Here is a 72,089-nt window from a genome sequence, read left to right on the forward strand (position 1 = left end):
CAGACTGCTGGGCCTCAGAGGGAGGGTGGGGATAAAAGGGAGAGATCCACCAAAGGACTTACGTGCACACATAGGAGTCTAACCAGTGGTCGAGGACAATAGGGGGGTGGGGGCATGAGTTGGGGGGATGGGAGATTGGAATGGGGGGATTGAAGACAAATATGTGATACCTTAATCAATAAAGAAATTTTTTAAAACAGAAAAAAGGGAAAAAAAAGATGTGTGCTGTGCGTGAGCATGTGCGTGACCTACCACCCACAGGACAGCCCTGAACAAGGAAGATTCATCAGCTCAACGCACACCAGGGTTTCAGCCTCAGCACCGCCCTCACTGGGGGACAGCTCAGTCTATGCGGTGGGGCCTTCTGTGCATTGTCGGGTGTTTGGCAACATCCGGGGCCTCTATCTACTATACCCACCAGATACTCGTAGCGTGTAGCATGTGTGCGTGTGTGCACACACATGTGAACATGCACACACAGACACAGACACACCCACGTCTCTCTCCAGCTCCTTTATCCTCCCCAAGCCCAGCCCCGCCATCCCACCAGCACCTGGGGCAGCCGAGGCCAGGAGCTGCTGGGCCGCCTTAATCAGCCGCTCGCCAGCAGACCAAGTCCAATCTCCATCTCATCCTGACGATTCGGAAAGTCTGCGACCACAGCCGAGTCTCCCGGCTGCAGCAGAGTGGGGCGCTTGCTGCCTCGTCACCATGGCAACCTCCCGTTCTGCTCGCTGACTGACAGGGTCGCCCTGGCCTCCAGGTGTTGGTCCGGGTGACCACGGTCAGCGCAAATGCCGCCCCTGAGACTTCTGTGAACACCCCCTCCCAGGACCTCCCCTTGTGGGGGCCTCACAGGTTACGGGGCTCTCTCGCCATCTCCCCGGCACCTTCTTCCTCTTCCTAACAGTCCTAGAAGGTGCAAGGTGGAGGTGCCATCCCCCCCAGAGCACAGGAAGGGACACGGAGGGCCTCAGAGGCGTGTCATGTCACATCTCCCTAGTGACCCAACCTCTGGACCACATGTGTCAAACACAAGGCCCTCGGGCCAAATCCAGCCCGCCAGGCCTTGCAATGTGGCCCGCACCGCGCTGTCATCACTGCACTCCGCTGTCAGTTTATGACATTGTCAGTTTATGGCTGTTCAGTAAACCATTCGGCCCGAGATTTAGGCTGGATTTTAGATTTTGGCCCCTTATCTGATTGAGTTCGACACCCCTACTCTGGACAGAGGAGCGGGCCGGAGCCCGAGGTCCCTAGCAGGGTGTGCCAGGGATGGGGTGCTGCAGCCCCAGCCCCCGTGTGGCTGCACTGGAAGACGGGCCTCTAAAGACATAGTTAGGGTCACATGAGGCCCAGTGCTCTGACAGGACTGGCGTTCTTATAAAAGACTCCAGAAAGTGCCCCTCCCACAGCCCCTCCCCCAGGCGGGAGGAAGCCCGGGAGAGCAGCTGTGTGCAGGCCGGGAAGGCAGTCCCCACCTGAACCCACCCTGCAGCCTCCCAGGTCTTGGCCGTCCAGCCTCCCGAGTGCAGACAATAAGTGTCCATTGTTGGAGCCATCCAGCCCGCGGTGCTGTGCGATGGCAGCCCGGACACACCGAGACTCCTCCACACGCTGATTCACAAGTTCCTTTTCCCTGCCGGTGCATCGAGGACATCTTTGGGGTCCTTCTCTGTCAGGGCTCCCTCATCATTTATTAAAATATGTATTTTACTGATTTTTTTACGGAGAGGAAGGGAGAGGGAGAGAGAGTTAGAAACATCGATGCGAGAGAATCATCGACCAGCTGCCTCCTGCACACCTCCTACTGGGGATGTGCCCGCAAACAAGGCACATGCCCTTGACCGGAATCAAACCTGGGACCCTTCAGTCCACAGGCCGACGCTCTACCCACTGAGCCAAACCGGTCAGGGCTCCCTCGTCATTTTTAATGCCCCTTCCAGCTCCTGCAGCTTCCGGCGTGTCAGAGCCAGGCCCCCTGCGGCTGGGAGCAGGGACCCGGGCTGCGATGAGACCAGGGACGGCCAGGATGCAGCCGGGCGCAGAGCCACGTCCACGGCAGCTCCGTGGGCAGAGCGGCGAAGGCGCCGTCCTCCTGGCCAGGGCACGCCCGGGGCACAGGGCACGCCCCGGGCACAGGGCTCCTGCCAGGGGCCCGGGCTGGGAGCTGCCCGCCCCCGTGGGGATCCAGCTCCGAACGCCGCCCCGGGAACTGGTAGGCAGAGGCTAATTCATCCTCGGCGTGATGAGGGATAATGGCTCTGAGTCAGCGAGGGCTGACTTTTACGGCTCGATTTTTCAAATTAGGGCTGGGAAAGCGTGACGCCGCCACCCAGGCTGGCTGCCGGCAGCTCCCGCACCCCACCCCCTCCCGGGCACAGGATTATCGGAAATAGAAAAGCCCCACGTCTAATTAAAAGGCATGAGACACCCCCCCCCCCTCCCTTCGCTAGCGCTGCTGACAACAATCTGCCTGGAAAAAAAAAAAAAAAAACCTGCCTGGCGCTGAGCAGGACCACTGAGCGCCCTGCCCTGCCCACGTGCTCTCAAAGCCTGGGTGTCTGTGCCTGGCCCCGCTGGGGAGTGGGGGGACCCTCCAGGTGGGGTCTCCCAGAGGGAGGGCAGGGCCGGCCTGGACAACCATGAGGCAGCCCCTTGATGCCCCTCCAGCAGGTCCCTCAGTCCTCTGGACGTAGCTGAGACAGTAGTCCCCACCCTCCCCCCCCAGCCCCGATTCCAGGATCTCCCCTTCCTCCCCTCCCCCAAGACCCTGGGGTGACATGAACCACTCTGTGCGCCTGGCACGGTCCTGAGCCTTTTCCTCAGACCATCTCACTTAACGCTCAGTCTGTCTGCGCGCGGCAGGTCTGAATTACCCCCACCCTGTCCCCCTCCTCAGACAGGGGCAGAGAGCCGAGGGAAACTCCGGTGGGAAGCGCTGGCAGGGGGCTTTGGACCCAGCCCGCCTGCTCCCCGGGGCGGTGGGGGAAGAAGAGGAGGGCCTAGGTCTAGGTTAGGGGGGCAGCGCTCTCTGGGGTGGGACTGAGCAGCACCTCCGTTAGACCCTGCTCTGCTGTTGCCCACATCTACACGGTGACCGGTCTGTGGTCACAGGAGGAAGAGCAGGCTACCTGCCAGTTCTGACAAGGCAGGGCCTGGAGCACTTGTCTGGTCTACGGCCTGGCTGTGCAACCTCGGACAAGTTGCTTAACTTCTCTGAGCCTCATGTTTCTCAACTGCCAAAGGCAGCATTTAGATAAAATTAGACCCAGTTTCCAAAGACTTTTAGCAGCAGATGCTTGGAATGTGAAACAAGTGAAGGCCCAGCCTGATAAATTTGGGGGTCCTGGGGTGGTCAGAATGCTCCCCCACCCAAAGCCCTAGCTGTGAGGTTCCTCTCCCAGAATGGCCAAGACCTCTTCACGGACACCAAGCGCGGCCCATTCACCGACAATCATTTTGTAAAACAGAAAATTATTCAAACGAACTGAAAATATACATGAAAAAAAAATAGCATAAGAGCTAAAATTCTCTAGTGGTACTGTCTTTCTGTGGATGAAATGCCTTGAGCAAAAGTGAGCTTTCCCTTAATGGATACTAAGCTTTACTTTGACCAAATCACACCACAAGTTGGCCATGGAGACCAACTGGCCATCTGGCAAATTGATCGGTGAGCATTCCTCGGCGGCAAACCCTAAAGCTCCATTCCAAACCCACTGAGTCGGGGTCTGAGCTCCCCACCAGCTCTCCAAGGCATTCCCAGCACCTTTAAGAGGGAGGGGAGCAGTGGCGGTCGGTCTTGGCCACATTGGAATCATGGAGTCCCCATCTCTGAGATGCTCACGGCAGCATCAGTCACAGCAGCCAAGACATGGAAACAACCTAAGTGTCCATCAATGGAAGAATGGATAAAGTATGGTGTGTGTGTGTGTGTGTGTGTGTGTGTGTGTGAGAGAGAGAGAGAGAGAGAGAGAGAGAGAGAGAGAGAGAGAGAGAACGAGAGCACAGTGGAATGTTACTCCGCTATTTAAAAAATGGCAGGAAATCCCATCCTTTGTGGCAAGACGCATGAACCTGGAGGGCGTTCTCTAAAGTGACAATAAGTCAGAGAAAGATACATTCTGTAATATCTCACACGTGGAGCCTACAAAAGCCAAACTCTTAACAATAGAGTAGATGGGTGGATGCCAGGAGCTGGCGGGGGAAGGAAGAAATACAGGTGAAAGGGGACAGACTCCCAGTTAGAAGCTGAGGGAGGGCTGGGACTCAGTGTGCCCGGTGCTGGCTGCGGTTCACAATACTGCACTGTGCGCTGGAAAGTTGCTAAGAGACTAGGTCTTCAATGTCCTCACCGCCACCAAATGGTAACTCCGTGCTAGCCAATCGTGTTGTGGTAGTTCTTTGCAGTGTATGCACACCTCCAATCAACACCTCATACTCCTTCAATCACACCACGTTCAATGTCGATTACACTCCGTAAAGCTGGAGGGGGGCGAAGGAGAAAGAATCGTCCAAGGAGCCGTTAAAAACCATCCGCGCCCGAGCGCCACCCTGGCTTCTGATTTCCGTGGCTCGGCCCCGTCTTCCGGCTCCGCCGCGATGCTCAGCAGCAGCCAGGCCCCGAGCGCCCGCACAGCTGCTCTGCGGCTCCCCTCTCCCCCTCTCTTCCCCTGTCGTTCTCCTGGGGACCTGGGGCTCAGGCGGTGGCAGATGCTCACCCCGATGGCTGTCATCCGGGGCTGACAACCAGTGACAGCAAGCCTTCGCCCCGGGAGACGCCTCCCTTTCCAGCCACGCGGGCAGCTGCCTCCGTGTCCCCCACCCCCACGGGGCTCGCTCCTGGACGGGTCCCTGTCTGAGAAGCAGCCCCACCGATGGCAGGTTCATGCAGCCCCACCGGGAGGCGGGCAGCCCTCACTGACCACGTGCTTCTGGGCCTGCTCAGGGGGGAGCAGGTCTGGAGAGGAGGGCCCTGTCCAGGCACAGACCACAGGGCGCCCCGGGCCGCCGAAGGCTGCTGGCTGGGGAGGGAGTGGTGTGGGGCCGGGGCAGAGCAGGAGCTGCTCGAAGCCGATTCCGAAGGCCCTGCGAGCTGGGCTCTAAGCCAGCGGTCGGCAAACTCATTGGTCCACAGAGCCAACTATCAACAGGACAACGACGGAAATCTCTTTGGAGAGCCACATTTTTAAAACTTAACTTCTTCTAACACCACTTCTTCAACATAGACTCACCCAGGCCGTGGTATTTTGTGGAAAAGCCACACTCCAAAGGGGCTAAAGAGCTGCATGTGGCTCGTGAGCCGCAGTTTGCCGACCACTGCTCTAAGCCCTCGCCCGCCCGAGAATCACCAGGAGGGCTCGTGACAACAAAGATTGCTGGCCTCAAGCTCCCCTCCCTCCCCTCGGGAGTTTCTGATCCTGTTGTTCTATCCTGGGGCCTGAGAATGACAGCCCTCTTCGTGGCACCCCGTCCTCCACCCCCGTGAACTCACAGACTGCGAAGGATAGGGCAAGAAAGGAGGCCCTATCGTGCCCATGCCCTCCCCTGGGCAATGCATGGAGCCAGTCCTGGTTGCCACAGTAACCATTAGAAATCCATGTATTTGAGGAAAACAAGAAGCCCGTCTACGCCCGTTCATCTAGATCAGTGAGCCCCGACTGCAGCGGGCTCTGGAGGCCCCCTGTCCCCATCCCCACCGGCGGGGCGATCAGGTCACCCTCAGTGGCCAGCAGACAACGGCCCCCAACAACCCTGCTCCTGGCCAGGCCTCAGGACCAAAGGTCGAAAATACAGCCCAGCAGAGCTAACACAGCACCAGCCGCACCTTGTCTGTCCAGCCACATGGAGGAGGACAGATGACCTGCCTCACCCCTCCCTCCAAGTGGACCCCATGGTGCCCCCATACCGGGGGCCAGCTGTGCAGACCCCAGGGAGACCAAACCTCGTGTGGAAAATGAGAGGAGCTGTCCTCACAGGCCTGAGTGCGGTGCCTGCCGGGCACAGCGTTGGCTTGGAGCGAGGGCTGGCTACGTGGGCTGTCCCTCCACGGCCTTGTGTAGCGGCGGGGGTCCTTCCAGGGGTCATGCGCCGGGTAATGAGGGGGCCACCCTCGCCCCTGCCCACCCCCAATCATTTCAGCCGATGTGTGTGGGGGCCAGGGTCCCCGAACGGTGCCGGTGGCCTGCCCACCCCTCCCTGGGCTCCCACTCGAAGCCCAGGCGGCCAGCACCGAGGACCAGGCCGTGAGGTTGGCCCTGGGAGCTCCTGCCGCGGCCACACACACACCTGCTGCCCCCGGAGACCATGAACGCCCCCTCACTGCCGGCTCCGGGGCCGGAGCCGTTTACAAATGCTCAGCCCGGAGCTGCCGGGCTTTGCGGGTCACTGAACAGTATGGCCAGCGCTGCCCACGCGCCCACGGCCCTGCAGAGGCCCGGCCGTGCCCGACGGGGCTGGGTGAGCTGACACCTGGCTCCCGGTGCTAGTGGGTGAGCAAGGACGGGGCTCGGGGGACTGCATCCCTGCTCCCTCCGTCCTGGGAACCTTGGCTTTGGGCAGAGAAGAAACCAGCTGGCCTCCACCTCTTTAATGTGTGAACTTACCGGTTCATTACCTTGTTTCAGAAACGCTCTCCGGGGGGTAACAAAGACGCCTCTGGTGAGGAAGGGGTCATAGGAGGCAAGAGCCCAGGAGGTCTCTCGGGGTCTCAGAGCTGCTGGGCTGCGAGCAGCACGTGCCCTTCAGGCGTTCCGGTGAAGGAGAGGCCCCGACGGGCGCAGGGCGGACGGCAGAGGGAAGCACCTGCGGCTCCAGTCTCTGCAGCAGGAACCCCGGCCCAGGCCCCGTGTGTCTGCTCCTGGGAGGGCAACACCTGCCCGTCCTTCCCAGATTTCAGATTGCTCCAAATTCCATCTCCAGGGACAGAGCCTGGCTGGCGTGGGTCCTGTGCCCATCGATGGGTGGGGCAGGTGGGACAACTGCACCAGCAGCGCCCCAAGTCTGCGTCCAACAGGGAGGAGCAGTTCCCCGAAATAACGTCTATGAAGAAGGGCACGGAGGCTGGGCAGACAACGTGGGCCCGTGTTTTGTTTGTTCCGGACGAGGAGACTGACGGTCAGAGTGGCTCGGTGGCTTGCCTGACCAATTAATGGAGGAGCCTGAATTCCCAGTCCGGTGCAGATCCTGGGACAAGCTCTCCCTGCAACTGGGGCCAGCCTCCCCTGAGTATGTCTGTCCTTGGCCTACAGCGGTGGTCGGCAAACCGAGGCTCGAGAGCCACATGCGGCTCTTTGGCCACTTGAGGGTGGCTCTTTCACAAAATACCTCGGCCTGGGCGAGTCTATGTTGAAGAAGTGTCATTAGAAGTTGAAGCTTAAAAAATGTGGCTCTCAAATTTCCGTTGTTGGTATTTGGCTCTGCTGACTAATGAGTTTGCCGGCCACTGGCCTCAGCACCCTCCCTCCAAATCACATACAATGAGCCCCTCAGCTGTGCTTCCTGGAGGTGCTGGCAGGACACTGGTTCTAGTTTGGGCGTCTCTGGCCCTGACCCCGCCACGGAGCACCCCTCTCCGTGTGCCCCGGAAGTCTGGTTTTCCCGTGCACTGGCAGAGCAGAGAGCTGGGAGAAACCGGGGCCCCTGTGGTTAAGGAGCTGCTGTATTTTTCACCCCTGGAACTGCTGTGAGGCAATAAATTCCCCTTGATGCTTAACCCCGTGGTCTCAAGCAAACAGGACCCACAGAGGCGCAGGAAGAAAACATGAGTGATGTATGTTAAGAGGAAAGAAGCGTGGCCCATCCCACACACGCACACACACACGCACGCACGCACGCACGGGGTCAGGTAGCACGTAGACCCGAGGGGTCTCGAGAGCCACACTGCGGAGGGGACACTGGTCCATCTTCCAGGAGACCATCGTGGGTGTGTCCCCCACAAGGCACTCCTCACAGGAGGTGATGCGACGGGAACACTTAAACCCCGAAAGTGGTTTGCTGGTTACCTCTTTCTTAGTACTGTTAAAGATGTACTTTTTATTGACAAAAAGACAAATGTTTGCAATTTGCCCATCTTTCTGGTAGTGGTGACAAGTGCTTATCAATAATATGTAATCTGGCCAAAACCGGTTTGGCTCAGTGGATAGAGCATTGGTCTGCAGACTGAAAGGTCCCAGGTTCGATTCCGGTCAAGGGCATGTGCCTTGGTTGCGGGCACATCCCCGGTGGGGGGTGTGCAGGAGGCAGCTGGTCGATGTTTCTCTCTCTCTATCCCTCTCCTTCCTCTCTGTGAAAAATCAATAAAATATATTTTAAAAAAATAAAATAAAAATATGTAATCTGGAAAGTATTAAAGGGGGGGGGGGAGAACAGATTTTATCTGATGTTTCAAGGTAAGGATGATCAACTAACAGTTAAGTAGCTGTTTCTAAAAGAAATTCACATTATGTGCCTTGTGAGAAGGTGAGCCATGCTTCAAGCTTTGTGAAAATGTCCTGCCAGAAACTCGCCTCCTCAAAGTCCCCCAAGTGCACACTCACACTTGGGAAGTGGGAGCCCCCAACGTGACCATGCCGCCCTCCGGGCACTGAGCAAGAACAAGGCCCGGCCGGGAGAGATGGAAATGTATTATAAAGATCTCAACCAACATTGCTGAGACTAGTGAATGGAATTGAAAAGGAGCCGTTTCTCGGTAAAGCAGCCATTTGGAACCACAGACCGAAATGAAGCAGCTTTTCCAGCTACAATCGCCATGACAATAAACTGACCTTGGAACCAGACATTATTTTTATCATAATGATAAAACCAGGAGTTGCAAAAATAATGAGGGATATACTAGTCTATATTTGATTTCAGAGAAGGGGAGGGAGAAATAGTAATGAGAATCATTGATCAGCTTCCTCTCCTGCACACTCCCTCCCCCCTACTGGGGACTGAGCCTGCAACCTAGGCATGTGCCCTTGAATGGAATTGAACCTGAGAACCTTCAGTCCATAGGCCGATGTTCTATCCACTGAGCCAAACCGGCTAGAGCAATACTGAGGCATTTTTAATCATATGGCTCTCACTAAAAGAATTTTTAGAAAGAGCAAAAGGTGGTGTTTTTTTAACCATACACACACAAAAAAATATTTTAAAACGTTTAACCTCGTCTTTTTTCTATTTTCTTACATGTATTAGCATAGAACATAGACATGATTTTAAAAGGTCTATGTACACATATACATACACATACATGCTGGGGGCGGCACTCAGCGGCATGTGGTCAGGTGACTGATTTATGTGTATTTCTGTTTGTCATTGTGTGTGTATATACATGGAGCAAACTTCTCCAGACCCAAGGAAATATTAACTATGCTGTCTTCTAGCTTTTTATAACTTAATTGGCTTTGGTGAATGGTACAATAGGAAATCAATTTAATTTTCTCTAGTTATACTAATGCCTTTTACTGAATAATCCATCATGGCTGCAATTATTTCAAAAAGCCATCTTTATTTGCACTCTTATAAGTATTTGGGTCTATTTTTAAAACAATTTTCCATTAGTCTGTCTATTTTTGCACCAGTGTAAAAAATTAGTTTTTCTTTTAAAAACATTATTCTTTTGTTTTTGGCACAGCCAAGTTCCTTTTATTCCCCTTTCAATGAAGATTTTCCTACTTTCACGTTAATACTTCCATATGATTTTTAAAGTCATATATATTTTAAACAAATAACAATTATCTATCTTTTTGAAAAGCCATTCTGTGCATGCCCTTCATAATAGTCATCCAATAAGTTCATCATGCAATCTTCTACAAGACCACTTAATGCCACCATTATAGGGGCACACTATAATCTAATCAATCCCTATTGTTGGGCATTTAGGTTTTTAACTTTTTTCTTTTTTTAAGGTAAAACTGACCTATTACATTAGTTTCAAATGTACATGGTGGGTTGTTTTTTTTTTTTTTAATATATTTTATTGGTTTTTTACAGAGAGGAAGAGAGAGGGATAGAGAGTTAGAAACATAGATGAGAGAGAATCATCCATCAGCTGCCTCTTGCACACCCCCTACTAAGGATGTGCCCGCAACCAAGGTAATGCCCTTTCGGGTCCGATGCTCTATCCATTGAGCCAAACCAGTTTCAACCATGGTGGGTTTTTAATTGATGTTAAAACTCTATGTTCTTAATGATCATTAATTTTATCTTCTGCATGATCTATTATGAGGAAGTGTGTTAAAAATGCCTGTTATGCTGGTAGATTATTCTATTTCTCCCTGTAGTTAAGGTCATTTTTTTTCTTTATATGTATTTTGAGGCATACTAGTATTATTAGTCACTTAGGTGCATACTTAATAAGCTTGGAATCGTCATATCCTTCTGGAAAATTAAGCCCATTGCCATATATAGAGGCCCTATCTCTAGCAATCTGGGGGTGGGAGGGAGTGGGTTTAATATTAATATGGAGAAACTTAAGTTCAGAAAAATAACCTACCAAAGAACATATACTAGTTGAGACTAAACTTTTATTCTCACATTATATATGTAATGCTGTTTCTACTATATCATGGTTTTTGAAATTCAAATGTTTTAGAATTTTGGGTTATTGCTAAATAGGCCAATTGAGAAAATAAACAAATATATACTAAAAACTGCTAATAATGCTAATAGACAGCTCCCTATTTGGGGGGGGAAAACAAAACCTGAAGGAAAAATGTCAGGTGACTTAAATGCAGAGGAAAATAAAATATAAAGCCACCAAATCCAGCTCTGGGTGGTCATCAGAAGGTAAATACCATTACAGCACAGCTCCCGTTATTCAAAAAGAGGCTAAGAATCAGCATTCTCAGAAGACTTGCAAAGGGACAGCGAGAGAAATAAAATGGCAGGATTTCAAGAAACCTTAGGGGAAATAACTGATTTCACAGCAAGAAAACACAAAGGCTTATTTTGTAAAAAGCATGGTATAATCAATGCAAAAAAAATCAATCAGAAGTTTTGATTAAAAGTCCACAATGTATCCAGTGTCTAAAAAAGAAAAGCTACATATATATATGCACATCTGTATATATACTATATATGTATATAGTTACATACACATACATTGTTTTTCATCACTGGTAGAGAGGTCAAGATGGACACCCACTGCAGGCTAATGATCATGGCAGAACAGACATGTGCTAAGTGTGGTTATCACTTAGGAGGCATGATGAATGTGCTGTGAGCAAAATCATGAAGTTCTCTACTGTAACAAAGTTCCAGTGAGCCAGGTCCCAGTAGAACAGGGCTGAGGACACCTGTATAGGATTTCATTAACCACAATGCTTTAGAGTGACAGTCTACACCCTCACACAGGAGGACTGATTCAAAGCAACCAAGAGCTAAAGGTCAGAACCCAAGTCAGTGGCTTTGAAACCCGGTCAATGGGAGTTTCACCCACCAGTTCACTTTGCTTGGATCTCTAAGAGCTGATGGGCAGGACGTCTTGTTCTAAGCTCTACCATGCTTTCCAACAAACAAGCGCCACCAGGGACTAGACGTCAATGCTTCACCCTTGCTCTGGCCATGCTGGTGGGCGGCAAAGCCTCCTGTCCGCCCTGACCTTCCACTCATCATTAGCATTCCGTTTCCAGCCGTATCTCCCCACCACTTCACATGTGAATGATCTCCCCTGGACTGCATGGCTGTAACAGTGACAAACAGGACTAATGACAGCAATTACACTGCCATCTGTTCAGCAAAACGTGCCCTTCCAGGAGAATAGCCACAGTCTTAGTGCATTTAGTACACAGCTACGAAATTAAAATGACATGTGGGAATCAATACAAAATATTTATTTTTTTCAAACCACAGAATCCACCCCAGAGCCACACTATAAATTTTTTCAGAATTGTAAGATGTTAACATTTTCCTAAATAATCCAGTCCAACCAGAAATGAAGATAATTCCCAACCAGCAGGGGTACAGGGGCTTAATGTGCCTCTGGTAAGCATTTCCTGCAATTCCCCCACAGCCACATCGACAGAAGCAGAAACAGTGTATGCACTTGTGCCGCTCGGCTGTGGAAAGAGGTTCAAAACAGGAGCTTGGCCAGTGGAGGAGGGAACATGGACATGGCAATGACTAAGTTCATAAACAGCAGGGACAGATGAAAAATTATTCTCCTTGGAAAATAATAGGGGTTCTTTCACATACAGGGTGGGGGCAAGAGGAGGTTTACAGTTGTGAGTATGCGAAAGAATTTATTTGTAATTAATTATTGTAGTATTTATTAATTATTGTAGTATTTTCCATACAAACAACGGTAAACCTACTTTGAGGCAAATTTCAACAAAGTAATAAAAATAATAAGAAACCCATTTCTCCATAAACTACTGTGACCTCTATTTTAACTTCTGATAAACATAAACTTCATCTTATGCAATCACACTGAAAACAGTAACACAACCAAAAAGGACCGATCTCTTACAGGTGTCAGTCGCAGAATTCACATTCTGACCTTCAATTTCAATGTCCCCTTAAGAGGCCTAGACTTGGAGTAAACATAATACTCTGAAGCTCAATGAGACACCATAAAAAAAATCAAGTGAAAACATCCAAACAGTGACTGGATAGCTAACGTGGGTTATCTTGTGTTGGTTTTTTAGTTGTAAAGTTTTTTAGTATTCAGATTAGTGTATATTCCTAAAACAATGTTGTTATTTTAACAATAGCTGCTTATTGAACAACTAGAGGCCCGATGCACAAAGATTCATGCAAGAATGGGCCTTCCTTCTCCTGGCTGCCGGCACTGCCTTCTCTATGGCAGGAGCCGCCTTCCACCTTCCCACGCTGCCCCGAGGCCCAGAGCTGCTGTGGTGGTGCAGAATGCCTGTGTCATCACCATGGCAACAACACAAGCCTCCCGCCCCCGGCCGCTCGGCACCTGCAAATTAACAAGCCATCTTTGTTGGTTTAATTTGCATATTCACTCCTGATTGGCTAGTGGGTGTTGCAAAGGTACAGTCAATTAGCATGTTACTCTTTTATTAGGTAGATTGACTTTTGGTTTAAGGGCAGTAATTCTAGCATGATAATCATGAAAATAATTGTGATAAAACAGAGTAAATACAGAAGAAATTACAGCCAGCCTCCGTAAGACGACGACCAACCTGGAAGGTTACCCTGGGAGAGTAAACGGATTTATGAAAGACTAGGATACAAGTGCCCCTGCTCACTTCACACCTGCAGAAACCATCGTGTCCGCTGGATCACCGTCCCTCTGCTAGCGTGTGTGCATGGACCGCTACTCCGAGTTCTCTTTGTGCTGAAGGGCGCTCGAATCCCTACGCAGTCAGTACGGAATACTGCAAGGTGATGTACGTGCCAACTCTTCCTGAGGAATTCTTTATGTGTGCAAATCTGCAACCCGGCGGGAGGCATGGAACAGGGGACCGGCAGCTTGAGGGGGCTGCACTGCTGGGGCTGCAGTGCAGTGGTCACAGCCTCGGGCATCCTTTCTCCTGCAATCTCTCTCACTCACAAATAGGTTTCCATCCTGTGCCCCAAAGAAATGGAGGGAGCTGCCTCAAACTTGTAAAAGGGACAGGAAACATGTAAAATGTAGTAACACACAACGCCTGCATCCAGGTTGGTACTTCTCACGGATTCTACATAAGAACTATGTGTGTCAGGGTTTGCTTTCTGCCCCATAAAAAACAAAGTAGTTGCTAGACTAGGGTACGGCCGTGACAACAGAGGGCATCAGAGGACCCTGTTACTGAAGATTCGAGCCAACTGTAAAGTACCGTCTCTCAAAACCATTATCTTCTATTTATACTTTTTCATGCCAGGACTCCAATGGAATTGGACTGGCTTGCTTTTGGAAGGGTTTAGTTGTAGGCTGCACACACACACTAGTCAATTTAGCCAAATCAACTTGTTGACAATCGACCTGCATGTACACTTTTCTGACTTGGGCCCCACAAAAGTCAACTGGGTGGAGAAACTATATACTATCCCGGCAAGAATATAGGTAAACATGAGGAAATACTTTCTGGCAAACAATGCTTCGTCAAAACAAACATGGAGGACCAATCTTATTTCTTCTCGTGTTGCAAACGAAGAATTTAGCTAAAAACCCCAATTAAACAAAGTCAACTTTGGCTTGAAATAAAGAAATGAGTTCTTCATACGGCAATGTACCTCGGGGGTGAAAATGAGAAACGACAGGTCACATGGGCCAGGAGAACGTGGAGATGCCTCCTATAGGGCCTTCCCTCCGGCTTTGCAGGACCAACCCTGACCCAGAGCTGGCTCAGAAACTGCCCAAAACTTTAGAAAAACTAACTTTCACAGACTCTACTCTGCCCATTTTTTTGTTTACACATATATTATAATAAAAAGACAATATAAAATATTTCTCAATTTACTTAATACAAAAACATCCAAACGTTTTAATGCCAATTCACATCATAATACAATGCTTTTATAGGGAAAGTTCTGTTGTTGTTGGCCAAACAACAGTCTCTCCCAGAAAAGCATTTGGGTATATTATTAAATTACTGAAGAACCTATCAACATTTTTCTTAAAAATCCAATTTTATTTCCGAAGAAGTTATTATTAAAACCACTCAGGAGAGACTTTAGTTGCAGGTGTTATTGATAAGCCTGCAACAAGCAGTCCGTTGAGAAGGTAAAAGTTGGCCTTCGTGGTAAAATGGAATTTTTCCTTGGTACTAGAATGTTCCTGGTGCAGCAAATCAAACTACTCAGGGCACAGGCAGTACCCGTGTATATTCTTACAGCAATTCAGTGTTCAGAAATACAATCCAAAATACTCACAGAATTAGTCTAACTCACGGCCTCCACAAAATCCATCAACTCTGGTTGACAAGTGCTTAGAAAAATAAAATCTGACCACCTTTCCTTTTACTTCTCTGAGTAATGACTTCACACTGAGGACTTCCATTAGATGACTTACACGTTCCTAAGATCACACTTCTCTCTCTCCCACTCCCTAAAAAAAGGACAAACTGAATTGGCAGAGGCAACTCTAAAAAAAATCCTGCAAGTCAGAAGTGTGACGGAATCCCTAACGTCTTCTTTTTCTGCTTCAAGTTCTCTGAAGAGGTGACCGTTAGTCTGACACAGCCTCAGACTCAAGCATAACGCTCCATTTAGAGTCAAACAGAATTGAGAAGAAAGTTTTTTTCCCATTTGCCAAATCTTTCTATTTTTCTTTGCCTTTCAAGAACAGCTAGAATATGCTTCAAAGTCTAAATAACTAAATAGCACTGTGGGTGTAGAAAAACAAAACACAGCTTGGCCACAGCCGGAAGGGGCCTCAAACACAGCAGCGCTACTTCTTTTCAGACTTAGACACAATGTTCACAAGATGCAGACTACAGACTTTAAAAAAAAAAAAAAAAAAAAAAAAAGTATTTAGCCTACCCATTTAAAATGAAATGGATCAGGAATCCCACACCACTGATTACACTGGGATTTAATAGCCATATCCGCTTCCTAGAGCATCGCGGGAGCCAGCTTTTACTGTTGGATGATTCTCCACATTGAAAGGGAGCTTTATTGCCGAAGTGCTGGCCACGCCTGGACTAGCGCGATGCCAATACGACAGCAGCTGGTGAAGTCATGTTAAGAGACAGAGGGAATGGAAATGTTGGGTAAGAGTTGGTCCCTGACGTTAACATGAGTTTGCCATGGTGACGCGGGGGCAATCTGACCAATAGGCGGCGTTTCGTTTTCCCACTCACTCAGCATCCTGCTATGAAGCCACTCCTGACATCTTGGAGTGTTAACCCACGAAACCATTAGCTTTTTCCGGAAGCATCTGTGAGTTTGACAACATGGTCACGGAGTTGCAAAGTGCACAAAGCTCAAGGCACAGAGTAGAAAGAAGTTGTGAACTAATGGGTGAGAAGGAATAGCAAAAGCAGAATTAGCATTTTCCTTTCACAAGACTTTCTAAATCTAAACAAAGACCACCTCTTTTAAAGGAGTTTGTTTTGGTTAGGGGTGAAAAATACTGTATTGTAATGATCTGCTTGATTTTAAAGCTAAACGTATCTTGATGTGTGACATGACTATGCCGAGCGCCAAGTCCACAAATGAATAAAACAGTGTTATAAAAATTCTTCTGCTCTTATATTTTTGGAGGAAGCTGCTGATTTGGGCTGCCAGATTTCACGTAGCAACGGTCACTTTTCAAGATGCCTGTTCCTCATGGATTAATAGATTTCATTAAAAGATTGTCCCATTTCAAAATCATCCCCGAGTCTAGCAGCAACTGACAGTTTTTTTGTTAAAATTTTGTTTTGTTTTTTAAAATTACAAGTCAAAGAAGTCCGACGTCCTCTCCCGAGAGCAGCCTTGGGAGAGCGCCTGAGAGCAGGACCCGCTGTGCTCGGAAGAGTCTCTGCAGCTCCAGTGTGTCCTTGTGGCAGGAAGGAAAGTACCTTCAACACAGTCACTATCTGTACCCTCTGGAACTCGCACAGGCTGAGGGGCTGTCTGAAAGAGATCGGCAGAACAGGGAAAAGGATGAATAGCAGAGAGCACCTCACAATGGCAGCACCCGCCTATTCACACAGTCCTCCCCGTCTCCCAATGGCCCAAAAGGAGGTTTTTTAAAAAGTGGTTCTGAGTGGAGTGAAAGGGGAGCTAGATCATCAGGAGCTGAAGCTGGGTCATTGTCCCACTCTAGGCGACTACACAACCGGGCGGCTTCTTGACAAATGCCTAAGAACCACCAGCAGCAGCTGGACCTCATCTGGGCGCAGCTTGCAGAATAGTCTGCCCTTGGTCACACACGGTGCCCAATGAGCCCCCTGTGGGTATCATAATTCTCATTGCCAGGGCCTATCTACATCACAAACATCAAAGTTGGTGAGGAACACAGTACTTACTATAAGTCAGCTCATCCCCAGCTCTCTTCCGGGACTGGTCACCTCTGGGGATTAAAAAAGAAAGAGTCAGCTGAACTGACTGACATCTTCACATACCGACAGGAGAAATGGATTGACATAATTGATAATGGAAGTACAGCAGACATTTCAATTCTAACACATATCAAACTTATACAGTAACTGAGTCATTTATAAACTGAATATTCTTAGCTAAATGGTGCTATCTTTTAAATATAGAAGGCTATTAAGTGAAGGAGATATTATCTTCAAAGATGGTTTATACTGGGTTCTAGAAAGTTCAGACTAAAATGTCGTTGAAGACTAACCTGGGTTTATCAATATCCCTCATGACCTTATACTAGGGCAAATTTCAAATATGAAATAGAAAGGATAATTGAAAATCTTACCCTAAAAAGCTCTATTATGAAACTGAAAAGTGCTTAAAGCTTTTGAAAAATCTCAGAATCTCATTAATAATGAATATGAATGCCCTTCTAGCAACAGAAGAGCATGAACCTTTACACACATCAATGAGTTCATCTTCAAACACCAAAGGAATTCTAGTTCCACTTTAAGAGATTAAAAATCATAGGTTCTGATCATATCCTATGCTACCCATAAATGCTATTTTCGTCTCTCTAGTTTCTCAGACAATAATTCAGACAAATGACTAAAATATCAAAGCCATGAGTAACAACGACCAATTCCCCAGCTTTTAACTCTGGCCAGTCCTGTCCTTGGCCACTTCTCTTTGTATAGTCTCCTTAGCCTAGAACAACAATCACACAGGTGCTGGGCTTGAAATCCTACCTATACCCAATTGGTCCCAGATTTCTATGCCCAGCTCTACACATCAGACGCAGGTCCAGAGGCCGCATCGCCACCAGTAATTTACACACACTGCCAATGCGCATGGCCAACATGAACGCTACTGACCCACTCCTTCCTCAGTCTTCCTCAACAAACGAACATCCACCCAATGCCTCAGGCCAGATCCCAGCTCATCCTTGATTCCCCTCTTTCCCTCACTCTGGAAACATAATCCAAAATAAGCCAACACTCATCTATTCCACAGCAACAGCCCCAATCAAAGACACTATCATCTCTCCCCTACACATCTGCAAGTCCCACTGTCAGTCCAGACAAGAGCCAGTGATCTTACGTAAAAGCACAAATAAGATTATTTCATGCCTCTGAGTAAAGCCCTTCAGCGGGTTTCCATTACAGTTCAAAATCAATTCGCATTCACTTGCCCAGGCCTGTGAGATCTGGCCCCGCCTACCTCTCCCTCCTTCTCACTGAGCTCTGCTCCCTCAGCCACTCTGGCTCTTTCTGCCCCTTCGGCACGTTGGCACTTTGTACCTACTATTTCCTCTGCCTGCAATACTCCTCCCCTGGTAGCCAATGGCTACCTCCTCATCACCACCTCCCTGGCTGGCATGTCTCCTCCTGGGAAGGCGGGACATTACCAGGGTAGCTGGAACGCCCCTCACACATGCCTGGTCACTCATTCTCTCGCCCACACTCGGTTTCATCTTCTTTATAACACTTATTATTTGAAATAAGTTGTTTACATGTTTATTATTTATCGCTCTACATTGAAGCACAAGCTCTGGAGAAACAGGGGCTTTGTTGCCTTGTACCCAGTACCCAGAACAGTGTCTAGCACATAGTAGAAAATAAGTATCTGCTGAATTAACAAGTTAGTAAATAGTTCATAAATAGCATCTACAGATTACTAAAATGCTAGCTCAAGTTAATTATTTTCTGCTTCTGAACAATCTTAGTCCAGACAAGAGCCAGAGCGATCTTGTGTAAAAGCATAAATGATTTCCCATTCTTTCTCTGGTTTGTGCTCCAGACTAGGAAAAAGAACCTCCTGCGAGGCTGGGTGGGGAGTCTAATGACTGGCAGGAAGCATAATGGAAGGCCCTTGTTTTTCTCGGGGCTGGGCATTGAGAGGAAAATGTGCACATTTAGCATGAACTGGCCTCAGGCAGCTCAGAGAATCTGGATGTTAGAACAGATATTCTAACACCACTTTTCAAAGATCTCTGTTGTGAACACTATATAAGCCAGCTGAGTATCTTACATTATTACTATTTACACCAGTATTGTCTCAGCAGTAGTCACCAAATATTCTTGACACAAACAGGTTAAAGCTGATCAACAGGAAAATGTAGAATTTCATATCTGGAACCTCACATTCCCAGCCCCCAAATGCCAAATAAAAACTGAACATGCAGGGAATAACCAGAGAAAAATACAGATGTGAGACTGACAGGAGAAAGGAAGGCAGGAGAAAGGCTGCCAAGGGCATTATCTAACGTGGCGAGCGGGGAAAGCTATGAGCCACGCTCCGAACCCGCTCCTAAAGGGAAAAGCTCCAATCCAGAGGAGCCCTCTCAGCCAGAAGACCAACAATACCCCTATCTATATTTGTTTCAGAAACCCAGGTACCAATTACTCAGAAAGTACATTTTGTTTGCCCTTAAAAGCTATCGAGTAGCCACTCTGAAGAGGACCACAGGCTGGTTTGAATGAGATTCTCCATCTCAGGGCACGCACGTTAGACGTTCCCAAATGAGCTTATCTTCTATAATGCAATATGACAACAACAGATACCAATCTGTCTTCCCTGGCAATAATCAATGCTATTATGCAGGTAATAGATAAAAAAGGAAATGTTGCTTTTAGCTTATTTGTTCATTCTAGCTTTGAAATAAGTCCACACTGTATTTCTATGCACCTGAATATCTTTCCCATAACTCCAGCTCAAATGAGAATCTGCCCATTAAATGCAAAAGAGGATATATTTACAACCCTCACACATTATTTCAAAATATTTCAAAGACTTAGTCTGTGCCACCCACATGAAAGCTGTGTACTGCCTATTCAGGACTCCATACATCATGGAAGTGGGGCAGAATCTTAAATGAAAAAACAGTTTGCAAAGCTGAACAGGAATTGTGGTTGATAGGCATCCTATCCTATACAGTAAAGAGCTAATATGCTAATTAGACCAGACGGTGGAACAACCTTCCCGAACAACCAGTGGGTGGGGCCATGGGGCCGGGAGGCAGCCGGGGCTGTGATGGGCCCAGCCGTTCGCATGGATTTTATGCATCAGGCCTCTAGGAAACTATAAAGTGACTGCTCATAGCAGAATAGCCAATAACAAAATTCTTGTTAAAACAGCCTGTACTATATGCTTTGTTTTTTGTTATTATTTTTCTTGCATTGGTGGATACAATTTCCTCTAAAATAACTCTAGCCAAATACTGATCAAGGCAGGCATCACAGCTGGCGGGGCAAAGCGTGGAACCAGAGCTGGAAGTGCAGGCAGACTCCCTCCCGGCTGCGTGTAAGGTGCTGCACATCCTTTCTGCCGGGCGGGCAGCTCAGCATGGGGCAGAGTGAGTCCAAGAATGCCAGCCTGGGCAGGGCCTACTCTGTGCTAAGCATTCCTCAGAGTAATTTATGAGGCAAACCTTAAGTCTCAGAGTAAATGTATAACAAACTGCTAACTTAATTCTAGACATGCCCAATTCAGTCTGTGAAATAAGACATTTTAATTTTATCATCTCTTGGGAAACATTTAAAAATTTCAGGCAGAAGGTGCATGAAAGGATCCCACTAAGAGAAACAAAAAATCCAAACTCAACTCCAAGGCACCTCCCTGAATATGGTCAGCTTGGCCTTGGGAAACAGTCCATGTTAGCCCATGTACAACAAGGGCAGTGTTGCATGAAGCTATTCATGAAGTCAGTTACCTACCCCCAGCAAACTTTCCAGTCCTGCAACCTAGTGTCTTATTCCAGTTCCACAATCAGGGTTAGGAAATGCCTCTGGATGTGTTTAAACAGGTGCCCACCCTGCTCGGAAAGGTAATTCAAGGTGTTCAGAGAAGTTCACTAGAGTGAACTTTCTAAGCTGCTTCACAGAGATCAAAGCTTTCAGAAGGCTGTTAAAGACACCAGTAAGTTCATCTCTAAAATTAAAAGCAAACACTCAATAAAACATAAATATAAGCATAAAAGACCTCAAATGTATGATTTCCCCCCCTCATATTACTGGGGTGAGGGGGAGACATAAAAGGTATATTCAGATTATTCTGCATTTATTTTAAAATATGTAAGGAAAAACTTTTAACTAGAATTCAGAACACATGAGCCAGAAAAAGACAAAACCTGACAAAGTTAGTTACACAAAAATAAATAAAAACTTCTCCATAACTTCAAATTAAAAAGAAAAACACAACGCCATAAGCAAATTAAAAGACAAAAAAATAAAGTCTTATGTCGGGCAAAGAATCAATCTTTTCACTATAGAAAGAGCTTCTAGAAACTAAGAAAAAAACAACAATAATAATCAAATAGAAAAATGGAAAAAGGACATGAACAGGCAGTTTACAGAAAAACACAAACATGAAGCTGTGCTCAGCCTCACCCTTAACAAGAAATGCCAATGAAACCAGCCCTGTGAGGCTGGCAAAAACCCCAAAGTTAAAAACATACTCCACATGCACGGCCATGAAGGACAGCACTTTCAAACGCAGCTGGTACATATGCAAAACACAATCCCCTGTGGAGGGCAATTTGGCAATATTAACCAAAATTACAACTGCTTTTACTCTTGGCCCAGCGATCCCGCTTATGGAAATTTACTCTCCAGATATACCTGCAACAGGTATAGAATTATACACGGACAAGGCTATTCATGGCAGCATTCTCTGTGACAGGAAAAGGCTGGCAATAATTCAAGTTGCCATCTACTGGGGACTGGTTAAATAAGTTGTAGTATATTTACACAATCAAATGTGTAAGAAATGAATAAAGATCAAAACATATTCCTTCCTACACTGGAAGCAATCATAAGAAAATTTTAAAAAATGATTACCTAATGGGGTGGGAGTAGGTATATAGGAAGAGAGGTGGGGACAAACCTCTCAGAGTGTGTATTTTTTATTCTCATTCTGATTTTTGAACCACACAAATATATTAGCTCTTCAAAAATAGGTAAAACTACTATGGCATTAAATGGCCTCATTCTGTGTATGAAAATGATAGTGCTGTTAGAAATGTTACAATTAATGTCAGGAAACACGTGACCACTTAGTATGAGAGAGAGAAACTAGCTGTTTACGTTCTATTTCCACTGGCCTGTCCTTGCCTAACTTGCTATAAGAAAGTGGGGGGTAGAGGCCCCTCTAGCCGTACAGCTTCATTGAGCCTTCCCGGTGAAAACTGGCAGTGGTTACTCAGTGCCCCCACTCCCACATGGGCATAGATGCCACCAGGACAAGATGGGGAAAAATGCCAACCCATGGGTCAACAGATTATCCGCTTTATTTCCTAACCTGTGCTCAAACCACAGATTTGGTAGCAGTGGTCTTGGTAAGACCATATTCTGAGACTGAATTTGGCCTCATTGACCAACTTACTACTACGTGTGGCCTAATGAGGAAGCCAGCTGTCTTCCTTCCCACAACTTTCTTGCTTTAATGCCATGGATCCAAATAAAGAAGAGATATAAAAACGTTAAGTAAAGAGTAAGGATACTGAAAATACAAGGTTTTGTACACCCTTCAGTGATGGTGACAGAGAGGGTATTTTCCCATAGGGAATCACCAAGTTTTTATATAATTTATTGTAGTTGAAAAGACGCACTTGGCAAGATTTTCTGGGTCATAGTCATGATACTGAATTGTACACTTTAGAGAAATCAGCGAAGTGTATATGTCAAAACCAAGGAAGATAAACATCCGGCAACAACAAAGAGAGAACTTCTTTTTTAAGAAGAAAACAACTAGAATTTAGGGCAAAAGTGAAAATAAGAGAGAGAATTTAAAGCCTCTTTATACGAGTTTAGTCATAAAAGTACCTATAACTCACCATAAAATTTCTATAATGCTTTTCCAAATGTTCAGACTAATATGAGGATCAAAGTTTGAAGAGCTCTTGGAGGCCGCCCAGGTAACTGCCCACCGACTTAGAAATTCCTTCTACAAAATCCATTTAGTGAAGAGCAGCTTCCATAAAAGCAAAACCCAACTTCAACATTCCGGACGTAGGCAGCCTACCTCTCCAGGAACAGCTCGACTCTGGTACAGTCATTTCTATCTAAGGACCCTGGCCCCGCTCCCCTGCCAAGCCAAACCGGCCTAAGGAGACTGGCGTTATTCTGTCACAAAGGGGAAAAACTTGCCTCATAAAACCATTCTGCATGAGTTCTCTTTGAAGTTTCTGATCTTGAGCAGCATATTCAGAAAGTTCAGATTCCACCGCCGGAGGGAGGATATTTGGAATAAATTTAGAAAATAGAGCTGGAGCCATCTGAACCCACTCTGTGAGGGAAGGAAACAATTCATTAAGAAAATCATAGAGACAAATTAAATTAAATATATATTGCATTCTGGGGGTGGGGGGCAATTGGAGGGAAGAGACTTGGTGGAAATTACCCCTATAAAGCATTTGTTAAGACTATACACTGGACCAAGAAGAGAGCTGTGCGGGTAGTAATAAGTAGACATATAAAAAAGAAGTCCACAAAAATGGACAGGAAATTACCATTTAACAAGTGCGCTGGAGATAACTAGTAAGTACTTTTGAAGAAAGCCCTATTTTGACTCATGCTAACTACAGCAAATTAAATATATGTAAACAGTAAAAGAAAATAATTATATCGTTATTCAGTTATTTAAAAAAGATAAATGGCCGAAACCGGTTTGGCTCAGTGGATAGAGCGTCAGCCTACAGATTGAAAGGTCCCAGGTTCGATTCCAATCAAGGGCACGTACCTTGGTTGCGGGCACATCCCCAGTAGGAGGTGTGCAAGAGGCAGCAGATAGATAATTCTCTCTCATCGATGTTTCTAACTCTCTATCCCTCTCTCTTCCTCTCTGTAAAAAATCAATAAAATATATTTTTTTTAAAAGATAAATGATCAAGAGAACAATCTAAAGGAAAACATTCAGGAATAAAATAAGAGACTTAGAGAAGCCTAAGAAATATCTGCATTTATGATTAATTCATACTTTTATTATAGGGCATTTTTACAAATCATTAAGACCAAAAAATGAAAGACAGGACTAAATAATTTACAATGAAAAACAGAAATAGAATAAAAGCCTTGTTAATAAATATTCACAAAAACTCAAGGACAATAAGCACAACCCCCTCCCCCTGCTCCCTGAACTCTAACTGTAAGGATGCGCTCGCAGCCGGTGTGCGGTGAAACCAGCACGCTCCTTCCCTGCTGGTGGCCTAACTGAGCATGGTTACCCTTTTGGGTTCTTTTAATCTGACCTCTTCAAATTTCCCCTCTCGGAAAACATCTGAGCTTGCACCTCAAGAACCATAAAATGTCAAAGCCCTATTTATTCCAGTGAGCTCAATTTAAAAATAATCATCTGAGTATATATAATCCTAAATTTGAAAAAAAAAAAAAAAATTACGCCAATGCTGTGCAATGCTGAGTCACTAAAAAGTAAAAAATTCAACAGAAAGCCAAGTTAGAGATGGCGAAAATAAATAAATAAATAAATAAATAAATACGGACCACAAATGACACAGGAGCCAATCCACTCATCCTTTGTTCAAACTCATGGCAAATGTTCTCAATCATTTCCCTCCATCTTAGCTCAGCTCAGACATGGTTTAGAAAGTCTCACTCACTACAGTGCTCTGGGGAACCACTAACCAATCAGTGTGAGCTGGCAGGAGTCAAACAGACCTGCCCTTTTATGGAACTCCAGGTAGTCATTAAAATATACTTGAAGAAACAAAAAAAAGTGTGTGTATAAATGAAGAAGGGCAGGATGGCACGGCTACAACTGTTTTCAAGCTGAGCTTCTAAAGACCAAATAAAAACATACCAATAATAATAATAGTCATCAGAATCTCCACGGATTTGGGTCCAGGAATCTAGAGTTTAGAAAACCTTTTTGGTTGATCCATATACATTCATTATACAAAGATGAGCATGTGAGAACCACCATAGTAAAAAAAAAAAAAAAAAAGTTTACATTTAAAATTCAACTTTTACTGAGGATTCTCAGAGGGAAGGGGAAGAGGGCACATATGCATAACCCATGGACATAGACAATATGCGGTGAAGGCCTGGGGAGGGTTTAAGGGGGGGTGGGGGGGACGGACATCTATAATACTTTAAAAAATAAAGATCAATTAAAACTCAAAAATAAATAAATAGATAAAATTCAACTTTTAAAACATTTTAACCTTAATCATCAGGTGAATAAAACTGTTTTAATAAACCAGGAACAAATATTTTTAAGAAAGAATTATTTTTTTTAAATAATAAAATAAACCATGAACACAATAGGCAAGACATGTAAATGTCAAAATATGTTTAATATTATCTCAGAAAATGCCTAGGGTTACAGAAGGCTAGTCTGTGAAAAAATTCACCTTCTGAAAAGGGCAATTCTCAAATACAGAATTCTCTACACAAGTAATATGAATCCTATTATAAGAACTCAAACTTAGATAAAATGGGATTTAGATGAGCATGTATCTATGAGTCTTTTTACCCAGAGTAATTACTTTCATTCTGCAGCTTGTTACTCATGATAAAAGCCAGAGCTTTTATGATAAAGCAACCTACTTAGGAGGTGTAATTTAGAAATTTGTCAAACTGCACTCAGATGCCTCCCAAACTAAAGGATAAATCCATGAACCATTTCATCACATTTAGTAAAATGAAAGTCAAAATTCTGAGAAACTACAAAAGAAAAACATCAGTTTATTGGACATATAAAATATTTTTGCTACTTTATATAAGTAATTTATACAAAAAATTTGTTTAGAAATTATGAGGACGGAGCAAGATCTGGTCAAATTTAAGTAACATTAAATTTGAATGCTGTTTAAAGTAGAAAAAAGTATGACATCACACTCCACCTCTAGTACAATTTTTACAAAGTTTCAATTTTTAGCAAGCTAAATTCTGATATATCTTTTAAATTAAGAAAAAAATCAAGGCAACAATTAATATAACCACTGAATCCAACTGAATGGAAGTAACAGTTCATGTTAGTATGCTTATATTATCAGATACTGTGTTAAGCAATTTAGATCAGGTCTTATTTCATTGAATCCTCAAATGACAAAAGAGTTTCACAAAGGGGGATACATTCTAAACCACCCCCCCAACTGATTGCTGGCAAGTTACATAAGAGGCCAAAGAAGATGGAGTTATGAATTTATATGTCTATGTCTATCTGTAGTGTGGGACAGAAGTGAAGGAGAGTCTCCCTAACAAAAAAGACAAAGATTAATGCCAGACGGGAAAATCAATTTTATCTCAAGTGTCTCCTACAAATTATTTCTTGTATTTCTGTTGGCTTTACTAGAATAGAGATCACTGCAATGGAGTCGTTTGTTTACATTTCACAATGATGAGTATCTACTCAGTATTTTTTGCCAAAACGATCCAAATACCATGGGGCCTCAGAAAACACTGAGAAAAGCACTGTCCTGCTGGACAGGCATGGAACTACCACAAACAGACAAGTCCAACCCCAAAAGAAGCGATGTGTGCGTTCACCTGGTCGGAGAGTGTACAGGCCTTTCACAATGTTTGCCATAGTTGAAGGTGTGACCTGAAATGGTGTTGACTGGGCTTCTAAAAGTAAAGCTGAAATAAAAAGACAAAATGGGATATAAAAATGATGTAACACTTATTGTCAAGGTTTCTCTATTACTATTTCTCCCAAAGATGGAAGAGCAAACAAGTGTAAGAAATGAACGGCCCAAGAGGACAAAACGAGAGTTTATACACTGAAGATTGTTTTTAAATCCAATGCAACAGAGCTCGATCTAACAAATATGTACAGGTCTGTTGAAATACTAATGGAAATTATTCGACTCATGGAGGTTCTGAAACAAGTAAACCTTCCTAAAAGCACTGGTATTCATGGTACTTGGTGAATAAGCTGAAAGTGCTTCCTATTATGTTCCTGATTCAAAAACTGTACACTTGGGGGATGAAATGTTCTGTAATTCTCTCAGTCATTTCTCTTTCCCCCAAATCACCATAGTTGAGGCCCTTGGAATTTTCCTGAAAGGCATATTATTGGTAATTTCAGTAACTTCAATCAGAGTCAGACTGACTTTCTGAGTCAGTCTGACTTCCCCAAATGCTACAGATGTACTTTTCTTTAAACTACAGGTAATGGCAAGAGAGATCATGCTCGCTCATCCTTCTCACTTTCATGACTTTAGTAACCACATAACCCTGAGTCAGTTTTCTGCAGGACAAAGATTTTATTAGAACATTTTTAAATGAATAGAAATAATTCTTCTAGATAACATCATTAACAGATACTACAAGCAAATTCCATTATTTAGTGAATACAAAAGATACTCATGACACAGATCAGTTCATTTTTAATTTGTCAAAGACCTGCAACTTACTAAAATACTTCATAAAACATGGCATAATTTTACTGTATGGCAGGGTTCTTGCCTTTTTTAAAATGGAAAAGCCATCTCACTCGGCCAACAATGACCTCACAGTTTCAAACATACAATGTGAGTTACACTGAATTTATATAAAGGTTGAAGATGCATTGTTCAAGTTTATCCTTCAGATTTTATCATCAGTAGACAGTTATAATTTTGAATGGCATAAACCAGGGGTCCTCAAACTTTTTAAAGTGGGGGCCAGATCACGGTCCCTCAGAGAGCTGGAGGGCCAGACTATATGAACTACTAATTCCTACTGTAACACCTTGGCTGCGCTCACTGCCCAAAAAACCTGGCGGGCAGGATCAGACTCCTCTGCGGGCCGCATGTGGCCCGCGGGCCGTAGTTTGAAGACCCCTGGTAAAGAGACAAATGTTAATTTAAGCACTATAGGAAATATTTTCAAAATATAATGTTTAAAACAGAAATTCTAGCCTGGCCAGAGTGGCTCAGAGGCTGAGCATTGACCTATGAACCAGGAGGTCACGATTCAATTCCCAATCAGGTTACATGCCTGGGTCATGGGCTTGATCCCCAATGGGGTATGTGCAGGAGTCGGCCAATCAATGATTTTCTCTCATCATTCAAGTATCTATCTAGCTTTCTTCCCTTCATCTCTAAAACCAATAAAAATATTTTTTTAATTAAAAAATATGATAGAGCCGAAACCGGTTTGGATCAATGGATAGAGCGTCAGCCTGTGGACTGAAGGTCCCAGGTTCAATTCCGGTCAAGGGCATGAATCTTGGCTGCAGGCACATCCCCAGTGGAGGATGTGCAAGAGGCAGCTAATCAATGTTTCTCTCTCATTGATGTTTCTAGCTTTCTATCTCTCTCTCTTCCTCTCTGTAGAAAATCAATAAAATATATTTAAAATATATATATATATGATAGAGCCAGATGAGGGAAGGGGTTGTGCACTAAAGAGTAAAAATCAGAGAGGATTCTGTGCTACACTTCAAAGATGTCACACTGAGCTCCTTCTAGAGTTACCAGTAACAAAGTTAGGGGTGAACTCCTGGATAATATTTAGTCCACTGTCGCAGGTAGCAAGTGTCAGGCCACATATGAAGGCACTGTCCGGTAACAGTGAAGCAGCTCCCAGCTCACTGGGTGACCTGCAACTCCCATTTTCAGTTCCTTGTGCCTCTTTCTACAGAACTAGGCTTCAACACTTTCTGCTGTGCCAGGGCTCTCTGATCAAAATATTATGTGTATCATTGCTAGTGTTCTCTCACCCCTGTAAGGTAATTACTTACGCATTAGGCTGTAAATGTGCTTTTCTGCAACATGTTCCGTAAACAGCTTTATAAGGTCATCTTTTAAGTCTCTGTTAAGTTTTGTTTCGATGTAAAACTTATTCTGAAAGGGAAAATAAGTTATTTTTCAGTGCATCATTAAGGCAAATGATCAGTCTAAAACAGAAACCCTAAAAATAAATTATTTTAGGAAACAACTCATAAAAGCATCAAGCAAAAACATAAAAATGCAACATCAAACAACAAAAAGAAAGCCCTGCCCTACTTAGACGTCTTTCTGGCATGGGGTTAAAAGCACATAAAGATGAAATGCAACAAACCATACACCTCCAAAAGAACATGGGATACCTGACATGACTTGACAGAGATGATGTACGGACACATGGAAACACACTGTGTGACAAGCACTTAATGTGCCTTTTGAAAAGTCCCCTTTTATTAGTGATCTAGGCTGAAAGCAGGTATTGAACATGCACTGCTGACTCCCCAACATAAGCTCCATTCAATGCTTAGTCTAAGCCATTCAGCCTATGGCATTCCTTAGGGATGGTCTCTGGTTCAAAGATAGACACATGACCCAAGATAGCCCATAACTGAGAGAAACACAGGCTCCAGTGAAAAGTGTCTTACAGTCATCTTACCACCATGAGGAGAACATGGTGTGTTCCAAGATGTTGTGAACCAAAGAGAGAAAAAAGAACCTGAGTCTTTGGTGACACTTAAACCACAGATTCAGCCAACCCTGGAGACTGCCTTATTTCTGGATTTCATGACAGAGCTAATTCTTTCCCTTATTTAAATCACTTTGAATCAGGCCTTCTATTTCTGGCAGCCAGAAGCATCCTAATAAGAATGACTGACGAGTCAAAAAAGATTTAATTTGTTCATGTGTAAATGTTAACTCAATGTGTAGGAATGGAAAATGCAGAGGAACGTTAACAAAGTGCTAATTCTCTCAATTCTTAACACAAGTTTTTTCTCTTTAAAAAATTATAAAATAGTATGCACATGGTTAAAAATTAAAACCATGCGCCAAAACCGGTCTGGCTCAGTGGATAGAGCATCGGCCTGCGAACTGAAGGGTCCCAGGTTCGATTCCGGTCAAGGGCATGTACCTTGTTGTGGGAATATCCCCAGTGAGGGGTATGCAAGAGGCAGCTGATCAATGATTCTCTCTCATCGATGTTTCAAACTCTCTATCCCTCTCTCTTTCACTCTGTAAAAAATCAATAAAAAAAAATTTTTTTTTCATTAAAACCATGCAAAAGGTTACACAATAAAAAAGAACTGTCCCACTGCAGACCCTCTGTCCCATTCCCAAAGGTCCTATCCTACACTAGGGACACTTTTGTATAATCTTTCTAAAATACTACTTATGTAATATGTGGATATGCTTTTTTCCCTAATAAAGAAGAAAACACTTGCTAATGGAAAAATATTACACACTGCTTTGTATCTTGCTTTTTCACCTAATGTCTCTTGGGAAAGATTTTTCTCTAAAATAATATGGACATATCGTTATTTTTAACTGCTTATTTTTCAACTGTCATTATCCTCAATAAAGTACTTAAATAATAGTCCCTGCTGATCACAGAAATTTCTCCAGTGTTCTGTTTTGTTTCTTTTCCTAGTTGTTAATTTGTGGTGGTTTTTGTTTGTGTCTTGGGGGTTTTTTCCAATAAAGTATATCTTATGGAGCATAAATAATTTTGAAGACTGGTATAAAACATGTAATATCTATGCTTTAGAATATAGGATCAACCTAAACATCCCATTCCTTAAATCTAATAAACAAAGAGGAATTGGGATAATGAATTTACTCCATTGGGATAATGAACCTCTCCACTCAATAAAAACACTAACACTAAGATTCTACAACTTGCCGGGACCGGTTTGGCTCAGTGGATAGAGCGTCGGCCTGTGGACTGAAAGGTCCCAGGTTTGATTCCGGTCAAGGGCATGTACCTTGGTTGCGGGCACATCCCCGGTAGGGGGCGTGCAAGAGGCAGCTGATTGATGATTCTCTCTCATCAATGTTTCTAACTCTCTATCCCTCTCTCTTCCTCTCTGTGAAAAATCAATAAAATATATTTTAAAAAAAAAAAGATTCTACAACTTTATATATTTAAAGGGGGAAGGACTAATCAACGAGTCAACAGACTACAAATTTTACTCAAGGCATAATTTTCCAAATGAAATAGATCATCAAAATGGAAGCAAATTTTATTTTTCTCATTTTTTAGAGAATGACTTAGTTGGCATTCATGATTTTAGATACATGTATTCATTCTCTTTTTTCTGAGGATAAGAAATCTTTCTTATACATCTTTATTTTCCAAGAACAGTATCTTCCATATAGCAAAATAAAATAAATGCTAATAGGGTGGTTACTGATATTAATGCCTAATTGTCTACATAGCAATATTATTTATGTAATTTTAAAACGGGAAATTCTTCTATCCCAACACTATCAAACATTCCTAAAATAGATTATTTTCTATTTCTACCATAATATATAGTAAAAGACAAACAGAACACACTTCACTCTCGATACTCGGACCTGTAAACCAAGCTCTAACTTACCATATATATGAAAAGAGGCACAATGCTCTGCAATGCTCCCATATACTGTCCAAGAGCTATATTAAATCTTTCAATATAGAGATCTGGAGGGCTGGCCTGTGGGAAAGAACAGAAATGTGACCGTTCTGGGAAAGCGGGTTTAAAGACCTTCTGTCACAATCTAAAATGCAAAGGCTCCTCTTACAAGCTTAGAACATGTAAGGGATCTCTCCTCCTAATTCAGCTTCCATTAGGGAGTACTTAAACTTTTGGTGCACACTAGTGCCTTTTTAACTTTTTCTTAGTCTTCCTAACTGTCTGCAAATTGCCCGTTATTTCCACTTTACATATGAAGCAACTGGGGCTCAAAATATTTAGTCCCTTGACTATGGTCCCACAGTTAACAAGCCCAAGAGCTAAGTCTCAAACTTTGGTCAATCTGAGTCCTTCCATCTACTTACATTCCTAAAACCTTTAGGAAAAAGTTCACATTTCCAATTTAGGGCACACTGTTTACCTCTTTCCATTCATATTCTGCTCTTCCTCATGCACAGCCCAGCCCAGCAAACATATGGAACTGCTAGCAGTTACCAAGTATCAGTGTGCTGTCAGGCTTCCTTGAGTATTTTCTACTTGAACGAAGTCTTTAACACCACCCCCTCAATAGATTCACCTGGCTACTTCTATTTATCCTTCAAGATTTATCACTTCTTCATAAATATCTGGGATATACGGCCTCTCAAAAAGGCACCATCACACTTATTCACTTCTCCCACTGTCCCTAAACTTCAAGTTCTTGGAGGGCAAGATTTATGTCTTATCTTTACATCTCCAGTGCTGAGCACAGAGCCTGGAACATAGTAGGTATACATAAAGGCATGTCTTGCAAGAACAGAGCTTTACTTAAATTTAAGTACAGCTTTGCTTAACTGGTTGAAATCTAACCTAGCCTTTTTAAAATCTAAATTTTACTTGTAACAAGGCTGTATGACATTACACAATGCATTAGTACTCTCAATTTCAATTTCCATACATATAAAATTAAAAAATACTAATTGTGCTACTTCTAAGATGTGCTTAGATTCAAAGAATATGCTGTGTAAATATTACATGCATATATATATTTGCATGTCCAAATATTATATATGCATATGCAACTAATAAGTAAACTTAATGAATTAACTACCCATTTGTCAAGTACTTCATAAAAACCCATTAACATTATTAAAAGCATTCCTTATTAACTAAAGAAATTGGGGAAATGGTTCTACATTATGGGCAAACTTTTAACTATAACTAATGAACAGAAACACATGCACTATCTTTCTCTAAAGTGCTTCAAAGAACTCTAGAAATGGTATTTCAGTATTTAAAATTATTATTTGGGGGGGAAATCTGAAGAGTTTTTGCATTAAAATGATTTTCCCTTTCCATGAAAGGACACTTTATCTATTTCAAAGTTAAAAGCACGAACATTGATCAAAAGGCATACTTAATAGCAGACAGAATAAATAAAATTGAATTCCTTAGCTATTCTTTTCAAGAATCCCCAAAGGTTACGAGTAATAAAAAGCACTTTTTGTACTGAATCCAATGTCAGAACATTTACTTAGCTTCCACATTTCACGCAGCACTTATTCAAAACCTTTTAAATGACAGGACTATAAATTATAACGATCTCCTAAAATAAATTCAATCTCTTTACTAGGAACCTAGAAGAAAAACTATTTTTAAAAGCTAATCAAATTGTTCGTCCTTAAAACTTAAATTTGGTATACCTTGGGCCCCACTGGGAAAATTGCTACCTATTTGATTTACATTATTTCAACATGAATATATTTGGCTTGGACATTAAATGAAATATTTTACCCTTGAAGCAAGCAAGCTTCATTTTCTTCTCAAACAAGAAAAAGCAAGCTGCCAAAAAAATAACTTCTACTCTAAACTTGCTCCAATTTTTCATAACAGACCTGGATTCCCTGAAATGTATAATATGGCTGGTAAGAGGAATGTTTTAAATTTTGTTTTAATGAGTAATATAGTCATCTGGTTTAAAATTCAAATGAGTTCAAAAAGGCTTAGAGTTTACCTTTCACTCCTTCCTCACTGAACCAACACTTAATTCTTTTATATCATTCCAGAAGAATTTTAAATATATACAAAAAAAAAGTATCCCATTTGTACCCCCTTTCACACAAAGCTAACATAAAATCACATTGATCTGCAATTGTTCTAAAAATATAACTGGGACACTGTTTATCCTAGTTCTCACATATTTTGGTCTCAGGAACTCTTTACACTCTTGCTACATACGGCTAGAGGCTACTGAATTGGACACCGCAGATGTAAAATGCAAACAAGTTCCACAATTTCTTTTTTTTTCTTTTTAATATATATTTTATTGATTTTTTACAGAGAGGAAGGGAGAGGGATAGAGTTAGAAACATCAATCAGCTGCCTTCTGCACACCTCCTACTGGGGATGTGCCCGTAACCAAGGTACATGCCCTTGACCGGAATCAAACCTGGAACCTTTCAGTCCGCAGGCCGATACTCTAGCCACTAAGCCAAACAAGATAGGGCCACAGTTTCTTATTTCTATCCCTCCTCTACCTACATCCCATCCCCATCCCACCAAAATGATACGGGGAAAATTAAGAATATGTGCTTTTGTGTTCACAAAAACATTCCTGTTTTTCTTTAAATAATGACTTTTCCATGTTAAAATGAAATAGGGAGAAAAAGGGTGGGAGGGAAGAATCTAACAAACACTACAATTCTATCTTTACAGAAGTAATGCATGTTCGCGAAAATTTTTAAAAGTTAAAAATGCAATTATAAATGAAAAATAACTACTAATATCAGGTAGATAACCACCATTAACATGTTCTTCTGTTCTTGTGTCAGTGCGTGTAATCTACTTTTATCAATCATTTACCAGGTCAAGTACATTTCTACAACATAATTTTAATAACTGTCTGGACACACCATTGTCTATTTCATCAGTCCCACTTCATTAGATTCTTAACCTGTGATTTGTTGTTTGTATTATCCAGGTGTGCCTGGACACTTCTAGCCCAGAGCGCTTAAGGGGCACAAATGTGAGTAGCTTCAGGTTATATTTACACAGAAGATGGCACCACTCCGAGCTTAAGAGCAGGAACAGCTTCGGGACCAATGGTTCTTCGATAGCCCAGGGACTCTCAAAGACCCAGCTCTCAGCTCTCCACATGCCTGAAGAACTTGTACATGACAGATTCCTTTGCCGCACTCCAAAGTCCTGACTCAGAAACTTTCCAGAAGGTACATTTTTAATGAGAACTTCAGGGGATTCTTTAAACAGCTGCTCTGGCAGCTGTTCAGCATTTAGAAATGTCCACTTCAAAGGAGAGAGGAGCTCTAAGGGAAGGGAGTCCATAGAGAATTCAAGAAAAGGTTGAGCAGTAATCACCATGCAACACAAGGCATTGACACATGGCAATAGTGACGATTTAGCTGCCAATTATACTGAAAAGGGTAAAAATATAATACACTAGCATTTCAACATTAGTATTAAGACTGTAAGTGAATTTTTTCTGACTTATCAAATTCATTGATTGACTTATCAAATTCACTGATTATAGTTAGTAAAATGGAACAGTGAAGTGCCTCATGCAGAAATTCATGAGGACATTCAGTCTCACACTTATATTATATTCCATACGCCCAACCAAGTGAAATGACTTCTAAAGACTGACAAGCTCCTCTACGGAAAGAAAGAATATCCGAACTGCTTCCCCTCTGGTGATGGCAGCCATAAAAGCTGCAAGAAAACACAGCAGCTGAATGAATCATTAGAGGCCAAGTGTGAGCTCACAGCGCAGAAGCCCCAAGCCTCACACCAGGGCAGTCCCCACCTAGCCGCCAGCTCTTTTCCATGGGTTTCCACTGGGCCTTTGAGAGAAGACTGAAGGCAGTGAAAGAGATGTGAGAGCCGCCCTCTGTGGCACAGAGGTGCCAGGTCTGAGGATGGGCAGAAGTACCTGAAGCCCATGCTTGCTCTGCACCTCCTGGAGTTGAAAAGGTGGGGATTAGCTGCCAATGGAAGACAGAAACAAAAGCTGCAAGTACCCTGGACGCTACTCAGATACAAAGCAAAAGTCATTTGCTGAAGGGAAGAGGGGACCCACCTACACCTGGTGACCTTCTCTGATCTAAGGCAGAAACTGTCTACTGCTGGAGGTCACCCTCCAGCCCTCGTCACCAGCAAAGGTCAGTTATCAAAAATTAAGAAACACTGAAAAATCCCCCTAGCCGGTTTGGGCTCAGTGGATAGAGCATCAGCCTATGGACTGAAGGGCCCTGGGTTTGATTCCAGTCAGGGCACAGGCCCAGGTTGTAGGTTCAATCCCCAGTAGGGGACATGCAGGAGGCAGCCAATCCATGATTCTTTCTCATCATGGATGCATCTATCTCTCCCTTCCTCTCTCTGAAATCAATAAAATTATATTTAAAAAAAGAAAAAAAAACACCTTTGAAAAATCATGAAACTATAACCCAATGTCAAGAATGAGAGAGTCAGCAAACCCTAGATGCAAAGATGCCCACAAACTGTTAACTGTCTATAAATTAACTCTGATTGATATATGTAATGACCTGGCAGAAAAGGTATACAACATGCATAAAAAGGTGGGGAATTTCAGCAAATTAAAGGTTCAAGTCAAATGGAAATGCTAAAAATTCTCCAATTTTATTTTAAATCTTTTAACATTCATTCCTATATTACCAAATATGACTTTGGCATTTTGGACACACAAATGAACCTGATTGCTCTCTCAGAATCCTTAATATTAATTTGAGTCAAATTAGAAATTCCTTTTTTAAAAATCTGCCTCTACATGACTAAATTTAGCAAAACAATGAGCAATATGCTTTTAGTCTACCTGGCTTATTCCTTGACTTTCCAGAACAAGAGCATTCTGCCAATGGACAGACATGTCAAGGCTCCAGAAGCAACAAAATTACACAGGAGGCTGACAAAGGTGCTACATAAAAATAAATTCTCTCCCAGATACATGACATCCCATTCTCATTCCTGCTATGAAGACAGTTTCCATAGTAGACTATCCAAAAAATGGTAAATTATATAAAAGATAAATGAACCACAGGAATCTTAACCTTAACATACATATTAGACACTCCTGATAATTTGTAAGAATGAGTTTCTAATTAAAGGTAACAATAAACAAGTCAAAGGGCGTCCAGAAGACACTTCTCTCCTGATTCTCAAAGTTAACTGCTCCTGCCAAAACCGGTTTGGCTCAGTGGATAGAGCGTTGGCCTGAGGACTGAAAGGTCCCGGGTTCGATTCCGGTCAAGGGCATGTACCTTGGTTGCGGGCACATCCTCAGTAGGGGGTGTGCAAGAGGCAGCTGACCGATGATTCTCTCTCATCAATGTTTCTAACTCTCTATTCCTCTCTGTAAAAAAAAAAAAAAATCAATAAAATATTTTTTTTTAAAAAACTGCTCCTGTTATTAATACCAGTTCGATATGGACATTTCTCCCTCATTTATTTCTAAAATATGACTTCCCTCATTTTCCAAATAGCTTTAAACAGTAAACTGAATTAAAGTCTAGCCTCTGTAATCCAAGATTCCTTCAGCTTATCCATATAACAATGAGATAAATCTAGGTTCTAATCCTAGTTTTTAAATTGACTGGCTAGGTGGCATAGAGAGGTTACGAAAGGCCCGAGGATTACTTAATACAGAAAATATCCAAAGAAGTCGGGTGGACTAGGATAACTTCTCACTTTCTTATGTACTTCATTTCTTAATGCTTTGTGAAATCTACCACCTTAACACTATTTGCTTATTTTTTAAAGAAAACTTTTTTCTTATATCTTTTCCAATTTAAGAACATAACTGTCTCAAAACAAAAAGTTTTAAAAAGAGCACAACTCATAATTGTATTGTGTCCACTGTGACAATAAACAACAGCAAATAACTGTTCTTTATTTAAGTGATCTGACTCTCCTGCTCATCCCAAATTTCATTTTCTGAGTCCAGGATGCTGTTTGAACTAACCAAGTAGATGGTTCTAGTAATATCAGTTGTAAAGCTAACAAATGCCATTTATCAACTTGTAAGTACTTTTGCAGACTTCTCCTTGGTTTTTGGCATTATGTTAAGCCTATGAGGAGAAAACACAGTCCCTTCCTTCAAAGGATAGTAAACTTACAGGGTGTCTCATTGACAAATTTTGAGACAAGAATAACTTTGCTGTAACAACTGCTTTAAGTTCAAGTTTGAATTAATAAATAGATCTCCAAATAACTTACTCAGAAAAAAGTTTCAGTAGAACATGCATGTGAAGAGTTGGCAACAATGTTTATTTTACTAGAAATCTATGTAAAAAGGATAGCAGGCAACTTTCTTGTTATCTAAAATCTCCCTCACTCTGGAAAGGCATAAATAACCATATCTGGGGAAATCAACGTTTTTAAAAATACTTTTTAGTTCAACAGGTATAAATATTAGCGCCTTTTAAAAATATACAAGACAAGTTGAGTTATGCTGCCACCCACCGGACAAAACACAAATAGCAAAGCAACCCTTGCTCTGATTTTAAACACCTACAGAATCTGGCTGTTTGTTGGCAATTTGGAGGTGTCTCTGAATAAAGATCTGGTATTTAGTGGCAAAAGGTGATGAAAACACTTTATGACAACAGGAGAAGTATATATTTGGCTATGAAAACAATGCTCTGGCTATAATTAAGAAGAAAAAAAAGAAAGCTACTAAGTACAACAATTTGGGCTAAATAAGACTAAGATCACTCAGCACACAGGTGAGTAAAGAACAATATCTAGGCCCAAAGCACACCCCAGCACTTTCTAGAAACTGTGGCTATTTCAGAATTGCTGGAGTACTTCCCAACTGTGGTGTGGATCCATAATTTATTGCTGAGTGACTTTCCTATACATCATGTTACTTCCACGCCAGTATAAAATGTGATCTGGCCCTGGCATAAAAATAGTACCTGACCTTCAAGCACTGGAAAACTTACTGAGGCAGAGAGATGCTGGGGGGACCAAGAGGCCAAGCATTTGCTTAAGCAGAGTATTTTCTACAACCTGCCCCAGATTTGACAGCCAGGATGATGTTTGTCTAAAGAGGGTTTATCCACAAAATTCTGATTTCAGTTGTTCATAATTAGCAAATTTTAGTAACTAGTAGGGAAATCACTCTTCAAAGATAATTTTTTGAAAGTTTCAGAAAAAAATTAATATATACACATTTATATTACAAATGCCACCAAATACTGAAGTTCACAGGGGGAAAAAAAAAGGTTTTAAATAAATATCCACATGGTAATAAATGAATCAGTTAAAAGTCTGAAATATATTCAATCTAAAAATTTCCACAATGTATGTCAAAATTTTAAAATAATAACCTATTACAAAATTAGCTGCTTTGGTCAATATCCATCTAAAAATGTTTATAAATTTATCTCATACTCAAATTAACAAGCCTCCGGAGGTTTATTACACAGGCTAATTCCAAGCAGTCAGAAAATCCCAAGGAAGCAAAAAGCAATACAATCAGTTCTTTACCTGCAGCTCCTTTGAGACTCTCTCTAAGTGATTAGTTATCTTTTTAATCAGATCACTATACATCTGTTCTGAGTGCTGCTGGCATACACATTTATACACACAACTGTGGGTAAACAAAACAGAAAAACCAGGTTAATGATGAAGCATGTAATTCAGCCTAAGGTTAAAGCATACTCTGTATATACAGCCACTGGTCAAATAACCAATTCAGACGTAAAAACAGTGACCAATCACTACTTTTAAATAAAAAATTTACCCTGCTCCAATCAGTGTTCAGATGGGAGAGGTATTACCACCAGCAACAAATAAATCTTTATGAGCACTCTACTGCACATTTTATCAGTACTAGATAATTTAATCCTTGGTGATAATCTGAGAGTCTGACTATGGTAACTACTTACAGACCAGCTTCTCTCTCATGTTAATGAATGTCAAATAAGGAAGAGAGAGTGGAATGGGTAGAACGTTTCTAACTCACAAAAGCATTTGCAATGTAACCTCTCTGTGCCTCACTTCCTCCTCTTGTGACTGGGCTGATCTCATACCCACCCCAGTTCCTCACTAATTTGCTGCTTCCGTTTACCAGGAGCTGGGAAACAAAATAACCAGAGAGTTAGAACTGTGTGGCACTAAACATCGCAGATTAAGCTAGTCTCCCTGTGAGACTAAAAATACATATCTTGCCCTTTTTTGCTGACCTTCATCTATTCTGCATTATATATGGCACGGATGGCAGGCTGAGATGGAGTTAACTCTATCTTGACTTGAAAACCAAGTCTGAAGCAAAAAGTATAAATCAAACCTCCAATCCACATGTGTGTAACATATAAATAACTTAGAGCCTCATATTATATATTGCATGTTACATGTTACATATTACATGCATACATACTATCACACTCAAGCTGCCATGAACTTCAATATACCCTCTCAAACCCAGGCGAATTAAATCCAACTTACCTGTATATCTGTTCATAGGATATGGGGATATAGTCACCAGGACTCTGGGTTAAAAGCTGATCTATGGCACCATCCAATTTTGGCCAGTATGTGCTCTTATAATCTTCAATAGTTATAACATTCATTACTAAAAGTAAAAAGCAAAATAAATATTACTGTTACTACATGTAAACAAACAGGAACTAGAGCAATTTTGTATCCTCAGTCAAATTTCTTTTAGATTTCACACTGACACTTTATTACCTAAATACAAATCAATTACTATCCTATTTCATAAAACAAAACAACACCAAAACAGCCTGGTCAAGGATTCTAAGCAACATTAATTATGATTTTAAAAGGAATTACTATGAGTGTGTCCATCTTTAAAAACAAAACAAGCAAATATCACTGGTTTCCCTTCCTGGTTTTCCTGGTTTCCATAAGCTTCCATTGTCAGTGGAGCCACTCAAACATGCACTGACCTTCAAATACCCATTATAAAAAGATTCCTATCTGTGAGCCACAATAAGGTTATGAAACATCCCTGGGAAAATCTACCTAATCAATGAAAATTAAAGTCCACATTCTACAGTAATGCCCGGCCAGCTTGGCTCAGTGGCCGAGCATTGACCTATGAACTGGAAGGTCCCAGTTCAATTCCCAGTCAGGGTATATGCCTAGGTTGTAAACTCGATCCCCAGTGTATGTGTGTGTACGGGGCGGGGGGTGGGGGGATAAGAGGCAGTTGATCAATGATTCTCTCTCATCATTGATGTTTCTCTCTCCCTTACTCTCTGAAATCAATAAAATCATTTTTAAAAAATACTATAGTATAGTAACAAAAGAAGTTACTGAAAACCTACAGAGACTTACTAGTGCCTCCTAACATTACTGTAACTCTGATGGGCTCTTGCTATCTTACACTTTGGATAAGCCCAACAGAAAAAAGCATCAATGAACTAGAGCCTTACACTGAAGGCTTACCTTACTCCCTGGCTAGCTTACTCCTTCACTCCAGGTTTAATAAAGCATTTATCACAAGTGTCCTAACAACTCTGATATCCAAGGTGACAGCGATTTCACAACAATGAAATGAAGCTAATCTTAAAAAGAACTACCCAAAGTCTCTAAGAGAAAAGACATTCACATACTAATATCTGGCACTTCCGGCACAAAACAGCAGTTCTGCAGAGAAGCCCACACTTTTACTTGGAAAGGCCCCTCTCAAACACAGAACTACCAATTAGCCTTTTTCACTTTTAAATATTAATAGAGCTAAAGATCATCAAGATTTGCAAAGTCTCAGACAGGAGAGATCAAAACAAAAATTGATATGATAAAAACAAAGACAATTAAGAAAATAAAACTCTCCCAGAACAAAGCAAAAACTAATTAACAAACTTAGAGAATCAAAACAGAAAATCAACATCTGACTAACAGTAATAATTCCAGAGAAAAGGGAAAATAGAGAAACTGTAAAGGGAGAAAAATATTGACAAATATAAAAAAACTAGAGGCTGGATGCACGAAAATTCGTGGAAGGGTGGGCCTTCCTTCCCTGGCAACTGGCACTGGCTTCCCTCCTCCAGCCGCTGGCAAGCACCCGGGACCCAGGCTGCTTCCCTACTCCAGCCGCCCGCAGGCACCTGGGACCCAGGCTGGCTTCCCCCAGCTTTGTCAGGAAGGACGTCTGGAAGACGTCTGGTCTAATTAACATATTACCCTTTTATATCTCAGAAATGTTCAAGGGAAAAAAAGTCAAATGGTATCTGAGCTCTCCATTCTAATACTGCAAGCTTAAAGTCAATGAAACAACATTAAAAAGTCCAAGGAAGAATGTCTTTTCAGTTAAGATTTCTATACACATACTATCAATCAAGTATGAAAGCAGCATTTTTGTATATACAAACTTATCCACACACAAATTCTCTCAGAAGATATGTGCTAAATACAACACGCACATACACACATAATACACCAATAAAAAGGAAGACATCAGGTAACTATTTGGAAAGTCCCTGAGTAGCAACTACGCAAAGACTCTAAAGAATAAATAGGAACAGGAAGACTCACAGCTTCACAAGCAAAGAAAATACTGATTAACTGAGCACTGTGAGAACACCAGTGACAGATATATGGTGAATCGGAGGAAGCTGTTGCAACGTTTTTAAGATGAGTTTGACAAAAATCATTGAAGTATAAACAAGGCAACTAATACCAAAGTTCTTTCTATGTGAAAGAACATGTAATCTGAGTACACTCCTGGCCCTTGAGAAACTATTTACATACTAATAATCATAGTGTACTAGGTGTACCAGTAAATAATGCAGATTTTTTTTCAATAGATGGAGTTACACATATGTTGATATATATGCGATTTGATATGTATGCTATTCATATAGCATATTGTATTGACTTACACAACTTCACAACTTCATGTCAAATTTGCTGAAGGTGTTAACATCAGATATCTTTACGCTTAAAAATGTCAAATTTTGTGCCAAAAAAAAATACATTTGCGGGAAGTTTTAATTCATTACTTCATTTTGAAGAAAAAGTTATCGTATACTTCAGGAAGCTTAAGGTGAACATGCTCCATCTCAAGATACTTGTGAATGCTGGTTTAAACACTTTAAAAGTAATGATTTCGATATGAAAGCCAAAGAACGTCCAGGTCAACTAAAAAAGTTTGAAGACCAACAATTACAAGCATTATTGGATGAAGTTGCCTGTCAACCTCAAAAAAAAAAAAAAACTTGCTAAAAGATTAAATGTTGCTTAGCAAACAATTTCCAATCATTTACAAGCAATGTGAAAGATTTTAAAGGAAGGAAAATGGGTGACATATCAACTGAAAGACAAGTAGAAAGTCAAAAAGTCATCAGTAAAATATTGCTTCAACAGCACAAAAGAAAGTCTTTTTTGCATTGAATTGTGACTGGCAATGAAAAGTGGATTTCTTTTGAGAATCCCAAGTGCACAAAATCATGGGTTGACCCAGGTCGACCATCAATATCAACTAAAGGCCAAATCGCTTCAGAAGATAATGCTCTGCGTTTGGTGGGATCGGGAAGGTGTGGTGTATTATTAGCTTCTAAAACCAGGTGAAACCGTTAATACTGATCCCTACTGACCACAAACAATCAATTTGAACCATGCTTTTGATCATGAAACAACCAGAATGTTCCAGAAAACAAAGTAATTTTGCTTCGTGATAACGCCCCATCACACACTTCAAAACCAGTTAAAGACACGTTAAAAGATCTTGCCTGGGAAGTATGAACCCTCCCGCCGCATTCACCAGACCTTGCTCCTTCAGATGACCACTTGTTCCGATCCCTGGCACACGCACTTTCTGAGCAGCACTTTAAAACGTACGAAGAAGAAGTGGAAAATTGGGTCTCTGAGTGGTTTGCCTCAAAACAAGAAAAGTTGTATTGGGACAGTATCCACAAATTACCTGAAAGATGGGGGAAATGCGTAGCTAGCATTGGACATTACTTTGAATAAAGCACTTTCAATGTTTCTCTTGAAAGTATCATGTTTTCTTTTATTACAAAATCAACCATTATTAACCAGTACACCTAGTAAATATGATCAATTGAACCAAAAAGTGGTATTAACTGAAGAGATGAGGTGTGTGAGAACTAAATCCTCACCTTAATGAGAAGTCAACAGGTAATATAAAAGTGATAAATTAAAGAATAACAATATTAACACATTAAAATGAGTGGATAAATATCAAAAGAAACAACTAAATGCATTAAAAGTGACTCTCAAAAAAAAAGTGATTGACTCTGAGTAGCAAGTCCAGGAATGGAAGAGGCAGGGGAGGGAACCACTAATTTTAATTATGTGTCTTTTCAGTTTGAGTTTTCAAATTACAAACTTTTTATAAGAGCAAAGTTTTGGTTTAAGTCCAAAGAGTTTGCTAAATCTTAAATCCTCAGAAATGGAAAAATAAATCTAATGAAATTTTCATCTCAGTATTTCCAATATTCTAAAGCACAGAATGAGAAAGTTCAGACTGACTGCCTGCCTACTAATCCTCACTTCCTTAATGGTCCATAGACATCTTTTAAAGAGACAGACACACACACAGACCTGCCTATACTCCTCCCACATTCAGGTCAACGGTACTGCCAGCTCCTAGTCATCCAAACCAGCCTGAGTCTTTATCCTCTCTCCTTGACACATAAATTTTGTAGAGTCTAGTTCCAAATATTTTCAAAATCTGACACCACCTCTCTTCCAAGACTGTATGTCAAGCATGTCAAACTCACAGCCTGCGGGCTGCATGTGGTCCACAATGAATATTTTTGCGGCCCAGTCAATGTAACAGGATATGTAAGAAATGTTTTAATAAAAATTTTGTAACTTAATTTTTACAATATCCTGTTATCCATAATTATTAATAAGGAACTACAACGTTCACTAATGACTGATTACTATAATTGTGTATGCTTATTAATTTGTGCAGTTATTCAGTGTCTGGTATGGTAAGTTAATGTTCAAGAAACTATATTACTTTTTACTGAAATGTTTTATTATTTTATGTTAATTATTTCTCATTTATTTCAGCCCTTTGTATTCAGCATGTCTCTATCAAAAAAAACCTACGTTTCTATGAAAATTGAAGCTTTTGTTTTGTTGCGGCCCAAATAAACTTAACCCTTGTTTATTTGGCCTTTGAGTTTGACATGTTTGCTGTATGTGTTCAAGCCTTCATCTCTTGTCTAGACGATAATAATTACAACCCACTAACTAACTGGTCTTTAGGTCTCCAATCTCTCTCCTTTCTCATCTAAACTAGCACATAAGGCAAATTTCACCAGGCTGACTCCTTTGACATCTTTCAGTGGCTCCTATAGAAGAAAACCCTACCTCTAACATGCCCGTCGCTCTCTAGACCTTTTTTATTGTTATTAATACAGACCAGAGGATTTCCATTGCCTTTCAGAGAGAGAGGGAGAGAGGGAAGGAAGAGGGGGGGAAACATCCATATGAGAAAGATACACTGACTGTTGCCTTCTGTGCGCACACACACACCCATGACTAGGAGACAGGGAGCAAACGCAAAACCCAGGCACGTGCCAGAAGCAAACCCATGACCCTTTGGTGCATGGGCCCACGCTCGAACCACTGAGTCACACTGGTCAGGACTCTCTAGACTAGGGGTGTCGAACTCAATCAGAGAAGGGGCCAAAATCTAAAATCCAGCCTAAATCGCGGGCCGAATGGTTTACTGAACAGTCATAAACTGACAATGTCATAAACTGACAGCGGAGTGCAGTGATGACAGCGCGGTGAGGGCCACATTGCAAGGCCTGGCGGGCTGGATTTGGCCCGCGGGCCTTGTGTTTGACACATGTGCTCTAGACCTTTCTATCTATCCACGTTTAATTGTGCCAATCCCTATGTGCCTCACACCTTACGTTCCAACAATAATTTCAACTCTGGGTCTTAAGCACAGCCTGCTTCCTCTGCAAGTCTCTTCAAGTCATCCTCAATTCTCCTGACAAACTTCTATTCATTTTTATAAACGTTCTGTTTCCTCTATGCTACCATATGCATACATAACTTTAATTATAATCACCTGTCCATTATCTCCTACACTACACTGTGTCTCATTCATCACCAGAGGCTATACTGTTACCCTGGTATACAGAATAAATATTTGTTGAGTGAAATGCCATTCAGATGTCTAGACAGCACACCTGCAACTACAAATTACATGTCTCTGTAAGTCTATCTGCAGAGCTTAATAGCCAAATGTCCACAAAAGTGTAAGAAAAATTAAAGGCCAGCTTGCCCTGTTAAAGAAGGGTATCAACATCATTTTTTATATAACACTTAACAGTTTAAAATGTGATTACAATGGCCGAAACCGGTTTGGCTCAGTGGATAGAGCATTGGCCTGCGGACTGAAAGGTCCTAGGTTCGATTCCGGTCAAGGGCATGTACCTTGGTTGCGGGCACATCCCCAGTAGGGGGTGTGCAAGAGGCAGCTGATCTGTGATTCTCTCTCATCGGTGTTTCTAACTGTCTATCCCTCTCTCTTCCTCTCTGTAAAAAATCAATAAAAATAAATAAATAAACAAACAAACAAGTAAAATGTGATTACAATGGTCTACAACTTACAGTGTTACAGTTTAAAGGGGAAGTAAACAACATTCAATTCTCTTTAGGGATTTGAGACTGGAGCTTACATAAACGCTACAATGTCTGTCTCTTACAGTTTCAAAGCCACTTTGTGTAATACATATCAAAAAGTGGCGAGACAAGATCCCCAGTAAGATTCCAGGATGCATCGATCAATAGCAGAGGGACACTTGCTGCAGCACAACTCCCACTAACCCAAATAACCAGCAGATGCTGCGAACAGTGGGTATTTTAAGACCTGAATATATTAAGTGATCCACTTGTGAAACAATCTACCAATATGAAAGTTGGCAGACAGCACCTGATCAAGTAAAGGGCAAGTTTATTTATGATTTAATAAAAATCAGTTAATTTCATTCAATTCAACAGTCAATATGTAACATGTTTTTGAACCAGACATTTAAAAAAATAATAATTTCACTGAGTTCAATTTAAAATACTAGAGAATAGAAGCTTTTGATGCACTGGGTTAATAATTCTCAGGCGATCACAGCACAGTATAATCAATCAACTCAGGATCCTTCCTTCTCGCCTCACTCCCTCCATCTATCTATTCTCCGCCTTTTACCCTCAAACCCTAGTCCCACTGCCCTCACCCCCCAACACATTCAGCCGGAACTGCATGTTCGGTCAATGAGCAGATGGGCCATTTGCTACAGTTGAGCAGAAGCTGTAAAAGCCTTGTGTTTCTGGCCACTCTTCTCTGCCTCTGCCAAGAATGGCGGGACCGGAAAAGAGCTGCTCTTCAGAATGAGGACTTGTGAGGAGCCCGTCAACTGTCCGCCACCAACATAAGGTGAGCAAGACACAAACCCTTGTTGTTCTGGAAGCTCCTGAGATTTGGTGATCATCATCACAGAAAACTGACTAAGATAGCATAAAAACTTAAACTAAATCATTACACCTGAGTGAGATTTGGAAGGTCAGAGCGAGGAAAAGGATATACTGCTGCTGGTTCTGGCAAGATAAGGTTAGAGGTGTGAGAGGTTGTAGAGCCAAACCCCAAGTTCCAGGTCTCATCTCAACCTCAGGGGTAAGGGGCATCAGTATAGGAAGGAACAAGTAAACCCCCCTGGATGTGCCCCCTCCTACCAAAATAGCAAATAATAAATGCAAAGTATATCCCTGAGGACACTGCAGAGGAACTATCAGTAATGCAAACACTTGAAAGGTAGGGGTGGTGACTGTATGCCATTGATTTCACTAGCCCAGTAGTCAGCAAACTGCAGCTCATGAGCCACATGTGGCTCTTTGGCCCCTTGAGTGTGGCTCTTCCACAAAATACTATGGCCTGGGCGAGTCTATTTTGAAGAAGTGGCGTTAGAAGAAGTTTAAGTGTAAAAAATTTGGCTCTTAAAAGAAATTTCAATTGTTGTGCTGTTGATATTTGGCTCTGTTGACTAATGAGTTTGCCCATCACTGCATTAGCCTATTTGGCCAGTGCAGAGGAGATAGCTCCTTAAGTTTTATGTATTCTTAAAAAGTTTTATGTATTCTTAAAAGTTTTATGTATTCTTGGGTTAATTCCTAGAGACTTTATAGTTCTGTTGCTATCCTATATAATAAAGAGCTAATATGTAATGGTCATGACGCCCTCACGTCATTACAACCAATCAGCAGGAGGCTGCCTGCGCAGCAGGCACCGGTGAGTGGGTGGGGGTGCCGGCCGAGTACGCTGCGTCCCTACCCAGGGACATGACGTGTGTCCCCCACTGGCAGGGCTTGGCAGGGGTGGGGCAGGCTGTGTCTGGGTCTCGCCCAATGGCAGTCGAACATCTCCCAAGGGGCCCGGATTGCGAGAGGGTGCAGGCTGGGCTGAGAGACACACACACACCCCCCAATGTACGAATTTCATGCACCGGGCCTCTAGTTATTTTATACAATATTTACCTTTGATTGCTAGTGTAGTAAATGCTATTAATTTTTGTAGGCGAATCTTTAATTCACCAATCCTGATAAACTACTAATAGTTTCTCTCTTGATTCTAATTCTTGTAAGTGATATTATCTGCAAATGATGAATTTCATTATTTCCCTACCTATCCTTATACCTTTATAATAGTGTTAACTAGAACCTTTCTTATCATGTTAAACAGTAATAGTGATGGAGGTATCCTTATTACCCATCTTGAAGTGAATGTATATAAAATTTCTCTATAAGTATTACTTGTAGCTTTTTGGTAATGACATTTACACAGTTACCTTGTATTTTGAGCTGGACTTATTAAATAATTTTATGGTATCAAAATAATCATGATTTTTCTCTTTTGGCCTATTAATGAGATAAATTACATTATAAATAAATGTTAAACCATGCCTACATTTCTAAAACAAACTCTATAGATCATAATTTTTTAACATACTGTTGGGCCTCAACAGTGTGAAAATCCTATTGTGTAGGATTTTCATATCTTTGCTAATAAGTGCAACAGATCGCTAATTTTCTCATATTATCTTTATCTAGTTTTAGAACTGAGATTTCACTAACCTCATAAAATGAACTTGACTTTGTTTTTTTTGTTTTTCTGTTTCCCAGAACAACTTGTAAAAATGAATTAAGTATTAGTATCTAAAAGTTCAATGCAACACACTTATAAGATTATCTGGGTCCATTTCAATGTGTTAAATATTTATTAAGCAGTTCAAGCTATCTTTTTCTTCTGTCACCAGCTTTCAGAGTTTACAGTTTTCTAAGTACTTAGACATTTCATAGGCTTTCCAATTTATTAACCTATAGAAATTCATAAAATTATGTTTTAAATCTCATGTTTGTCGTTATTTCCCCTTTTCACTTACTTTATTTGCAATCATTTCTCCTTGATCAATCCTGTTAAACACAGGTCTGTCTAGCTTACTAATTTTCAAAGAACAATCTTTTGGTTTGGCAAGTCATTTGTTCCTTAATTTCACTAATTTCTGCTTTTTTATGTTGTTTTTTGAACTCTTCAAATGAACTCTGTGAAAACACTAAAGCAAGCTTCCTTCAGCCTTTAGGTAAGTCAACCTGCCACTTTGTCCAAGGTCTACTTTCACCACACAGATTTCAACACACAACCTATGCACGTAAATATTATTCTCATGCATGCGTAACAGGAAAAAAATCAAATACAAATACTACCAACCTCTATACATGGAAGCCAGAAACTTTAGCAAACTTAAAACCAACCTTACCTACACATGAATGTCTTTGATTAAAGCGGTATCTTGAAGACGTATGGCTAGGAGCTGTCCCCCTCCCCCCCCCCCCCCACACACACACACAAGCGTAAGGCAGTGATTATATATCTGAATCAAGGCATCGTTTTCTGCAATGCTAATTGGACAATTCCTAGTGCAGATTGATAAAATTAGTAACTAGAGATGCCATCTCCAGTTGCTTTACCAGATGCCATTCAAAAACTGCAGTTATTAATAGAAGAGAAAGATCTGTCTGTGATGGTCAAAAAACCCTTTCAAGACAAAAACACCCCCCCACCCCACCCCTTAACTAGGTAAGCGTACCTGCCCCGATTGGGGGCAGTTTCGAATTCCAGATTTTGGCCTTAATTTTTTTTTGAGCCCGTTGAGGCACACCGCCAAAATAAAAAAATCCAACACGCCCCCGAAGTTTGGACTGGGACACGGGCTGCATGACTTGCTCTTACCAGGGCAGACTTTTGAAAACAATCTTACAGATTAGAAGCTTCAGAACGGATGTCACAGCTCCCGATGCCTGGGTTTAACTCAAGAGGCAAGCAACTCATGCAATTCTCCTATCAGGAAGCAGAAGGTGTGCAGACACCGGCGAAGGGAAAGAACGAGTGCAGATACAGCTCAGCTGTCTAACCCCCGACTTAGTTTCACGCAGAGAGAGAGAGAGAGAGAGAGAGAGAGAGAGAGAGAGAGAGAGAGAGAGAGAGAGAGAGAGAAGCGGAAGTCCTCTCCCTATGGAAACGAAGCTGAGCCTTATTTTGCTCTCCCGTTGGAGGGGAAGCTTCCAGGGGGCGCCGAGAAGAGCGGGGTGACAGCCGGCGGCGATCGCGCAGGAGCCCGGCGGGCGGGGCCGGGTAACCCTAGACGCCGGGCCGCGGACACCGATCGCGGCGGGGGCGGAGGGCTGGGCGGAGGGAGGCGGGGACCGGAGGGGAGGGGAGACCCGGGCCTGGAGACAAAGGAAGCGGGGCCGCTCCGCAGGGGTGGGGGCGGCGTCCGGGCGGGGAGGAGGAGGGGCGGCCGGGCGGCCGGGGGCGGCGGCGGCGGCGGGACTCACGGAACTTGGAGGTGGACGTGTTGATGTTGATGGTGGAGCCGGGGCTGGGGGCGGGGACCGCCTTGGCCGCGGCGGCGGCGGCGTCGCAGCTCTTCACCATCATGACCACCCCATTGGCCTCCGGCGGCGGCGGCGGCGGGCCCAGCGGGAGCCCCTCCTTGGGGCCCTTCCTGTCCGCCGCGGCCGCCGGCGCCGCCAGCAGCGGGCCCCCCGGCGGCTCGCGGGCCGGGGCTGGCATCGGCGAGGGGGGCGGCGGGGGCTGCCGGAAGCCGTCCGCCGCGGCCTCCCAGTTGTTGTGGTTCTGGTCGTCCATCATCGCCTCGTAGCTGCCCCCCTCCTCCTCCTCCATGCTCTCCTCCATCCTGCCGGCCGGCCCCCAGCACCCGCCCGTCTTACAGGCACCTGCCGCCCGTCTGGGCCCCCGGGCCAGGGGGGGCAGCGCGGCCTCCTCGCAGTCACATCGCCGGGGGCCGGGCCGGCGCGGCGGCGGGGAGGGCGGCGGGGCGCCGGGTCGCTCGCTCTCCGCCGGGCTGACTCTGGGAGACGGGGCTGGCGGCGGTGGGCGCTCCCGGCCTCTCGTCGGGGAGAGGCGACCGTAAAGCGGCGACGCTCCTCACGACATTTTGCAGCAGCTCCCCACAGGCCGTTGGGAAGGGCGGCTGGAGGCGTGGCCCGGGGAACACGTGGTACGAGGAAGCCAAGAGGAAAGGGGCGGGGTCTGTGAGTCACCCCCAAAGCAATAGGGCAGAGGTTCGCCCCGCCCCGGCCGGGGCTGCACTCGGAGGGGCGGTCGGTCGGGGTGAGCGTTCTTCCGGCCCCGCCCCCTCGTTCGGCCTCTCGTCATAAGGGGGGACTTCGGCTGCGCATGCGCGTTCGCAGCCTGGTTTCCCTGACGACCGAGAGCCTGGCCGCCTCCTGCAGCGGAATGCCAACCGCAGTCTAGTGCCACCCGCCACCCCTTTCGGTGGGGTTTTGGGGGGCCCACCGGGTTTACCGGGCCCTCGCGCCGTCCAGGGCTTCGCAGCCCGGCCTTGGTTTGGGGACGGAGCTAGGGAGCCATTGAAAACGTTCGCACATTGAACACGTTCCTTTATGGGCTGCTCGCGGCCTTAGCCCACACCACCCAAACCTCAAAACCGAGGATAAAAACTGAAACTTAGCAGGGTGACTAAAAAAAAACAATGCGTTTGAAATGTTCATGGGTATGTTTTTTTAAGTTTGTAACTCCTCTATACATTGAAGCCGGAAATTTTAGCAAACTTAAAATACCAAGCTTCGTGCCCTATTTCACAAACCAGACTACAAGATTGACAGTAAGAGTCTTGAGGGTCAGAGAAAGATTATGTAACTCTCCATTTTTTTTTAAAATTCTTCTGCATTCTCAAATTATAGCAATAGCAGTAATAGCAAAATACGTTATAATTGCATATTGTGGAATTCGTTCTCTAACTACTGGTGCTAAGAAGGAGTGCCTAGAAAAACCCTTTATTACACTTAAGCTAGCAGATAATAAATCCTTTCCACAAATATGTAATTAGTGAGAAGTGAAGAATCACTTCAGCCACTAAGAAACTGTCTAATGTACGTCAGTGTCCACATTTGTTTCAGCTTTTTTTCTATAGAGTTTCCCAATATATTCTGCACAATCCTAATGGAATGTTTTTTATCAATAACTTGGAATGAATTTCAGACAATGCTCCCTTATATTAATTAAAAACATTTTTACAAATCAGCACGTGTTTTTAATTCTCTGGGCCTGGACATTTTGGGAATACAAAATAAGGGGAGGGGGCATTTTTAAGTAAAAGACAATTGAATGGAATACTAAAGGAGGGGTGTAAAATTGTATGCCTGGCCACAACAACAAAAACAATAGAAGGAGGAAGAATTAGCCTTTTCAGACTAATAGCTGAGTTTGTCATCAACAGACCTTTTTTCTTTCATCAGCTCTTTAGCCTGTACTATGAGATACATTTTTTTCCTTAAGGAAAAGCAAAGTTTGTTATTATCGCTTTTCATCTCTCCGACCCTATCCCACCTAATTCTTTTCATCTCTCCTATCCTATCTCACCTAATTCTTAGTACAATGCAATTGCTCAGAGGAGAGCGAAAAGAGGAAAGAAGAGAAGAAAATTCTTATGAAAAAGTCCAAAAACTGTACATGCCTCTCTAAGTAGCCAAGTAAAAACTAATGAAATCAGAGAAGATTGTGATAGACAACATTCAGACATATAGGTGATTTCATTGCTATTTCATTTCACATTTACTATTAGTTGCATGAAGGCATTAGCGTGGAAAACTTAAAAACGTAGCTCTGATAGAGCTGAGCTATAATACATTAGAAGTAAGAAGAATGAATACCTGTTTAAGCCCAGGAGATTATAATGGTACCAACGCAGCACTTGATAAAGAAATGCCTGTGAATGCATAACGCGATTGAAAGTCTAAATGGAAAGCTATTGGGATGATCTTGATTAGAAGGTAAGAGGATTAGAAACATGTAAATAACGCTAGTCTCAATAGCTGAACGCAGAGATTACTGCTTACAGTAGAGATGTGTAGCCACTCGGGGGAGTATTCTCTATTTGGTATTTCTTTCCATATTGGATTTTGTTCCTTCCTTTTACAGCTTATCGTTTGAATCCTAAATTCCATCCTCGCTGGGGAACAGAGATAATGCTGCAGGTTTTCTCCATAACCGATGGAGTTCGGCGCTGAAGGAAATGATTTTAGGCTGAAGGAGGCTATAGAACAAAAGATTTTCCCATCACACCCTGTTTCAGGCTTATTCCTTTCACTCTGTCATTCACAAATATCTGTGCAGGCTCTGTGCTGGGGCTGCAGGAGTAAGCGGACAAAAGGGCTTCTGCCCCTCGTGGAGTTTCCATTCCACTGAGGTGCCGAGTATTAAGCAATTAACCACATCAGGCAAACCCATGACAAGCGTTATGAAGGAAATGGCTACGAGAGGGCATGAACAGAGAACATGGGTGACCAAGGAGAAACTTTCCAAAAAGTATATTTCCACTAAGGTGGAAGGGTGGTTGTACGTTAGCCAGTCCCCAAGGTAGAAAGAGAACTTTCCAAGCAGAAGAAACATGACAGAACGCATCTGGAATCACCTAGCAACTGCAAGAAAGGTGATGAGACTGGGATGGAGTATCTTGCTGCAAATATGAGAACTGGCCTGGTGAGGAGACCAGGGACATAGAGTCAGAGGCCTGAAGGGCCATCCATGTGGCTGTTGAAGCTTCCCTCGTGGCAGGAGTGGACTTGACGATAAAGGTTATCCAGAAGTGAAAGTGAGAAGTGGCACCCAGGAGAAGGTCCCGATGAAGAGGTGAGGTGAGAAAATCCAATGGTGTGAGCCCATGGTAGAGGGGGGTGGGGGGAGGGAGGAATGGTGTAAGCCCTTGGAGTGCGGGGGGGCAGGGGGGAAGCAGGGAGGGGGGGAGGAAAGAATGAAACGGAACAAGGAGGACAGCAAGACCACCTCCCCATTGTAGGAATTCGGGGTCTGAGGGATAAGTGTCCCCTCCAGAGGCCGCAGGGAAGCTGTGCTCGGAGAGAGCTGAGTTTTGAGCAAAGACATGGAGAGAGTATTTGAGGAAACAATACAGAGAATGTGCTGACCACAGAGCAAGTGTTCTAGAAGGTGCAGCGAAAGGGACTGTAAATGGAGAAAGGGCTACAGGATTGTGCCAGGGGAGACCACAGAGAAGTTTGGGAATGAGAACTCGGGTTAGTGAAAGTAATTGTTTGCACTTTGGGTGAGAGAGCAGCACGGACGATCCAGTGCATCCAATCCCAAAGGAGTTTTAGGGGAAGGGAACACCTGGGCCTAACGCAGCTGCGGTCTGAAAGTGAAGCCCTTCCCCGGGGGCTTTTGAATTTGAATTTTGAAATTCAGGACTGGCCTCTGCCATCAGCCAGCACTGCCAGGTGCTATGGGCATGTCTGTGGTTGGCAGCAGTGAGCACAAAACACCTGGTTTTTCATGGCCAGTCAATCCAGAAAATGCTCATTGGCATTCCAGGAGGTTGGACCAAGATGCTTCATGATCTTGGTGCCAACACTCTCAATGGAGTAGCCCTGGGCAGAGTCCAGAAACTTCTGGAGGCCACACCAATCACTGAGAGGACTTAGTGTCTCTCTTGTCATATTTAAGAAGGGGCAGAAACCAATTCCATGTTTCACACACAATCACATTTTTAAAATTTTTTTTTGAAGATCTAATTGGTCTCACTGAATGATTCATGAATCAGGCAGCAGCCCATTCAGCAAATGGAAGGGAGTTCCCACAATCGACATTTTCATACATTATACCCAAAACTGCCTGCCATACTCTAAGCTTTGGCACAGGGGCGCCTCTTGCCAGCCAATAGGTCAATTTTGGCAGCTCCCTTTGATTACCTGGAAAACAGTGTATGTTTATGAAAATTGCATGTTTTTACCTTATTGTTTGGTAAAAATGAGCAGAAAATGGAAAACTGGATGCACTGATACCAGTGATTTTTAAAAAGCTATAAAGTTAATCCCATTTAGACACAGATGGAAACCATTAAAAGTGGTGCAAACAGAAACTCTAATCACTATCAGCCATGCACTGGGTCTTGGTTACTCACGGGTGTAATTGCAAAGTAAAAGAACAAAATTAAGTTCAGAAGGCAACAAGATACGATCAAGACCTGTCGATGAACAGTTATGATGGAGGATTTTGTAATATGTTTAGCTCTCTGAGAATGGGACGGCCTTCTATAACCACGTGGCTCCATTGTTCACTTGCACGCATTCAGTCGTCCCCGCGTTCTGAGGCTGTCTGTGCAGAGATTCAAAATGGAAGCCTCTCTTGGGAAAGACAATGTCCCCAAGGGGGCGGGAGAGAACATGGGAAGACACTGAGCTGGTTAGTAATCCCAGGGCAGGGAAGGAAGCCATGCATTTACTATGTGTGAGGCCCATACCAGGAGCTGCATTTCCTCTGGACTCAGAGCCACCTTCCAAACCAGTCGTGAAAAGGAGGCTGGCCGTCCTGACAGCCTCAGCCTTGGCCAGCTTGTCCATGTGTCCCAGAACACTGTGAATAATAATAATCCTACATAGACAGGGCTGAGTTCAGCCAGACCTGCGGAGAGCATGCCCACACTGGCTCCAGGCATTGACCGTTGGGAGCCTAACAGCCACTTCTCGTCCCCATAGCCTCTACTCATTTGAAGGCATGGATTCTAGGAAAGGCTCTGCAGAATGAATCTAGAATTTTCCAAGCCAATGGAGATTCCCAAGGAGTTGACTTAGAAGTGGGCTGCAAGCCTGGCCAAGGAGTCGTGAGACGCCAACTAGAGGCTCCATGGATGCAAGGAAGGACTGTCCTCTTCTGGGGACATGGGCAAGCTTGGGGCTGTGGCAACTATCTTACATCCACTTAGGTCGGCAAACTGCGGCTCTGGAGCCACATGCGGCTCTTCCACAAAATACCATGGCCTGGGCGAGTCTATTTTGAAGAAGTGGCGTTGGAAGAAGTTTAAGTGTAAAAAATGTGGCTCTCCAAAGAAATTTCCATCGTTGTCCTGTTGATATGTGGCTCTGTTGGCTAATGAGTTTGCCGACCACTGCCTTCATCAAAAGCATGAGGTCAGAAGCCAACATGCTCACGTTGGTAGAGCAGGAAGATGAAATGAGCCTGGGTCTCAAGGAAGGCTTGGGAGTGAGTTAGCCCCTGGATCTGCCTGGCCTCCATGCTTCTTTGAAGTCGCTTTGAGGTTCCAGCCTTTTTCAGTTGTGTCCCCAGTTACATGCTGAAAGTACCCTCATACAACATCTCAGCAGCATCTGGTGGCCTTGCCACTAATGGGATGGTTTGAGGTTCAAATCTGCAGCAGACTATGGGTGTCCCGAGAACTTCAATTATTAGCACCCCAGACCTGCCGGGGGGGGGGGGCGGGAGATGCAAGTGAATAAGTGGAAAGTTATATAATGAAGTTTTTCCTTGTGGCAAGAAAAAGTGTCAAAGCCCTCGACAATCAAGCCTAACTGAAAACAACAGCTATTTAATCTAGATTTACAACATAATCAGCCTCCTGGTTACCTAATCATAATTAAATTATATTGGCAACATATTTCCTATACGCTAATTAAAAGCACCAAATGAAAAGGCTGCATTTGGAAACTGCTGTGTCTGTTCGCTCCCTGTGAGAGCCAAGTATGAAACGCAGCTCTCTGGGCTCTAAACTCAGAGACCTGGGTTCCAGTCCTGCCTCTGCTCAAGCTGGCTGTGTGACTTTAGGCAAGTCACACAGCCCCGCTGAGTCTCTGTCCTCTTATCTGCAGGAATCCAATGAAACACAGTGTCATCACAGATTCATTGTGCCCGTTCTTGAACATCCTATTCTAACACCGTACACAATGCATTTTCTTGTGTGCCTACCAAGAAGCCTACTGCGATTTTAGGGTGTTTTATTGCCAAAGAAACGATGAGCCCTGATTAGCAAAAAAAAAAAAAAAAAAAAGGAATTTCAAGTCATAATGCAAGAGACATTTCCTTTCCACTCATCTTTCAATCCTGACTATCTTAAGAAAATGCTTTTTCCAGAAAAGATCAGGCCTCCAGCTGAGCACTCGACTCTCAGCATGTGAGGTTTGGCCGTGAGAGGCAGAAGGTTGACAAGATGGGTTGAACAAGAGAAAGCACATTTCTCTTCATGTAGGGAACCAGAGGCAAGCACCCCCTGGTTGGAAAGGCAGTTGGATGATTGTCAGGAACCCAGACTCCTTCTAACTTGTTGCTCTGGCGCCAATACCACGCAGATTCTACCTCATAGCCCAAGGTAGTTACTAGCACTGCAGCTGCAGCCGCCACGTCCATTGTGTTCACCTCCTAGCCATTGGAAGGCGGGATCTGCCACTCCCTGGAAGTCCGTTTATATTGCATCAGCCAAGGAAGAAGTCCAGAGGGAAGGTGGGGATGGAGGAACGAATGATTTTATGGTTGTTCTGATAGGCACCTGACTTTCTCACAGTGCTGGGCTCATTGCCCTTGGCAGAGCCTGGGGGCCTGGAAGCTTTGATCAGAGGATCAAGAAGTGCTTGGTTGCTGGCCCGAGGCTGATGGGGACAAGGAATCGCTCTGTACTAGGTCGGGGAGGGCTGGGAGGGCAATTTCTCTCTCACTCAGGGCGTGTATGTGGGAAGAAAGGGCAGCTCCTTGGCACTGCTCCCCTCACCGTGCCACGAAGCCCAATGACAAGGAAGATCGCAGAAGACTGGAGGGAGAGGTTGGGCGGCCACAAGAGGGGAGCCCGGCTCTCACCCCATGGCATAGTGCTGATCTCCAGATGCGCCTCGCCCAGCCAGGGCGAAGAGGGCTGGAGAGAAGCGGCCAGGCTAGGCAGGCACCTGTCTACCCACAGGTGCCCTCACCACCCACCTGTGTGACTTTCTCAGGCCTCCAGCAGACATGGTGGGAGGCGGCTGCCTCCAGGCCAAAGGGCCTGTAGGTGTGGCTGCCAGAGGGGGCAGCTTAGGGGTGCAGTGGAGGGGAACCAGATTGCTCACACAGAGGACTGGCCAGCGGAGATCCCCACGGGTCCAGAGAATGAACACCTGCACCCACAAGGCACCAGCTTCTAGAAGCCTCCCCCAGTAAAGATTAGCCAGGCAAGCAGCGCCTGCCAACAGAGAGATGTTAGCGGCACACCAAGTACCTCTACGTGACTCACTTAGGAAAAAAATAAAGCAGCCCCAGCCGGTTTGGCTCAGTGGATAGGGCATTGCCTGTGGGATGAAGGGTCCCGGGTTTGACTCTGATCAAGGGCATGTACCCCATGGCCAGGTCACCAGCTTTGCTTCTGAATGTTCCCAGCTGCTGAGTGGCTTTGTCTCACGCTCTCAGAAGCCCCGGACCTCCTCAGGTGTCACCCCCACCCTTGGACTTGACGGTGCCTCTGCTTCTCTGGGTTGGACCTTCAGCGCCCAGGGACAAACTCCAGGGCCCCCCTGGGGATGGTCCGGTGCCCGTGAAATGGGGCCATCGCGTCCTCAGGGCATTGCCAAGGTTCCCAGGGCACCAGTTCTTGGAACACAGGATCCACAGAGGGACTCGGGTGCAGAGTGAACCAAGAGGAGACCTATCCCCCGGGGCCATTCCGGGTTCACATGACAGAGTGACCGCAAAGCCGCGTTCCCAGAGAGGCTCAGGGGAGCTGGGAGGCAGCCACTGCCTCTGGCCCCAGCCAAGCCCAGCTTTCCACACCGGGGACCAACCGGCCCCGCTGGCCAAGGACGGCCCCAGTTTTCAAACTCAAAGCCCCAGCCCCCTTGGTCCCGGGCAAACTAAACCGGTGGTCACTCTAGTTCCCATCAAAATGAATGACCCCTCTTCCCCCTCCTCCTCCTCCCCTCCTCCTCACCTTACCATTCCTCCCTCCCCTCCTCCCTGGGACCAGGCCCGTCAAAGGGGAGGCAGGACACGGAGCTCAGATTCAGATTGGAGACTCTGCATCTTCATCTTCAAAAGGCAGCCCATTCACTGGCCGGGCCCCAGGGTCACCGGCGGGGCGGGGCTCTGCAGGGACCAGCGTGGCTCTCCACAAATGGCTCTTCGCCATGGCAACAGGCACTTCGGAGACTCAGCCTGCTCCGATGGGAATCTGCTCTCCGGGGGCCATCTCAGGCTCCGTCCCCCTCCTGGCCGGGGAGCAGGTTACTCACGGAGTGCATGGTGGGTGCAGGGTGGAGTCCAGAGCTCCCGGGTTCCCCCTCTTAGTGAGAGCCCAGACCTCCGAGGCCATGGACACACACTCCCTTCCTCTCTCGGCGGGAAGCACACCACGTGCTCCCCGGGAGGAGGCACCCTAGAGTCTGCAGGGATGGCTTTTCTAACGGTATTTCTCCCTTTATGTGGAGCAGGATCTGCCCTGACCAGCCCTGCCCTCTCCTCTGGCCCCATCCACCTGCTGCTCTCGCCGCACGAGGCTGAGGCCCTGCGTGGCCCAGGAGGGGCCTGGGTTTGTTTGTGAGTCACACGATGCTGGAAATCATCGTCACAGGGGACCATCGTCACAGCCCTGACATGTTAGGGCAACTGTTTCACCTGAACAGCCCAGCCGGTGGCCCAGGGGTGCAGGATGGACCGGGGAGTTCCCAGACGTGTGACATCCCGAACCCCGATCCTTCACCCCGGGCGGAAGGCAGAGCTGGGTCTGCTGGGGCATCTGCAAGGACTGGTAAGAGACCACAGAGTAGGTGCCCTCCTGGGTCACCCCGGGCCCGGCCTGGGGCTACACACACCCACCAACATCTTGCCTTTGTCCTTTGCAACCGATTTCCATCCAGCTGGCGAGTCCCTGGGGACAGCAACAAGGAGAGGAGAGGAAGGCTGGCTGGCAAAGAGTCAGGATTGATAAAAGCTGATGGGCCACACCTGGAGCCCTCCCCACGGCCATGGTCAGGGTGCCTCGTGCTTGGCTGGCCGCTCCCCGCTGCTCCGTGCCCGGGCCTTCCCGGGAGCTTTCCACCCTCCGCCAGCCACCATCTGGCGGTGCCGCTGGGAGCCTGGAGGGTGGCCAGGAGCTGGCACAGGCTAAGCAGAGATTTGCTGGCCTTGGCTCCAGGGGCCTTGGCTTGCTCCTGACTCAGGGATGGGGGAGGGTTCCGGGGGCCTCGCAGGGCCCACAGATGGGCAGCCCAGGAGGAAGCCACATGGCAGGGGCCTGCTGCTGGTAAACGCAGTTCATTAGTTTTTATCAGGAAGATGCTGCTTGGTTGGCAGGAACACACCTGCTCCCGGCAGGAGCGGCCGGCAGGAGCGCCAGTGGCCCCGGGAAGACATTGGGGGGGGGGGGGGGGGGCGGGCGCGCAAGGAAGGAACCGGGAGATGGAGAGAGGGGAGTGTCTCGCTCTTGGAGCTTGACATCCTCTCTCAGACCTCAGAGGGCCGCTCTGGCCTAAGGGGCCTCAGGGAACACCCGGAGGGCTTGTGGGCACACTGAACTCCAAGCCAGTAAGCCCAGCATCTCCTGCTCCCCAGGTCCAAGGTCAACGCCAGGCCTCTCCCCTGGCAGCCCCATGCCCCCACAGCTGAACTCTGAAACCAGACAGCGCCAGGGGCCAGCCAACTTTATAAAAACCCAGAGAGCAAATCGTTCGGGCTTTGCAGGCCAAGAGGCAAGATTGAGGGATATTGTGTAGGTACTTGTATAATTTTTTTTTAAATGAACCACTTAAAATGTAAAGCAAACAGAACAAAAACACATTCCTAGTTCACAGGCTCTAAAAAGAAGCAGGTGGTGGGCCAGACTTGTGGACCCCTGGGCTATGGTCCCCTGGGGCTCTCCCCCAAGGCAGAGCCCTCAGCTGTGGGGCCACGCAGCCGAGGGCACACCCACCTCTGTCCTGACACCTTACGTGGGGACCAGACCTGGCACTGGCCTACTGCCCAGAACACCTGAGACTGCTCTCCTCACTTTGGACCCCACTGGGCCCACTGCCCGGAGCTACAGTGTGACCTGGCACATGGGTAGTTCTCAGTAGCTGCTTAGTGAATCCGCAGGTGTCTCTGAAGCCCAGAAACAGAATGAGCTGTGAGGATGGTGGTGCTGTGGGGGAGAAGGGGAAGAGGATCGCCATGGGAGGGCAGAGTGTGACTGCCCTGAGCTGATGAGGAGGGAGCACAGTGAGGCTGGAATGGGAACAACCTGACCCCGTTTCTCAGAACAGGGCCCACTGGTCTGTCACACAAAAGTGGAGGTGGGCTGAGACCGGTTTGGCTCAGTGGATAGAGCATCGGCCTGCAGACTGAAAGGTCCTGGTTTGATTCCGGTCAAAGGCATGTACCTAGGTTGTGGGCACATCCCCAGTAGAGGGTGTGCAGGAGGCAGCTGATCGATGATTCTCTCTCATCGATGTTTCTAACTCTCTATACCTCTCTTCCTCTCTGTAAAAAAATCAATAATATATTGTATATATATATATATATATATATATATATTTTTTTTTTTTTTTTTTTTTTTTTAAAGTGGAGGTGGGTGGGGGGACCATCTCACCGCCCATCACAAGGTGAGACATCAAGACTGGGGGCTGTATCTAGTGTCCTTGAAACCCCCACCATCCCTGAGTGAGAACACACTCTCTCTCAGCCTCACTTCCTTGGCTGTGACAAGGGCCTCCTCCCCACCCCATAACCTAGCTCCTCCCCACCCCATAACCTAGCTTCCTTTGGGATGGCTTTGGCTGCAAGTAACACCTGAGTAAACCTGGCTTAAATGACACAGGTTTACCTCTCAAGTAATGAGACCTGGGGGTAGGAGGGGGTGGAGTCAGTCCCATTGGCCAGAACTGGGTCACGTGCTCGTCCCTAAAGGAGCCATTGGCCAAGGGGAGAGAGCTGGGTTCCAGGCAGACCTGCGGCTGAGCAGGCTGCACCCCCTACCTGAGCGCCCCTGGGATTCTGCTGGAAGGAGGATGGTGGGAGTGACTGTTCAGTTGGAAACGCACTGAGTTGCCAGGCCTTGATGGGCTTTGGGGCTTTTAGCTCCTGCATTATTTTTAACTAGAAAGATTACACTGTCAAAACAAGTGAGTCACCGGGCCCTTCTGACGGAAGCCTGGGGGATTGCGAGGACTTCCGTCCAGATTCCCAGGGAGACGCAGATGCCTGGATGGGGTGAGGCAAGGAAATGGTCGGCTGCCCTTGGAAGGGTTTGATGTCATCACACCAGGAGCTGGGGTGCAGAGGCGTGGGGCTGGGGGCCCATGGGTAGGGACTGGGCAACTTATAGCTTCTCTTTATTCACTATGTCACAGGAACTCAGCAAATAGATGAGAGATACAGCCATGGAACATCCAAAGAAAAAACAATATGAATGTGTCCAAAACTTCATGGGCAGTTCCAGCAGGGCGGAAAGCCGTCCCCTGGCCCCTACTGGTCACTGTCATGGCTCAGAAACCTCTGGGAAGGCCGGGCCAGGGGACAGGCTATTGGCATTGTGACCCTAGATGAGCCACTAGCTCAGCCTGTTCCTCATTGGTAAAATAAGCATTGAGTGTCAAAGGTCAAGATCTTTCCCACTGTGATCCAATGGGGCTTCAACCTTGAGCCACAAAACAAATAGGACCCGGAGCCCCCTGGGTCCTGGAAATTCCCTCTAGACTGATTGCCATAATGCAGTGATAATGGTGATGGTGCTGGTGGTGGTGGTGGTGATGGTGATGGTGATGGTGATGGTGCTGGTGATGCTGCTGGTGGTGGTGGTGGTGGTGCTGGTGGTGGTGGTGGTGATGGTGATGGTGCTGGTGATGGTGGTGGTGGTGATGATGGTGATGGTGATGGTGCTGGTGGTGGTGCTGGTGGTGGTGATGGTGATGGTGATGGTGCTGGTGATGGTGGTGGTGGTGGTGATGGTGGTGGTGATGGTGACGGTGACGGTGATGGTGACGGTGATGGTGATGGTGCTGGTGGTGGTGGTGGTGGTGGTGGTGCTGGTGGTGGTGGTGGTGATGGTGATGGTGATGGTGATGGTGGTGATGGGGACACATACCATACTGAGACCTTGCTCTATGCCATGCATTGTCTGAGGCTTAGGAAGGCTCTTGTGTTCACCAATTAGAGACAGAATTGTATCTCTCCAAAATGGATTTGCTGAAGTCCTAGCCCCCAGTGTGAGTGTGGCTGGAGACAGAGCCTTTAGAGAGGGAACTAAGGCTGAATGAGGTCATAAGGGTAGAGCTGTAATCAAATAGGACTGGTGTCCCCGTAAGAAGAGGAAGAGACACCAGGGATAAGCTCTCAGTGAGAAGAGGCCAGGTAAGGACACTGTGAGAAGATGGCCACCTGCAAGCCAAGAAAGGAGGCCTCCAGAGACTCCAGACTGGCGGACACCTTGATCTTGGACCTTCCAGCTTCCACAACTGTGAGAGTATAAACGCCTGATGTTTAAACCGTCCCGACTTAAGATTTTGTTATGGCGGCCAGGGCTGAATAATAAATCACCTCGTGGCTCTAAAGCCAACATTAGAACCAGGCAATCTGACTTCAGAGCCACATTATTTTTCTTTTTTAAAATATGTTTTTATTTATTTTAGAGAAAGGGAGAGGGACTGGAGAGAGAGAGAGAGAGAGAGAGAGAGAGAGAGAGAGAGAGAGATCGATAAGAGAGAAACCTGTATTGGCTGCCTCCTGCACACTCCCTACTGGGGATCAAACCTGAAACCCAGGCATGTACCCTGACCAAGAATCCAACCAGCGACCTCTTGGTGCACGCTCAACCACTGAGCCACACCAGCCGAGCTTTAGAGTCACATTCTTAAGAACCTCATCATCTATAAGTCAACCCGTTAATTGGAGAGGCGGGTAGTAGGTATCCTTAGGGCTGGGGCTGGGCTTACCAAGTATACAGACGGTCACCTCTACACCCCTTTGCCTCCTTCTTCAACATAGCAAAAGACAGTCCGTTCAGGGGTAGCCAAGACCCATGTCTGGGCAGAAATGGTCGTAGGGAAATATGGGCTGAGATCAGTGGGCGGCTGGACCCCCTGGGTAAGGAGCAGAGCTGGGTTAAGCCTAAAATGGCTGTAGGCACCACAGAGAATTCCGTCAGAGGTTTTAAATGGCATCACCACCTGCTTCCCAGGAACGGTCGTGGACGCTGCCCAAGTCAGACCTGGATTTAAATCCTGCCTTTTCCAGGGGTAGGGCCCCGGGCAAGTCACTTCACCCTCCGAGCCTCAGTTTCCCCACCGTCACACGGAGATCCTCATTCTGACTCGGCAGCGGTGCCGTGAGGATGAAGAAGTTAACACATGGAAACTGCTGCACAGATGGCCTTCATTCAGCGACACCTAACCCGGGGGACCCCGGAACTCCCCTCGGCTTCATCAAAGCAGAGCCCGCAGTGCCAGGCCGCTGGCAGGCAGCCACCAGGCCCTCCTGAAGACGCGGGGTGTAAATTATAGATCACAGCCTATCGTCAGATCAGCTGCTCCTCTGGTTCTCGCCCCCCTGTGGGCGGGGGTCCGGGCTGGCTCCCTCCGAGCATGGCCCACGGCCCAGGGGATCTCTGCTACCCCTGCAGCGCCCGCCTCTTGTCCCCCGCTTTCCTTCCTCCCAAAGACTGAACGCTCCTTGGGCTGAGGTTGAGGGCACACCCAGAAAGCTGTCCTCCCATTGGCCCTTGGAGCTTGCCACCACTGAGCCCCAAACTCCAGCCCCACTGAGCACACCCACTCCATCCCCCACAGGCTTCCTCTCTGGAGACCCGGCGAGCAGAATACCCAGGGAATTGTGTTTTTAGCCAAAACCGGTTTGGCTCAGTGGATAGAGCGTCGGCCTGCGGACTGAAAGGTCCCGGGTTCGATTCCGGTCAAGGGCATGTACCTTGGTTGCGGGCACATCCCCAAGCAGGGGTGGGGGGTGTGTGTGCAAGAGGCAGCTGATCGATGACGATTCTCTCTCATCGATGTTTCTAACTCTCTATCTCTCTCTCTTCCTCTCTGTAAAAAATAAATAAAATAATTTTTTTTAAAAAAAAAAGAAAAAGAAATTGTTTTTAGGGTTCAGGGGCCGAAAGAGGCCCTGTTTGCATCCGTGGGGTCTGCCTGCCCCTGGCTGAGTGAGATCCTGGCTTCCTTGCTATGGCCAGCCGCCCTCCCCAGCGCCACTAGCACACATCCCTCATTCCCAGGCCTCGCCATGCCCGGGCTTCCTCCTCCTTCCCAGGCTCCTCCCCCCGGAGCCCCCAGTCAGGGCGGGCTGAGCAAGCAGCCTGAGCAAAGGTCACGAAGGTCAGGTCCAGATCCAGGTGATTCTCCACCAGATGCCAGGGTTCTGCAAGCAGAATGCAGGCCCTGGAGCCACCAAGCAAGCTCTGCCTCCTGACCACGGACAAGATGCTCCCTAAGTCCCATTGCCCTCCTCCATATAAACAGAGACACCGACACTGCCCAGTCACCGGGATGCTGTGGGGGTTCAATATGGAAATGCATAGAAAGGAGGCGCGCCGGGCCGGCAGGGCAGGCCCCTGATGGAGTGGAGGGTGAGCTCTGATGCTGGACCCGGGCTGCAGGGCAACAAGTGAGGGCACAGCCTGCAGGGTCTGAGAGGGAGGGCTCCTCCCAGTGAGGGCCTGGCCCCTGCTTCCCTCACTGGTCGTACGGGCAGGTAAAACTGAGACATACAAACGCCCTAAATCGCCCGACACTTGCATCCGTCTTCAGGAAGGACGGAAAGATGCAGGGGCCAGCCTGCAGAGGGCACAGTGCCTGGCTTGGCTCCACGTCAACTCATTCTCACTTCTCATCTGAACACTGAGGCTCAACAGCGGGTCCCTCCCTGCCACCCTAGTCACAGCGCTGTGTGGGAGCCAGATAAGGAAGGAAGGTGCTTTGTAAGCAACGGGGCCTGGACCACTCAGGAGGCGGTGCTCAGGAAGAAGGTCGTTATATTTTAAGTCCTGTGTGTTGTTCTCCCCTCTCCCACCGCACTTCACCCCCCAACACCTTCCTAACAAGCAGAGAGTCTCTCCAAATAGTTAACGTCTCCATGAAGCATACTCAGTGGCCGCTCCATTCTCTGACTTCAGTCATATCTTTGTATTTAAGGAAAAGAAAGCAACATTATTCAAAGCATGAGTTGGTAATAAAAGTGCCCCGTGGCAAGACCCATTCACATTGCCTACATCTCAATTTTACAAACAAATCCCACCCATCATCCACCACCACCTTCAATGAATCACACTGTTCGGGAACAGCTCGGATTGTAATCCACATTTGCCTTGGCCACGAGAAAAGAGGTCCCTTCTTTGGCCTGTCTCTAATCAAGAGTGTTAATTATCTTGGTTACATGCTAGCAAATTAATTATGAACTAATGAAGTTAAAGGAGGTCATTTGTTAAGGAAAACTGATTACCTATTGTTAGCTCTGGGGGATTAAATGAAAAATCGCTGTCAGGAAAACAGCTTTAAAAATGAGACCCGCTGTTTGATTTGTGCGGTGGCCCCGCTGAGCGGATAAATAACACAGAGCGCATAGCATCTCGTCTCCAAGTGAAGTGTATATCTACCTTGCCTTAGGACAAATTGTGTTAATAAAAAGCAAGGGGTCCTGAGACAAGGAGAACTTGGTTTCTTCAGCCAAGCTCCTCTGCCTCCCCCAATATGCCTTTTAGAATTATGTTTCATCTCTGGACTCTTATTTAATCTATGCACAGCCCTTTCTCCAGATTCCAGAACCCTTCTCGATGCCAGATCAAGACCCACCGGTGTTAAATGATGCCCAACGTCCGGCATTAAGTCTAATAAATGTGCAATCGGGAGTCCCAAAAGGAAGTGGTTCAGATGATGACTCAGGTCTGAAAACATTCTCCACTCATTTCTGTGGCTCCCCCGGCCATGCGAATACCTTGACATATGCCAGGGGCTCTGTCAGCAGGTTCTTAGGGGGCAGCCCACCTTTTGAGACAGGTAATGTTAATAAACCCATTTCACAGATTAGGAAACTGGCCTCCCCTGAGACCAATTAGTTCATAGCTCAAATCACTTGGCCTTAATTCCATCCAGAACCCACGTGATCTCAAACCTGCGCTTTACACCTGGGAATCTCAAACTGTTCCACAGACGCGCGAACTCTTTCTGTCAAGTATTTCTGTAGTCAATATCCTGGGCGCTGTGGTCCACACAGGCTCTGTTGCAGAGCTTAACTCTGCCATGGCCGCGCAAAAGCAGCCTGAGCAAGCATGGCTGTGGTCTGATAAAACTTTATAGACAGTGAAACTTGAATTGCATATGTTTCATGTCACAGAATATTTTTCTTTTGATTTTTGATATGTGAACACAGTGTGTCCCTATCTTGAGTTTCCAAATGGCATTCAAAAAAACAAACAAAAAAAAAAAACAACAACACCAAAATCACATTCTTAGCTCACAAGCCATACAAAAAACAGACTGGGGTTTGAGCTGGCCCACAGGCCAGGCTGCTGACCCCTGCACTAATCCATCACCTGTGGGCCATGCAGCTCTCATGAGCTGGAGCGTCTGGATCCCATGGGCAGTTTTGGTCTTAGACCTGTCATTTCACTCCTCCACCCATCCCCTGCCACCCGTGCTCCTCTTTGCATGTATCTGCGCCTGCCCCGTCTGAAGTCTTTGATGCCCAGATTTGCACTCCACCCTTGGACCTGAATAGAGTCAACACTCTTCACTCTACCACCCTTGCCTTCGTAAGCCGAGCCTAGGACCCCACTGACCATTGCACTTTCCAGAAACCAGAAGAAACCAGACACTTCATTGGCATGCCATTTGGAAATTCAAGGGAGGGACATATTTATTTTTCAAAGAATTCACCTCCCCCCAGCCAGTTTGCAGCCCACAGCCTCAGGTGGGAAGGCAGCTCTGGGTAAGCCTCCTGCCAGAACCCCATGAGGCAGAAGTCACATGGGAAGCCATGTTGGCTCGATGTTTTTCACAAACCACCCCTTCTGCGTTTCATCCTGGAGTTTTCTTTGTGACCCAGAACTCTGTTTCAGCGACCAGCCAGTTCTGTAATCTCCATCCCCTGGGGTCAAGTTCAAAGAGAATTCCGACGTGATTAAGTAAACATATGCAAGCAGCAGATTTATGTGCTACTGTGCTATTCTTTGTGATGTTGGCATTGGGGGCAGGAAATTATAACAGCTCCAGCAAGCTCGGTTTATTTCCTAAGAAATTAACTCATCAGTCCCTGCTGTGAATGAAAGCACTTCTTGGGGCATTTGAAATGCAAAGTGAACCACACTCTTGGCTCTATCTGAGAAGAGGGGGCAGGAGAGAGTGATCGGGAAGAGGAGATGATTAACAAGGAAGGGCCAGTGAAGATCGAGCTGATGAGTCAGACTCTGCTGTCTGTGGATGTGGTTCGTGGAGAGGAGAGGAAGTGGGTCTCGGGCACTTCAGTCCATCACGACGGAGAAACTGAACAGTAAGAGGTACCTGGAGCAGGGGGCTGAGGCTGCCATGCGCAGGGGTTAACGGACACGTGGAGAGCGGCTCGCTTTTAACCAAGTGCTGGAGCTGTTATCTGGGCACACCCACTGCGCAGGGGACCAGCAGGCAGCTGGGTCACAGTTAGAGACAAAAGGAACTCCCTGACAGCCCTGGCCGGCAGAGATGCTCTGGTCCAGCAATAAGTGATGCTTGGGACCCAACCCCGCCCGAGCCACCCCTTCTGCACCCCAGGGTGCAGCGGCCCGACTGGTAAGCAGATTCAAGTCCAATCCCTATATATGATCCCATTTCATCCTCATAACCCCTCTGAGAGGAGGTTTGCATCACCCCACCTTGTACATATGAAAATCCCATTGTACAGTAGAGAACATTGAGGCTTACGGAGGTTATCAAGGCAGACTGAGGTCTGCTAACTCTGACTCCTACAGTCTTATCACTGTGCCTTGGTGATAAGACCCTGGGGATCCTGAAATACTCTCTCACCTCAGCCTTCACATCAAACCCAACCACACTCTGAGGTCACGTCAAGACTCAATGGGGATGGGGAAGTGGAGCAAGAAAATGGGGGAGGAGGCATGTCAAAAGAACTAGACCCCCACTCAGACTGAGTGAGATCAGACCTGAATGGGCACTTCGGGGACACCATGTGGGGGTTCTGCTAGACCCGTGGCTGGCAAACTGCGGCTAGTGGAAAGAACTAGCTCCGAGATTTATTCACTGAAAAAGGCCTAGAAACAATCACCAACCCAGATAATGTGTTTGAAATACCATTTCCAACTGAAAGGAAGCAGGGCTACTTGGAGAAATGATTGGTTTCAGGACTGGCACAGAAAATGTATGAGACTGGCCATGTCCCTGGCAGGGTCGTGACAAAGCACTCGGGGGCCAGTGGGGAGGAAGCACCCATTGGCCAAGGTTGGGAAAATGTGAGCATCAATGGGGCAATAACGACCATGGATGGAAAGAGCAAACATATTTAAATCCATGAGGTGTGGCAGGTACGAAAGCGAACTGGTTAACATTGGAGGGTGCTGGGGAGCCCATTCATCATTTTGAAAACTGGTAAAATTCAAGCAATCAAGTATTTAACCCGTCCTTCCTAAGATGACTGTGCCACGGAAGAACCAGAGTGGACACAGGTAAGTTCCTCATTACAGAAGTATCCCAGCTAATAAAGAGCAACGATAGAATTAGAGTGTCACAATTTTAGCAATCCCTAATAAAGTAACGAGCCTAAGCATTGATCCTCAATGGCTGCTTATATCCCAACGAGGTACAGAAACAGAGGTGAGACAGAGATAGACAGGAACAGAGAAAAAGAGAACCAGCCCGCTTACGCCTTCTAACGGAACACAAAACCACATATTTCGAAGGAAGCAGTATTGATTCCCTCTCCCAAATAAGTGAGCTTGAATCTGATCAAGCTTCTAGTTTCAAGGACCCCTTTATAGGAAACAGCAGGGAGGCGGTTAGAGGACAGCAAGGGAATGCAATCAGCAAAACCCAAAAGCCTGGGAAGCCCAGAGGGCAAACGGCCTGGTTTCCTGCAGGATTAAATTGCAAGAGGGAAATAGGAGATGGAGGGAAAACTACAGAATAAAAGAAACCTACCCTGTTTCCCCGAAAACAAGACAGTGTCTTATATTAATTTTTGCTCCCAAAGATGCGCTAGGTCTTATTTTCAGGGGATGTCTTATTTTTCCATGAAGAAGAATACGGTACACATTTATTGTTAAATGAAAATAAAGGAAATTTATTACCTGTATACAGTGCGGTAGTACGGTCGTTGTCAACACAAACCAGACAAACTGTGAATCCTACAGTATCAAGAATTTACTCATTTATTCAATGACAATCATGTCATCATCTTCTGGAACATCATCATAACAATCCAATTCCTGAATTTCCTGGTGAATTTCTTGTGACTCCATTTCTTTCAGAATCAGTGGACCAAATCTTTCATGTTTAGCTTGGGGGGGGGGGGGCTTTATTTTGGGAGGGATGCCTTATATTTCACTCAAAAGGAAACCTGTAAGTAGGTCTTATTTTCGGAGGATGTCTCATTTTCGGAGAAACACGGTAAGAGGCAAGTCAACCAATCACAATGTATGGATTTGTTGTGGCTCCTGAGTCAAATAAACTATGACATCTATGAGACAACTGGAAATTTGAACACGGATGGAGGTCTGGGCTGCGAGATAGAGGTTGGGGCCCCGGGATTGAAGTCAGGGCCCCGGAGGGAGGTCAGGGCCATTAATGGAGATCTGAGTCTCGCCATAAAAATACAGGTCCTGGCCATGAAGGTCTGGGATCCAAATTGAGGTCTGATCCTGGGATGGAGGTCTGGGCCCTGGGATGGTGGTCTGGGACCCAGGATGAAGGTCCGTACCCCGGGATTGACATCAGAGCCCTGGAATGGTTGTTTGGGTCCCGGATGTAGGTCTGGGTTCAGAATGGTGTCTGGATCCCAGCTGTAGGTGTGAGTCCTGCCAATAGCTTTCTAGGTCCCATCAGAGAAGTCGGGCCCTGGAGGGAGGTCAGATTCCCGCCATGGAAATAGGGGTCAGGCCATGAAGTCTCAGTCCTGAATTAAGGTCTGACCCGGGATGGAGGTTTGGGCCTTGGGATGAGGGTCTGGGCACCAGGATTGAGGTCAGTGCCCTGGATGTAGGTCAAGGCCCTGGATGGACGTCAGAGTCCCCGGATGGAGGCCCAAGTCCCACCATGGAAAAAAGGGGTCCTGCCATGAAGGTCTGGGCATTGAATTGAGGTCTGATCCAGGAGATGCCTGGTCCAAGATGGCAGATGCCTCGCAGAACTCTGGGTACCCCATGGTGCCACCTGCTGGAAGAGGTTTAATTTACTTCATGGGAACTTTCTAAATTGCTTGAGTGGCATCCTAAGAGTGCTAGAGATACGTGTGCAGCTGAGATGCAGGCAGGCTAATTGGGATTATTACGTGTAACATGACTCTTCTCTATGCTCAGGCTGATAAAGTGCACAGAAAACCAGGAGACTTACTACATACAAAAAAGTAACCATTTCTTGCACAAACCTGAAAGGACTTTTTCTAGATGAAAGTTTCTGGGCAGTTTCCCATGGAAAGAGATAACCTAATGCCTTCTTTTATTGGAAATAATTTAAACTCTAGTGTATTTGGGTTTTAATGCTTAGCCCCTTCCTTTTCCTCAGCAATTTCCCCCAAAACCAATAGTGCTCAAATGTTGGAAGCAACAGACTCATTTGTTAAAAATATAGGTTCGGGGGCCACCCACAACCCCAGACTTTTGTGGGTGAGTCTAGGACAGTGGTCGCCAAACTGCAGCTTACAAGCCGCTCTGTTGACTAATGAGTTTGGTGGCCACTGACCTAGACTCTCGATTCCAATAATTACAGGCTGTTGTTGTTCCTTGTGATTAAGCCCCTATCCCAGTGGTCGGCAAACTCATTAGTCAACAGAGCGGCAAATCGCGGCTCGCGAGCCACATGTAGCTCTCAATCTGCCGTTTGCCAACCACTGGTCTAGGAGAAGCAGACCCCTGGACAAATTCTAGGAAATGTTGTTCCTGCTCTTGGATTCTATGGGTTCCTGTGGTATCTCTATAGTAACCACCTTCAGCTGAGCTCATTTGAGAGAGGTCTGTCTGTGCACTGAAAAAAACAAACAAAAAGACCTAGATGACAACACTCAGTAAGGGTTTGTAGACTCAGGTTGGGTAGACCAGCTGCCCCTGGCTTCATGGCCTTTAAGGATGGGCTCTTTTTAAAATAAAAATTAAAATTAAAAAATTATATATATATATATATAATTGATTTTTTTTTACAGAGAGAAAGGGAGAGGGATAGAGAGTTAGAAATATCGATCAGCTGCCTCCTGCACACCCCCTACTGGGGATGTACCCACAACCAAGGTACATGCCCTTGACCGGAATCGAACCTGGGACCTTTCAGTCCACACGCCGACGCTCTATCCACTG

General features: G+C 45.3%; 1 protein-coding gene across 2 annotated transcripts; it reads right to left on the minus strand.

Annotated features, from left to right (window-relative positions):
- Window positions 1-11,483: 11,483 nt before the first annotated feature.
- CACUL1 (CDK2 associated cullin domain 1) lies at window positions 11,484-50,810 on the minus strand. 2 transcript variants are annotated; one of them, XM_084904569.1, is made up of 9 exons: window positions 50,143-50,810; window positions 39,751-39,877; window positions 38,791-38,893; window positions 31,216-31,311; window positions 28,633-28,735; window positions 26,454-26,543; window positions 23,094-23,232; window positions 16,887-16,930; window positions 11,484-16,487 (listed from the first exon to the last, which is right to left on the minus strand). In XM_084904569.1, the coding sequence occupies exons 1-9, from the start codon at window positions 50,501-50,503 to the stop codon at window positions 16,309-16,311; spliced, it is 1,242 nt and encodes a 413-aa protein (XP_084760695.1). In that variant the 5' UTR covers window positions 50,504-50,810; the 3' UTR covers window positions 11,484-16,308. The 2 variants fall into 2 exon arrangements, with proteins under 2 accessions (XP_084760695.1, XP_084760696.1); XM_084904570.1 differs by having other exon boundaries at window positions 11,484-16,491.
- Window positions 50,811-72,089: the final 21,279 nt, after the last annotated feature.

The sequence above is a fragment of the Pipistrellus hanaki genome (assembly GCF_964339955.1).
Source record: "Pipistrellus hanaki genome assembly, chromosome: 14".
In the NCBI taxonomy this organism is placed as follows: domain Eukaryota; kingdom Metazoa; phylum Chordata; class Mammalia; order Chiroptera; family Vespertilionidae; genus Pipistrellus; species Pipistrellus hanaki.

Excerpts from the sequence above, each read along its gene's own strand:
- CACUL1 (XM_084904569.1), bottom strand. The coding sequence starts at position 50,503 with ATGGAGGAGAGCATGGAGGAGGAGGAGGGGGGCAGCTACGAGGCGATG. Across the intron at positions 16,931-23,093 it reads ATGCAGAATGGTTTTATGAG|AGGTGACCAGTCCCGGAAGA; the intron begins GCAAGTTTTTCC and ends TTTAATCCCCAG. Across the intron at positions 16,488-16,886 it reads TGGGGATGAGCTGACTTATA|CCCCTCAGCCTGTGCGAGTT; the intron begins GTAAGTACTGTG and ends TCTTTCAGACAG.